This window comes from Callospermophilus lateralis, chromosome 6 (genome assembly GCF_048772815.1).
Source record: "Callospermophilus lateralis isolate mCalLat2 chromosome 6, mCalLat2.hap1, whole genome shotgun sequence".
NCBI lineage: Eukaryota > Metazoa > Chordata > Mammalia > Rodentia > Sciuridae > Callospermophilus > Callospermophilus lateralis.
The window spans coordinates 120,688,779-120,755,919 of record NC_135310.1 but is presented as its reverse complement, the minus strand read 5'-3'; the positions used below and the strand labels follow the sequence as shown (position 1 = coordinate 120,755,919).

Here is a 67,141-nt window from a genome sequence, read left to right as displayed (position 1 = left end):
GAAAATCATCCTAAGATCCCAATCTTAAATAACAAGTACAATAGCATAACACATTATAATTCTCTTTTTATTTATTATTTGCATCAAGTTATAGAAAGTCTTGTCCCATAACTCTGTTCACCAAACTACCCCCACTCCCTCTGTCATGTGTTAGATGCTGTGATGTACATCCCCAGTTTCACATCAGAGATATACGTACATCAGATTTTTTTTTAGACCTAACACCAAGCCTATTTCATAATGAAGTGTTGAATATCTCCTCTAATTTATTGAATACAATACACTACAGAGTACTGGTTGTTACCCTACTGCTGTAGTTCATATGTGGAATGATCCATGTATTATAGGCTTCGTCCTCTGCTTAATACTACTGGAAGATGGTGAAACTTTAAGAGCTGGGGCCTAATGGGAGGTTTTAGGTCATTGGGGTATGTCCTTGAAGGAGACTGTGGGACTCCTGTCTTTGCACCCCCAGCCCCCTGCTTTCTGGCTGCCATGAAGTCAGCAGTTTGCTCTACCACATGCTCCCCCCATGATAAACTGAGTCCCTTCAGACCCAAAAGTAGTAGAACCAACCAAACAATTAAAGTCTCCAAAACAATAGATCAACATAAACCTTTCCTCTTTTTAAGCTTCTTATCTCAGGTATTTTGTTAAAGTAACTCAAAGCTGACTAGCACACCTACCTTTAGAATACAAATGCACCTCAACTTACAATTGGGTTATGAAAACTAAAAATATTATTAATTCAGAAATGCACCTCTCCTGATGAACATCATAGCTCAGTCTAGACTACCTTAAATGTGCTTAGAACATTTACATTAGCTTACAGTTGAACAAAATCACCTAACACCTAGCTTATTTTATGAAGTGATGAAAAACTCATGTAATTTATTGAGTACAGTACACTGTAAAGCATCGGTTTTTTTACCCTTGTGATTGTGTGCCTGACTGGGAGCTGCAGCTCACTGTCGCTAGCATCACAAGTAAATGTTGTACTGAATATCAATATTTAAGAAAAAAATCAGAATTCAGAGCATGGTTTCTTCTGAATGCATATGAATTTTGCACCATTCTAATGTTGAAAATCATAATCAAACCATCATAAGCTGGGGACTGTACATCAGTGTATTATGATACGTACAAATCATAATAAATAGCTGGATGTGGTGGCACATACCTGTAATCCCAGTGACTCCAGAGGATGAAGCAGAAGGATCCCAAGTTTGAGGACAGCCTCAGCAACTTAGCAAGACCCTACCTCAAAAAAAAAATTTTAAAGGGCTTGTGTCACGTTCCACAACCAAAACACTCAGATTCACTCCAGGTGAGCTGGCTGCATAAAATTATCACACAAGAGACAGAGATACCTTTTTCTTTGGGTTCTGTGATGGCTCCTCTGACCTTAGGGGTCCATGGAAAGAGAGAAAGAGAGAGAGAGAGAGAGAGAGAGAGAGCAAGCCCACGTGCTGACTCCTTTTATTGAGGAGAAGCCATTCAAATGAGGCAAGGGGTCAGGTTTCAAGGGGCTGAGTCTAGCTTCCTGATGTCTGCTCTCAGCAGGTTGACTGACACCTAGGAAGGCCACACCCAAAGGTAGAGAAAGAGAAGGGGACATACAAAGGGAGTTTCCATGGAACATTCTATCCCAAACAGGGCAAAAGGGTAGGATTACAAAAGAATAATAGGTTAGTGTAGCTCAGCCCCAGGGGTAGGCCTACTCAGAAGACTGGCCTTGCTATCCAAGTGGGGGAATAGCCTGAGTCACAAATCATGGCACTACAGAGCCAGACTATAGTGATCTTTCAGATCCCCATGGTGCACCAAGACTGGAAGGTGTGGTAACTCAATGTGGCTCCCCACAGGCTTGGGATGTACTCCAGTGGTAAAGCACCCTGGCTTCAATCCTCAGTGCTGGAAAAAATAAATAAATTTACATAAAATTAATTGATGTTTTGGACCAAGAGAAGTCATATTTGCTCCACCCCTTCCATGGTCTTTGTGCCACCTAAGTCCAAATTTTATATAATATTGATCAGGAAATCTTCTAACTAATATGCACAAATTAACATCAGTTTTCACAAATGGCAGGACCTTAACCAAGCTTTGAGTTTTCTTTTCCTAACCGACTTTCTTGGATGTGACCACAGGAAATGATTTTGGTGAGATGTGTTCACCAATTATGACGAGTCTGGTTTTGATAGTTTTATGTGTTACTGGATGACAATACCAAATAAGGGGTGATATCGGGGGTCCCCTAGACCACCCCAGGTTAGATGGTCCACTAGGAGAACCCAGGGATCTCATCGAGTGTCACTCGCTGCTGATTTATTATAGTAAAAGAAGACAAAGCAAAATCAGCAGAGAGAAAAAGATACATGGGGTGAAGTCCAGGAGAAACCACGCACAACTTCCAAGTTTCCTGACTCACTCAAGTCATTTAATCCCTCCAGCAACAAGTTAGGATAGCATGTAAACCATAGTGCAGCCGGAAAACGCCGTAAGAGATCCAGCACTAAGGGTTTTCACTGGAGGCCTATATTAGTCAAAGTTCTCCAAATAAACAGAATCAAGTAGAAGCAGGTGGGGGTCAATAAGAGGGGATTTATGATGGGGACTTGCTTACTTGAGGCAGAGGTGTCCACTTTATGCCACCTGCCAGCTGATGAACCAGCCTGGCTCAGTCCAAGTTCCAAAGTCTGAGAACCAGGAGAACCAGCGGTGGAACTGAGTCCAGGCTGGAGGCCAAAGAACCTGAGGGGCTGCTGGTACAAGTCCCAGTCTCAGAAGGTCAGAGGACCTGGGTTCTGATGTCCAAGGGCAGGAGAAGTAGTGTGTCCTTGCTTCAGGAGAGGGTGGATCTTTCTTACACAGTCAACTGATTTAAAAGCCAATTTATTCTCAAAATACCCTCATAGACTATCATGGTTTAAGTAAATTTCCCTCAAAGGTCCACATGTTAAAGGCTTGGTCCCACTCCTGTGGCACTGTTGGGAGATCGTGGAATATTTAAGAGGTTGGGCCTATCCTTTTTTTCTTTATAAGTTTATTTTCTTGGGTATTTGTTATCTTAATGGAAAGCTGATTTACACATACACAAACCCAGAAATAATGCTTTACTAGTTAGTTTTCTGGTATCTTAACTGATATCTGACTCTTTAGAATCTTATACATTTCACCCTCTGCTTTAAGGAAAGAACCAACTGATTCTGGATATTTCTTAGGCAGTGAAATTGACACCTAAAATTACTCATCATAGGGCCGATCATGAGTGTATATTGTGCCTAAGATACACAAAAATTTCAGACCCCTCAGAAGGCAAACAAGTGTTTGGCATAAACAATATTGTTTGTATAAACAGTTTAGACACAGTGAGCCCTTTTTATCAATTCTGAGGATAAGGGGAACTCTCCTGAAATCCAACTTTCCAGACGTCATTCAGAGCTGATATTACAGGGAATCGTTTCAGTCAGGTCTGTCTAGAGAAAACCATCCATTTTGTTGACAATATTTAAAACAACATAAGTATCTCTTTTTATCAAAGAAAGTCATATATTATAACAGAAGATGCTCTTAAATTCTACTTTTCTGGAAACATTAATTATAGAAAACATAAGATAAATTCATAAATTTTTAATTTGGGCATCATTATTACAAATGTTTTATGAATCATATTAGCATTTATGAGGATTTTGAAAGCTGATGTTATAAACCAAGAATTCAGGTAAAAAAATGGTCTGTTCTGTGAATTTAATTTTTGCTCAATGCCAGAAGAAATTCTATAACTTTTTATGATATTTCTTATAGAGAATAGAGGCAGCTCCCCTCTCAGTACCCCAAATTAGAAAAACAAGTTGTATATGATAATAATCTTGGTAAGGAAGAAAGAGACAGTCTACTCTGTGCCCAGAATTTCACGTCCAAGGAATTTGACTATGAATGAAACTCTCATTGCCAGCATTATCTAAGATGCTTCACTACTTGGGGTTTTGAGAAGAAACAAATGACAAAAATTTAAAAATAAATAAAATAAAAAGAACAAAAGGAAATTTTAAAAGAGAGAGAAGAAAGAAATATACAAACAAACAACCTCATCAGCAGAGGCCTGAGAAACCAGTGTTTATAATATCTGGTGATTCAATAAATATTATCTTAAGTCATAGTTAAAAGAGACTTAAGCCAGGCACAGTGGTGCATACCTGTAATCCCAGATACTTGGGAGGTTGAGGCAGTAGGATCATGAATTCAAAGCCAGCCTCAGCAATTCATCGAGGCCCTAAGCAACTCAGTGAGACCTGTGAGACTTTGTCTCTAAATAAAATATAAAAAAGGGCTGGGGGTGTGGCTCAATGGTTAAGTGCCCCTGGGTCCAATTTCTGGTACCAAAAAAAAAAAGTAAAAGAGACTTCGTTTACAACTCACCTTGACTTGATTGATACCTGATCCTGGGAGGCCTGTACATTTTATCCTCTGCTTTATTAAAAAAATAGATTAACTTAAAAAGAAGATTTCCCTTGACCTTCTGTTTGGCCAAGAATTTCTTCAAGCCTGTATCATGGAATACAGTCATAACGTGGTGAGTCAACTCAGAATTCTCACCACTGAGTTGGCTGTGAATCCTGCCATCTTTGGGGTAGAGGATTGCCATACAGAAGCATGGGAGGTAACATGGTTTAGAATTTCTTCCTCTTTTTAATTGCACAACTACAGGGAGTAAAAATTTAATTCTCATGGGGCATGGGGGTGCCCTAATCCTAGGGGCTAGAGGCTGAGGCAAGATCACAAGTTCAAAGCCAGCCTCACAATTTAGCAAGGCCCTGTCTCAAAATATTTTAAAAGGGGCTAGGGATGTGGCTCAGTAGTTAAGCGCTCCTGGGTTCAATCCCTGGTAAAAAAAAAAAAAGAAAGAAAGAAAGAAAGAAAGATGAAAAATAGTTGAAAATAGTACAAAGAATGAAAACATGTTTTAATTGTCATAGAAACATTTTGAAATTTTCCTGCAAAGAATCTAAATTTAAAATGGTAAAACAATTTATTAAGTAGGATCCTGTCTCCCCCTACTGGCCAACAGTTGAATCTAAATTTGGAACAGAAAATAAGGGAATTTGTTAACAACTTGGGAATATTTCAACAATCTTTACAAAAAAAGTTAGAGAAGCATTGACGATTACAAAAGTATATAAGTCAAAATAAATATGACTGGGCTGGGTTTGTGGCTCAGTGGCAGAGTGCTTACCTAGCACATGTGAGGCACTGGGTTCTATCCTCAGCACCACATAAAAATAAATAAAATAAAGGTATTGTGTCTATCTACAACAAAGAAAGAAAGAGCCTTTAAAATAAATAAATATGACCAAATTTATAATCTTTGGCAACACCAAAGCTTCGGTGACTTGGCTATACCTTCAACAGCAGCTTAAAATATGCTAATCACAGTGGGTGGTCAAATAACCCACATTATATTTTTGGAAGGAGAATTAACAACAACAACACAGGCCACAAAATTTCAGTTAAACAGAAAAAAAAAAAGTTTAAAATCTCTATGTTCAACATGGAGACTATAGCCAAAACAATATATCGTATACCTGAAAATTACTGAGAATGACTTTTAATAGTTCTCACCACACACAAATAGTAAGAATGTAAGGCAATGCATATGTTAATTAACTCCATTTAGTCATCAACCAAAGTATGTATAAATTAAAATATTATATTATACACCATTAACTCCAGTTAGCCATTAACCAATGTATAAATTAAAATATTATATTGTACACCATACATATATAGTAAATAAAAATAAGGAATCAAATAAACATACATGTTTTATAGCAAAGTCATATGAGAGAATAACCAATAAAAGACTTTAAAATATTTTTAAAACATACCAACAGGGGGTTGGGGGTGTAGTTCAGTGGTAGAGCACTTGCCTGGCATGTGCAAGGCCCTGGGTTCAAGCCATAATCCTGCAGTGGGTGGGGCGGAACATACCAACTGAAAGCAAGTCTTCATCAACAACTTTGGGAAGAAGTTGTACCTAAGAGTCCTGGTCTCTAGGAAGGGAACATGACCATCAGGAAGTACCTTGAACACCTTATCAATAGAAGTTTCTACTTTCAACTGGGCACCAGCAACTTGGGAGGCTCTCAAGTTCAAACCCTGACTAAGCAACGTCAGGAGACCCTGTCTCAAAATAAAAATTGAAAAGGAGTAAGGCACGCACACGCCTGTAGCCCCAGAGGTTTGGGAGGCTGAGGCAGGAGGATCATGTGTTCAAAGCAGCCTCAGCAATGGTGAGGCACTAAGCAACTCTGTGAGGCCCTGTCTCTAAATAAAATACAAAATAGGGCTGGGAGTGTGGCCCAGTGGTTGAATGCCCCTGAGTTCAACCCCTAGTTAAAAAAAAAAAAAAAAAAAAAAAACCTGAAAAGGACTGGGAATGTAGATCAGTGGTAAAGTACCCAGGTTAAATGCTAGTACAAAAAAAAAAAGTCCCATGCCCCATATCTGACTATCTGATAGAGAAGCTGCTGGCTGTCAGTGGCTCTTGAGCAAACTTTAAGAACACACTTCACAGGAACAACAGGCGGCTCTTGTCATCTCCTCTGATTCAGCCTGAGTTCAAAGGGCTTTGCCCTAAAGTCAGGTCTTCTCCCAGGTCCTTCCTCCTAGCTCTGTTGCAACCTTAGAATCTGGAGATACTCTACACTGCAGTTAAACCCTGTGGACAGAGGACAATATTTAAGAATTCCAGAAACTTCAAGATACAGGATCAATGGAAACTTTTAATCAGGAAAATCTAATTAACAGTAAGGAATTATTTAAATATTGGGGTATTTGGTGGGTGGTGATAACATTAGCATTCTCTGCATCTCATACAGAGAACAAGAACGTTTCTATGGTGATTTCACCTGATCCTGGGTATGTTATCTGAATTTTCTATTAAATTGTTGTGAACTGGAAAAGCTCCTATTTAAGTGAGTCTCTGTAATTTCACTTACATACACACAACACACACACACACACACACACACACACACACAAAGTAAGTATGAAACAGTACCAAATTCCCAGGAGAGTATGTGAAATAACAATCATAATAAAATAGTTAGAGAAACATAAGATAGTCCCTCTCACCAACAGGACTCTTTACCAACTCATTTTGGCTAGTCAAATGGAAGGTGCATCTTGGAAACTCACTGTGAATTAAAACAATATTAAGAAAAACAGCTAGAGCCAGATGCAGTGGCACATGCCTGTGATCCCAGAAGCTCTGGAGGCAGCTGCAGGAGGATTACAAGTTCAAAGCCAGCCTCAGCAACCTAGCAAGTCCCCAAGCAACTCAGCAAGACCATGTACAAAATAAAAAATAAAAAAGGGCTGGAGTGGTAAATTGCCCCTGGGTTAAATCCCCAGTTACCACACTCCCCCACAAAAAAAAAAAAAAAAGAGTAGTTCTTACTAAATGCCAGCAACTGTTCTAAGTATTTTCTACATATTTAACTCATTTAATTGTTAAATAAAATGTAAGGCTGGGGTTGTGGCTCAGTGGTAGAGTGCTCACCTTGATATGGAGGGCATTGGGTTTGATACTCAGTACCACATAAAAATAAAATAAAGGTATTATATCCATCTACAACTAAAAAAATATTTTTTTAAAAAATGTAGTTATTAGTTATCACTGCATTTAATATCGTTTCCTTAGTAGAAGATCTCACTAAATCAATCTCACACCTGCATTCATCTGGCTGATGTATTCTTTTCTTTTTTTCTGCCCCTATATTTTTACTAGGATTCATAGTTATAAATTCATACAAGGTCAGTCAGTATTGCTCTCCAGTATGAGGTATTCTTCTCGATACCAGTTAGTTCTTTCTACTCACCACCAGTTTGCTGCACTCGGCACTCATGGAAGTTCCCTTTACTACATTGCCATGGTGCATTCTCCCACCCTGAGGCATAATCCAATAAGCAGAATTTAAACAGATAATACTAAATCCAAATTAAGTATTAAAATTGTTTATTACCCTCATGACACATTAACCAGGGTGGTAACTTGAAAAAAAATTAAACGCATGAGGAACCTTCCCAGGATAACGGAAGTGTCTTTGATCACCAGGTGTGATGGCACACACCTATAATTCCAGCTACTCAGGAGGCTGGAAGTTCAAGGCCAGCCTCAGCAATTTAGCAAGACCCTGTCTCAAACTAAAAACTAAAAAGGGTTGGGGATGTGGCTCAGTAGTAAAGTGGTCCAATCCCCAGTGCCAAAAAGAAAGAGAGAGGGAAGAAGGAAGGAAGGAAAGAAAAAAGGGAGGAAGGGAAGAGATGTCCTTTATCTTGATTATAGCAGTAATTAATCACATGATGAATATGTTTGCAAGAACTCATGACTATACAGCTAAGAATGATAAATGTTAAGTGCACCTAAATTATATCTCAGTAAACCTGGTTAAAAACAAAGAAAAGCAGCCACAACCCAAAACTCTGACTTCTCATTGATCCTTTATGACTGAAAAGCAATGGACCATAAAACAGTAAATTTTCAGTAAACGTTTAAGAAGAAAAATTCTGCTCATAACCAAGCAGAATGCTTTGTCCTCAAAACTCTCTGTCTGAAAAAGAACAGAAATTAATTAGGATGTTTGAGCCCCACAGCTGTATAAAATTGGATCAAATTAATAAAAATAAATCCCTGTGAATGTGGGTCTTCACACAGCAAGATGCCTTAGAACTGTGCTCACATGGTAGCCACTAGCTACACTTGGCTACTAAAATCAAGTAGAATTAAATAAAATTTAAAAATTAATCTCTGCACTGGCCACATCTCAAGTGCTCAATCACCACCATACTGGATTGCATAGATGTTAAGCATTTCCATCACCACAGGAAGTTCTACCACGCAGCACTGCCTTAGAGGCCAAACTGCAGTCCCGGGTCACTTAACAAAAGGGATACACCCTGAGAACTGTGTTAGTGGATGTTTCCCTGGTGTGAATATCATGGAATGTGCTTACCCAAACTAAGAGGGCTATGATGTGACCAGGTGATAGGATCTTATGGGACCACCTTTGTATACGTGGTGCTCCAGGGACCAAAAGATCTTCATGCAACACATTACTATGTATAGAACACTGGAATTAAATGATATGAGCACTGAATACAAAACTATACACATGTGCCTCTGTGGATTCAATTGACTAACATTTCTAACAAATTAAAACTGTATTGCAGTGACACATGTCATAACTGTCCTAGTGGTGCTCTTTCAAGGCCAATGGCCTTCTTAAACATCTGGACCTCTCAGAAAACCAGAGGTAACTAATTGTGGTGACATGAAGAAACAGGGTTGCTGTGGTCAAGGCACAAACTCCAGGGCCTATGACACCTTCCAAATACTTTGGGATATCCCTGGTGGGATGTTTGCCAGCAAGAAAAAACAAATAGCATATTTGTTCTATACTCCTGCTAGGATGCTCTCCCTGGAGGTATTGCCTCCAGGCCACCACAAATAAGTCAATGCATTAAAAACACCTCCTACTTAAGCAAAAAAAAAAAAAAAAAAAAAAGAAAGAAAATTGTTTTTACACAATTAATTTTTATGCAATTATAGGACTATTTTATTGGTAAAAGAAATCACTATACAATCCCTCTTTTTGTATCTTACTCAAGAAATGTTTGGAAGCACAGTGCTATGGTTTGAATGTGTACCCCAAAGTCGAATGTGGGAAATTTAATCCTGAGAGATGGAAGTTTTAAGAGCTGATTAGATCATAGAGACCTCATGAGGAAATTGATGCCATAATGGCTGCAGTGGGTTCCTGATAAAAGGATGATTAGCTTCTCCTACCTCCTACCTCTCTCTCCCTCACCCATGTGGCATCTTCCACCATGAGATGATGTAGCAAGAAGACCCTCTCCAGAGGCAGCGCCTCAATTTTGGACTTCCCAGGCTCCAAAACCATAAATTTCTCTTCATTATAAATTACCTGGTCTGTTGTACTCTGTTAGAGGTACACAAAATGGACTAAGACACACGGTATGACTCAGAATGCTAGCTGGTCCCCAATGCATGCAATCCCATAATTCTTTAATAGAATTTTCCATTTCAGTTCAACATATGGCCTTCCAGACTAAGTACTAACTTCCCATCCTCTTTTCAGGTATGTAAGCAGAGCTGTTGTGCAACTTCTTATACAATGGGTTTCATCCTTGTTTCCTGTTTATTCCTATCTGGAATGCAAACATGAAAGCTGGAACTCTGGTGGTCCTATTAGAACTGAGAAGGAAGAGCTGCATTGAAACAGGCAGAATGAGATACAAAGAGCCTAAATCCCTAACCCTGTTGAACACTATCCCAGCCCTGGGGCTCCATGTGAAGGAAAAAGTAAACATCTATCTCCGTCAAGCCACGTTGTGAGCATGTCATGAAGGCATGTATTGAGTTTAGGATCATCAGTAAAGACTTCAGAAAGGACATGGATAGATTTATTTTTAGTAAAAAAAAGTAATAATAATAATAATAATCAATAATTTCCTTTATTGTATCTGATTCTGCCAGGCACAAAAGTTAGTGCCTTCAAAGCATTTGCAATAACCATAAAATGACACAGCAAAGTGAGCCGGGCATTTCTACAGCTAAGTGGTGTTAGGTCTGTGTAACATTTTTCTTTCTTGGCTAAAGTCCTATTTGACAATGACATAAACAGGACAATAGAGCAACAACCAAAAAAATGTGCTTATAATTTAACCAAAGAAAATTTGTACCAATTCTGTCTGAGGAGCTGTACTTCATTGACCTGATGGTCAAATCCATGTAAAAGGCCCTGGCTTCTATCCCCAGCACCAGGAGAAGAAAAAGTTGTTGTCTGCTGAAGGGACAGATATGGCTGACGCTATGACTTACCTCTTCTGCCTTGAGTGTTGAAATGATATCTGGAATTGTAGCGGCCACTTTGAGGCCAGGAAGTTACAAGCATGAAGAGCGAGGGGTAACATTGTGAGAGATCGGAGTATAAAGATATCGCATCTAGGACTTGATGGCATCCCTGAGTGGTCGAGCAAATGCCAGGAGCCATCTCCCTCACATTTCTTGTTATGTGAGAAAAATTGATTCTTTTGTTTTAGCCACTGTTACTCAGATCTTCTGTACTTGCATGCATTTCTTGGATACATACAGCAGGTCCCAAAGAGGCCTTTCCAGACCGAGGCCCTTCCCCACTCTCTTCTTTTGCTTATTTCCTCAGGGTCTCCAGTTCAGGGAAGAAGTTCTCAACCTAGGCTGAGGGAACTTCCCCAAAAGCACCTTCACCAGGCCCCACCCCAAATGGATTGAACCGAGGACATCTCTGGAGGAGCAGGAGGGGGCAGGGAGGCACCAGTATTTTTTAAGAGTTCTTGTAGATTGGTGATTCTCAGACTTTTTTTTTTTTTTTTTTTTTTTTTTTAAGCATCAGAACCTTTTTTACTCTTAAAGATTATTGAGGGGCTAGGGCTGTAGCTCAGTGGTAGAGCACTTGCCCAGCATGTGTGAGGCTCTGGGTTCGATCCTCAGCACCACATAAAAATAAGTGAATAAAATAAAGGTATTGTGTCTATCTACAACTCAAAAAATTTTTAAAAAATTATTGAGAACCCTAAAAAGCCTTATTTATGTGTATTATGTTATTGATAATTAATTTATTCAAAATTAAACCATTTTAAATATTCGTTGATTCTTTTTGAAATATCAATAAAAAGCCACGTTATACATGTTTAAATTTTTCCATAATAAAAGGTGAACACAGTTTAAATAAGGAAACCAACTTTCAGCACTTAAAAAATTTTATCCCTCATTTTTGGATCATGATTCAAACACACATCAAAAAAATTTTTTTAAAAAAGAGGGGGCTGGGGTTATGGCTCAGTGGTAGATCACTTGCCTCACACATGCAAGGCCCTGGATTTAATTCTCAGCACCACATAAAAATAAATAAATAAAATAAAGTTATTGTGTACAACTACAAAAAAAAAATATTTTTTAAAAAGAGCTTGAAACAATTGGGGAAATATGAATACTGCTTCCATATCTGATGATTTGATGATAATAAGCCTGATTATTCATTTTAGATATAATAATAGAATTGTGAGCCAATTTTTAAAATCTTCATCTTTCAGTGATTTATACACTGTAAAGTTTATCCATGAAATCATGACACATAGGATTGCCTCAAAATAATCCAGACAATGCAGGAGGCGGATGAGTTAGAAATAAAACAAGACTGGCCATGTGTTAAAAATCTTTATCAATTCATGGCTGATGGATAGCTGAAGATTCACTTACTATGTTCTATACTTTTGTATTTATGAAATTTTCCATGACCAACAGTTCTAAAAACAAAAGAATAGGCATATGTAAACCACATAAGGTAAATGAGAAAATCAGTTTTTAAAAATTAGGCAAAACAGATTGATCAAGACAAATTCACTAAACAAGGAAGAAATGTTTTTTATTTATAAAAGGTGAAATCTTGAATGAAGACAGAGGAGGGCCTGTTTATCCATTAGGCACAGTAGGCACACAATATTTGGGGACCCATGAAGATGCCTACATGTCTTTTGTAATAAAAGAAGTTAACTTTTAGGTTGAAGAAAATATCTTAATATGTAGTATTAAAATACATGTCTCCATGGGACTGGGGTTGTGGCTCAGTGGTAGAGTGCTCACCTAGCAGGCATGAGGCACTGGGTTCAATCCTCAGCACCACATAAAAATAAAATAAGTATACTGTGTCCAGGGCTGGGGTTGTGGCTCAGCAGTAGAGCTCTCACCTCCCACTTGGGAAACCCTGGGTTCAATCCTCAGCACCACATAAAAATAAATAAGTGAAATAAAGGTATTGTGTTCAATTACAACTAAAAAATAAATATTAAAAAAATGTGTCCACCTAAAACAAAAAAATAGATAAATATTTTTTTAAAAAAATACATACCTCTATACCAATACAGTCATAAATAGAATTTTGAAATTTTTGGAAGGATCCAGAAAGGCAACAGTGCCTTCTGCTCATAGGAGTCACAACACAGCCCTGGGTGAAATGCTCGTGAACTGGCAGAGATGCTGAACTGTGCAGTTAGAGAGCTCATGACATCATTGCCACATGGCTAGAGTGACTCTGGGTTGCCATTCAGGTGGGGGAGGGGAGCTCCTGAGGGCTGACTGGACCTGCTGTTATAATGCAAAAGCATGCATTTAGAGGGAAGTCATGGAGGAAAAGACAGGAGACATCTCCTGGGGTGTCTCAGTAACCTTGCATTTTCTGGAAACAGTGTCCCCACCCTCCATCTATACCAGAAAGTTTCTATCTATTTGTTTATTGTTGCTCTCGTCCCCAAAGCCACAGAAAACTCATTCTCAAGGAGACAGATGACCTAAGACAGGCCAGCCAGATTGCCTCTCCAGGAATCTAAACCATGGACTCAGAGACACAGAGGCTGAGAACATCCCCACTGAGTGGCATTTATGGTCACAATCCAGAAACAAAGTCCATGAATCCCTGAGGTCCCCAGAACTTCCCTGGCTCTTCCCTACTGGGTCAACCCTTCTTTCGAATTCTAAGAAACACCAATATTTTTATGATAAATTCCCTTTGGGACTTAAGCTGTTCTGAATCCAATTTGGCTATTTGTAACCAAATTAATTAAGAAGTGTAGAGTCTTGACAGTACTAAGATCAGAAGTGCAAAGCAGGATGCCCCAGACATCAGTGTATCACCAATAACCAAGACAAGGAGATGGAACCAAGGGAGCATGGTCAGTTCCCCACCCCCTTCTGAAGTGCAAAGGCTGCCATTAAAGGGCGGATCATTCCCTCACAGAGCAAGTGTCATCCCACTTTGCTGAGAGGAAACTGATACAAGAGTTAAATCTACAACCATTATATGCCCTAAAAGTTATATGAAGGAAAAACATTGTTAGAAACATCAAGAGGCCACCTGACAGCTAACTAGTACCATCCTTAGCCTTAAGTCAAATCCATCCCACCCAAACCTAGACCACTTGCTTCTCAAAGTTTTATCTGAGACCTTCTGTCCCCAGGGCCCCCATTAAACACAGTGTCATTTTCCATCTCCTCCCTGAGTCTGATCTCTCTGGAACATGTGTCTTGGCTTGGAGAATTGTTTGTTTTGTTTTGTTTTGTTTGTTTCTACAGATTTGCAGTTCTGAAAAGCAAAAACCTACAGGTGTTAATTAAAATGGCCCTGGAAAGTTACAGAGTTATAAGAACTCCCTACCCAACTAGTAATAGAAATAAACCTTATTTAGTGAGGAGACTTTCCCCACAACCTAATCCAGCAATATGGCCCAGACCCTGGGGAGATGTGAACACAGCACAGGAACCTGTCACCAAGAACCACACACTTTGACCCCACTCTGTGGAGTCCGAGCCCTCTACAGGAACACAGCCTTTAAGAGAGCTGCCAGAATCCAACATGGCCTTCATCTGTTCTACTCTGGAAAATTATCCACCCATGTCTTAGGAACTGAAAGGCCTTTGGCCTGGAATTAAGATGATACTAATACAACGAGAATAAACAAAATGGACTGACATGCTCCCACCAACCCACAAGGCAGATATTGTCCTGGTTGCTAAGAACTGCAAACATTCTACTATCCAGCTGTTTGGGGATGGCCCTGCAGGAGGTGTCCCCATAGATATCCCTATTCTTCATTCAAGGACTAATGGGACAGATCTTCTCTACTAAGATGGCAGTCCGCTGCCGATGGCAGTTCGCACAAAACTACCCTGAAGATGAAAGATAACAGAAGGCCAATTGCAAGCACCCAGAGGTGACCTCTGCTCACTGCAAGACTCTTAACACTTAGAGCAGACAAGGACAAAGTTCAAACATGAACCTGGCAGTCCTTGCTGACTATCCCAACCTCTCAGGGACTACACACCACAACCTGGGTCTCCACACACTACTACACAGGAACTTCTTTCTGAAGCAGCTACACCTTGTCCTGACCTTCCTTTCCCTCTCTCCTTTCCACCCCCACCTTCCCAGTCAATTCAAAACTACAAATCCCAGCATGCAAGAGCCAAGGAAGGGAGAGAACCAATCTGGAGCGCATGGACTCCTGGGATATGCAGTGCTCCCAAGGAAGGTGGACTAAGTGAATTTTGTTGTTGTTTTGTGTGTTTTTATTTTGTTTTGTTTTGTTTTGTTGTTTTTGGTGCTGGGGATTGAACCTAGGGGCACCAATCTTTTCTTTTTTCTTTTGAGACAAGTTTCACTAAGTTGCTTAGAGGCTCACTAAATTTCTGGGACTGTCCTGGGACTTGAGATCCTCCTGCCTCACCCTCCAGAGTGGTTCATATTTTACAAGCTTTTCCTTTTTCGTAACCATAAGTTAAGGATGCCAAAAATAGCAGCCCAAAGCCAACAAACACCTCCAAGATTGTAACAGGCTAAAGGACTTTTCTGCTGTGATTTCATTGCCTTCCCAAGTCCCCCTCTCCTCAACCCTTAGGACAGAAGCTGACTGTGTGGCTCTGTTCTACACCCCACGCGCCACCCGGCCCCATCCCTGTGGCACAGGCTCTAACCAATCAGGACTGGCCTTGCCGGCACACAATTCTATCACACCCTTTCCAAACGCTATCAATGACTCCCTCTTATTTGGAGGTTCAAGCTGAACTTTTTTGAGAAGCAGTCAAAACTTTTCAGAAGTTAGCCCTTCCAACAACGGTTCATATGTTCTGTCCTGGATCCAACCCAAAACAGTTCCCAAGCTTCTGGGTCTCTCTCCTTTCCCTGCCCCATCCTGTTCTTTTATTTTTGCTGCCTATTGCTCCTTTATCTCCTTCCACCCCGTGGAGAAGCGCACCAGCACAACCCACACCCAGTCCCACCCCAAAACCCCCCTCTGGAGCTCTGCCCTTAAACTCCTCCCATCTTTCCTTAGAACTAGGCACAGCTTTCCGACAGGCTAGGAGAGGGCAGCCGCAAGAAGAGGGCTGTGCTCCTGGCATTCCCAGCTGCCGCTTGGCCCAGAATCATTCATAAAATTGTTAGATGGGGTTGCTTGGCACACTAATTAAATGGGCTCTTGTGGATCAGCCTGGGGACCTAACCGCTGTATATGACTGTTATTTGAGTGACTTTATAGCATTTGTTTCCATGGAGAAAAGCCTTCTGGGCTCAGAGCATCTGACCAAAAGCTATCTTTGGGGACACTTCCCTTTGTGTTTTTGGGGTGACCTCTGTGGTTTGGCACCAACTGCAGAAAGCGTGCCAGAGAAACCTCAGCTCGACCCAGTTGGGCTGAGAGTGGGCGCGGGTTCCCTTGCCCTGCGACGGGCGGAGGTCTCGGTACGGGCAGCAGGGGGCAGCAGAGGCGGGGAGATGAGCCCACCGGAGGCGCCGGAGCGCGGAGCAGGGCTGTCCACCTGCTTTGGGTTCCCACCTGCTCTGGGGTTTCCTGGGATAGAGAATGAGAGGGTTCCGAGACTTCCTGATTTCGTCGTTGAGGACAGAGACAGTCAAGGATTGTGGTCGGGGATTCTCAGAAAGGAAGTCCGAGGAAGAGGGACAGAGACGCTATCTTGGTGTCAGGGGTGCAAGGCAATCGGCCGGGCCCGCCCCTGGGATTGCAGATGTGAACACAGACGCCCGCGGGCACACAGGCGTGCTCACCCATCCCTCAATCGCCTCTGCAGCAGGGCGTCCAATGAGAAAGGGGCGTCCCACTTGCGATGAGCCCCGGGAATAAGTTTACCACCACCAGGACTGGAGGGAATCAAGCCACTATATGAGGATACGCATGCCAGGTACGCATGCCGGGTAGCCACGACCCGCCCAGGACAGAGGGGCTGACCCAGACACCTGACCAAAAGATCCTAGAGCTACTGAATATGCCCGGAGTGGGGCAGCTTGGGAAGGAAGGAGATGGGGGCAGTCTCGAGTGGGAGGAGGCGGAACGGGACTGTGAGTCTCAACACAGTCCCAAACCTTGAAGGATGCAGGCACGAATACCCGGGAGTGTGGACGGCCTGGCAACATCCCTAACTCATTATGACAGGATGTCGCAGGTCTGGGGGATCAGGTAATTAGACCAGCGGTGCAGTAAACGTTTTCTTGGAAGTGAGCCTCAGTCTCCCCATTTGCAAGGAGTTTGGACGGGACCATCTAAGACTCCTTCTAGCCCTGCAGTCTAAACATGGGGGTGGAGGATTAGGGGCTGTGTTTGAAGTGAAATCAGGGATGGCAGACACACACATCCAGAAACAATCCTGCACTTAGTGTCAGAACCCCAGGTCAGGACTCAGTCCCCGTGTGATGTCACTAGGGCAATCTGTGATTTCACACTGGTCACCCAGGCTTTGTAAACTCTGGGCCCTGACAGCCCAACTGATCCAGCCCTCCAGATTTAAGGGATTAAGCCATCTATATCAGTCCAGCTCAGCTGGAAAGAAGGAGCATTGGGTGAGGTTTGGGAGAGACTGAAATAACAACACAAGTACCAACACACACACACCCAGGAGGAGACAATCACATTATTTAACCGTCAGTCAGAATGGACACTGGGCTAGATGGGGTCCTGGGAGTCCCTTCCATCCATAGGCCAGACATTAACCCTTTAATTGCAGGATCAGGGAAGGCAAAGAGGTGCCAGGGGAGGACAGGATGGCCATGAGATATTCAGGGGGCTAAGGGCCATGGCAACTTGCCAGTCAATATGGAAGAATTTCAGTATTTTAACATTTTCTGAACCCAGACTCTGATAGCCCCTCAATATTCTGTTTCTTCCCTGGGGGCTTAGCTTGGTCCTCAAGTAGCAGGCAGCTCCTACCAGACCCAGACCAAGTGAAAGAGGACAGCAGATTTGTGGGTCAGGGAGCCAACAGCTGGTAGTAGAGATGAGGGAACCCCACCTGGGGAGGAAAAGTCGGAGCCCTGAGGCAAAGGAGACCATATATTCCGGCATTCACAGTGGGTACTATACGTGGGATGTTAGGGAGGTGGGGTTCAGCCCAGAAATCCCCCACAGTCACTGAGGAAAGCCCTGAGGCAAGGATGGGTTACCAGGCCCCCCTTGTAGAGCCTGTCTCCAACAGGTTTTGTTGGCATTTCTCTCTTTATCTTTTTTGTAGTTTTGTTTTCCACTCTTTAAATAATTAATATAATTATTTTTAAATACAAAATACACAGTGTCCTTCCTCTTCTTCCTCTTGATTGAGAGGTGAGTTTTAAATAAGGGTCCCAGTTCTCTAATGGGTCACAGGCTCCAGGTGGGAGGGCTGGGAGTCCCAGATGCCCCCTTGCCACTGGGGTGCCCCAGCCGCCCCCCATTCACCCCTCCCCTGACCGCCCCTGACTAGGGGCTCTCAGTGCCCTGGTCCAAGACCCCCTAGATGGTCAGGAGTCCTCGTGGGAGGTGGCACAGAGCTGATGCTGTGATTCCAGGTGGGCCTGGTTCTGAAGGGCAGGGTCAGACAGAGACGGTCCTAGCCCATGAAGCAGACAGGCCCCAGCAGCACCCCTCCCCGCCGTGGGGGGGCCCCCAGGTCTGAGAAGGAGGCGTCCAGCACCGGCAGCTGCTCCAGCACAGGTGTGCGCACCTCCAGCACCGTCCGGCCTTGCTGTGTCTTGAGAGGGAGACGAGGGAGACGGAGAGGAGGCTTAAGTGAGGTGGAAATACCCACCTCCCCTGGTCCCTCAACCCCAGTCCCAGGTTTGCCTCTCTAGGCATCTTGAGGCCATCCAGTGACTCAAGATGTACAGCCTGGGGATGTAAGAGGCCCACCTGTGATTCCATGAGTGCATGTATTTGCATGTATGAGCCTGCATGACACCCCATGTGACACCTGTGTACGCGCACAGGTGAGCCCCCCCTGGACAGCTCATGTAAGCTTGATTCCCATCCTTCCCACCCTCCTTGCCTCCTGTTTAAGGTCCCTCAGGCATTGGTGACACCAGCAATCTGGCTGTCCCTCACTGCCCTGCCCAAAGAGTGTCCCACCTACTTCCTGCAGCCTGATCTGGGGTCCACACCCCACCCAGCTTTCCTGGTTCCCACCTGACAGCCATCTCGGAATTCTTTGACATAGGGGCTGGTCTCTGGGCTTAGCTCATCCTCATTGGCCCCCCGGAGCCTCAGGGGACCTTCACGGGATGCTCCAGAGCAGGGGTAAGAAACGTCCTGATGGGCCGAGACACTGAGCAGGCGCAGGAAGGTAAGCTGGACCACACCTACCAGGGAGCCCTCTGAGTCCACGTAAGAGAACTGGAAGGAGAGAAGGGTCAGAGGGAGACACAGGAGGGTCTGAGGAGCATCTACTAAGCCAGAGCAGCTGAGCCAGGGTCATGAGCAGGGTAGGGATAGGAGGATGGGGCTGGCAGAGGAGTGAGGGCCAGGGAGGGAACCAGGGGGCTGGGCCTAAGTGAAAGGCACACTTCTGTCTTGGGGTTTCAAGGGAGGGAGACACAGCTTCCAAGGACAGGTGAGAAGGAAAGAAGGGAGTCAGGAGTGGAGGAGGGTCAGCAAGCTGGGGGGCAGGGGGCAGGGAGCGGAGGACAGCAAAAGCCAAGGAACTTGTCACATGAGCCCAGAAAACACTAGGCTCTGAGGGGGTCATGCTAGGGCAAGGGAGGAGGAGTCAAGGGATCTCGCTCGAACCTGTGTGACGTCGTCCCTGGGTGTCACACACGTCTCCCCTCCTGCCGTAAAGTTGCAGAAAACCCGGAAAGCATCCCGAGCACAGCCCTGGTTGGGGTCCACCCAGTACTCTCCTATTGGGTAAAGGACAGGAGAGGTTGGGCCACCAAGATCACCCCACATTCCTCCTACCCATCAACTGAGAGCATGGTGGGGAGGGCTGGGGGTGTTGGGGTGCAGGGGTCCAAGGTGTCAGAAACCATGTGCAGTTTCCCAGTCCTTCTCCCTCCCACTTCAGTTTCCCCCATCACCTCTACTCGACCCCTACCCCCAACAGTGACCCCAGGCTCCTCAGAGTGGAAGAGTATCACATTCTTGCAATGGGTACAAAGTATACTGTAGGTACTCATGTGTACCCATCTGTGTACAGGCAAGTGTGTGTGTGTTTAGCTACTCCCATGGACACTTGCTGCCATGAGCTTGGTAGGACCATAGCAGCTGCTAAAACACTGAAGTACTTCTGACCTGGGAGGTTAAGAGCCCTGTTCCAAGCCCCTCATCCCAGCCCAGCACCTTCCCTAAGACCCTCCCAACATGGACTCGGCCTGCTCAAGGCCATTGCCCTGAGGCTGGTGCTGACCATCAGGCAGCTCGGGATGGCACAGCTTCAGGTCCTGGCAGGTGCGAGCAGGGCTGTCCTGGGTTCCTGTTGGTCGCCTCATCTGCTCAATCTCCTCCCTCAGGGAGTCAAGTGAGCCAAAGATCTCCTCCAGCCCCCTAGGACTGCCTGGGGCACCCCCTGTTGGCATGGCCTCGTCTTCCTGCATCAGGCGGCCTCCATCCACTGAGCGTCGAGTCTTCTTGGGCATCTGGATGGGCAGCGGTTGGATCACCTCACCCGGAGGGCCCTGGGGAAAGAGATGGAGAGGGGAGATACGAGATCAGCATGATGATAAAGCAGAGGAGACTCTGCAATGGAGGACAGTCAGAGGCACAGGCCCTGCCCATAGCTTACCGGGTGTCCTGGAGGACCCTGGACGCCCTTCTCTCCCTTGGGTCCAGCTGGGCCCTGACAACAGAATTAATGGGGTCAAAGAGAGGTCAAGAGGACAAGCATAGGATCAAGGTCACAGAAGGGTTAAATCATTCCCCAGTTGGAATGAGGGGATCCACGGGGTAAGGGGTAAGAAAGCTGGGGGAGCAAAGGTCAGAGCAGCAGGGTCACTCACTGTGGCTCCTTTGGCTCCTTTGGGGCCAGCAGGTCCCTGTGAAATGAGGACAAAAATAAATGGTCACCACAGAGAAAGACAGGTCATGGAGAAATGGACAGGCCCAGGTCACAAGTCCACAGGACCCTAGGTCACTATAGGAGGGACAGCCAGGTGGGAACACAGAAACGTTCCTGAAGGAGGAAACGCTGGGGACACTCAGGACGGTTAGCCTGGTGCCATGAAAAGCCACTGGGAGGTCTTGGAGGTGAGGTGTAGGGATTTAGAGGAAGAACAGAGGGCTACTCACAGGGAGACCAGGGGGCCCTCCAGGACCAATGGGACCAGATGCTCCTGGGATGCCCTAGGAAGAAGAGAGGGCTTGTTCAACTAGGTCCCTCTCCCAGTCACCCCCAGTATCTATTCCCTCCCCCCACAGTGAAGTCCCCAACCTCACTCTCCCACCTCCATCATGATTCCCACCCAAACTCTAAGACCTTCAGCACCCACCGTCTCTCCCTTCTGTCCAGGGGAGCCCTGAGGGCCAGGAAGTCCTCGATCACCCTTCTCTCCTTGCTCTCCAGGGGGCCCGATCAGTCCAATGAGACCTGGGTGACCCTAGAGAAGGGGACAGGAGGTCTTGGGGATGCATGAAGAAATCATATGGATGGGGAAGAAGGGCCAAGACATAAAGCGAGAAATGGGTACAGGGTCTGTGGACAAGAGCAGCAGCTGTGAATGGCCCCACTGAATAAGGTGCCATGGGTTCTGGAGACCTGAATCACAATGGTAGACACTCATATCCCCATAGGTCTCAGGGGTGAGGGCAATGGAAGAGACACCCGGCCGATGTCTGTCTGCCACTCACCTTCTCTCCCTTGGCTCCAGCATCACCTCGGAGGCCAGGAAGCCCTGGGGGTCCCTGTGGGGAGATACGAGGTCACTCGCTCTAGGGAGAGATAGGACCAAGTTCTCCCCTCCCCCACCTCCTACTTCCTCTAGAGATTCAGCTCAGTGACCACTGCCCCGGGGCACCCACCCTTCCCACACACCCAGCCCAGTCCTATCACTCACCACAGGACCTGGGGGCCCAGCCTGGCCTGTGGCTCCAGGACGCCCTTGTTGACCCTACAGATTGGAGAGAACCCGGGAGGTCAGTAGAAGCATCCCCACACTGCACCGTTCCCACTGCCCATCCCCCACATTACTCACCACTGCACCTGGGAGCCCCCTCAGACCATCAGGGCCAGGCTTGCCTGCTGGGCCTGCAGGACCCACAGAGCCTGTCTTCCCGGGGGCACCCACAGCACCAGGATCCCCCTGAAACACACACAAGGAATGTGTCCTAAAGGGCAGAAGGAGGGATGCAGGAGGTCCAGGGGTCCAAAATGAAGGGGTGAGCTCTTCTTAGGAAGAGCTGAAACTTCAGGAGTTCCCAGAGCAAGAACAAGTCCAGAGCCACTATCCCCACAAGGCTCCACATGAGAAAGGTGGACATGGGGAGGCATCTGAACACAGGGATCTGAGATGGGGAAGATGGAGGGAATGTTCCAGCAGGGCGGCCTCCCCTCACCTTGGCTCCCTTCTCTCCTTGTCGCCCCTCTGGACCAGGCGTGCCAGCAGGACCCTGTGGATGGAGGCAGGAGGGAGGAAAAGATGAGGCACTAGGTGGCCAGGCTCTGCTCATTCCCACTCCTGTTCTCTTGTACACCAACACTCACATGCACACACACGTATAGACGTAGCCACAAACACAGAGGACCAATTCACAAACTAAGAACAGGCACAACCATGCCAGTTAAAAAATCTGGTAGTTCTATACATTTGGTGAAGAGCCCACATCCCACCTAGTGGCCCACCTCCTGCTCCAGCAACTAAGAGGTTAAACCCTGGCTAGCATGGGGTCTCTGGAAAAGTCAGCACCTCCTCCAGTGTCCATTCTGATTGGTCACTAAGCAACATCACCCCTGGCAAGAACAGATAGACCCAAATTCCAAGAACAAAACCCAAAGTAACAGCACCTGATAAATGACTGCTTATGCACACACACACCACACCGAAGAACAATCCCGACACAAGGCCCATCACCTGCCATTATCCCAGCCTCTCTCCACCCTGCCCAAGGACTACCACCCAATATCCTAGGCATCCACCTCTCTTACCCGCTTTCCAAGTGGTCCAGGGGGTCCATTCTCCCCAGTGGGTCCAGGGGATCCCTAGAGAGTGAGGAATTAGAGAGGTTAGTGGCCTCCAGACCAGGGACCCCTTAAGAATGGAGAAGATGGGTACAGGTTCTGACAGCTGCGCTCAGTGGGGCACAAGGTGGGGGTCACTGATCACTCACAGGCTGTCCTGGCTCGCCGTCTTCTCCTCGGTCACCCTTAGCACCATCCTGGCCCTGCAAGGATAAATCAAGGTCAGAAGTGAGACCCCAACATGGCTGGCATCACCCCAAAAATACCAATCCTCCCATTCCTCTGCCTTCCCTGCCACTCCCCAGTTCCCCAAAACCCAAACCCATCAGCTTCACAGAGCCCCTCCATTCAAGCCCCACTCTCTTTGCCCCTTCCCCTCCCCTGAGTAAGACTCACCCGAGGGCCACCTTCCCCGGGGGGGCCAGGGTCACCAGGAAAACCAACAGGACCCTGATCCAAAGGGAAAACAAGGGTCAGAGTCACAGCCCCCTAAACCCACCCAGAGCCAGCACAGACCCCCAGGGTATGGACAATACCACACTCTTCATCTCTGCAGGCTGCACCCATGAGCAGCACCCTTGGAAGAAGGTGTCAGCGTCCCCTCCTCCCCACCTCCCACCTCCCACCTGCATGCCTTCTAATGCCTTCAGGGACTGACTAGAGGGCAAGCTCACTTTCCTTTGGCATTCCAGGCCCCATGCACCCCTCCCAGGAGACTCTGGGAACAGAGTCTCCAATGCATCCCCCGACCCTTGGGCTCCCACACTCCATGGTCTTCACCCACACCCATATTTCCAGGTCTCCCATACACCGCACTCTCCCTCTCGCACTCCCCCAACTCACAGGATTCCCTTTGGGGCCATCATCGCCTGTGGGCCCTTTAGGCCCTGGTGGTCCTGCCTCTCCTGGCTGCCCCGACTCTCCTTTCTCTCCACGTTCCCCACGTGGACCCTGGAGAACAAGTAGAGGGTATAGAGGGTCTCGAGGGGATCTTGAAGATCAGGGATGCAACCCCAACTTCCAAGACACCTTCAGCCTCCCCTAACCCCCTTGGGGACAAAGCGAGACACACAGAAAGTCAGACCTCTGGGGGAGTCCTCTGGCCCCTCTTCCCCTCAAGGAAATGATGGCAGGGCTCACCCAAGCCCAGGAATCATGCTGGCAGCAGAGCCTGCTGGGCTCCAGAAGAGTTCCAGCTCCAAGGGGTCACAAGAAAGGTGCAGGTACAGTAGGAGGGTGAAGGGCATTGGGGAGTAAGTAGGACCTTAGAATTGTCACTCACCTTGACACCTGGCTCTCCCTGGACCCCTGGAGACCCTGACTCCCCTGGCTCCCCCTAGAAAGAGACTGAGTCAAAATCTTTCTCCCCACCCCCAAAGATTCTTGATATTCCCACATCTCATTGTCTTTCGTACACCCAACCAAACTCAGCAGAAATCCAATCCTCATCCCCAACCCCCAAGACTGGTTCATCCCCCCCTTCCCAGTTACCTTCTCTCCAGGGGGGCCCAGGTTCCCAACACCTCCTGGGGGACCTTGTGGGCCCTGGAAGAGAAACAGAAAGAGAAGTCATTGTCTGGGAGAGGCAGAGGTCTGGATGAGGGCCCAAGCCACAGCAGCAAGGTAGCCAGAGCCAAGGGTCAGGGGCTTCTCTTGGCACCTGAGAAGGCACTAGAGTTTATGGTCCGGGAAAGGAAGGCAGAGGACAAAACACATTGGCCTGAAGTGACAAGGCTGGGAGGACTTACGTCAGCACCATTGGGTCCAGCTGGGCCTCGAGGTCCTGGGGGGCCAGGTGGGCCCTGGGGGGAAACAAATATGCCAGAGATGGGGAGGGGAAGTGAGAGAAGGAACTTAAAGGACAAGCATGGATGGGGGCTGGGGGAGCAGAGGTCCTGGGCAGAGGGCAGGGGACAGGGTGCAGACAGCAAGGTCACAGTGGGGTGTCAGGCTGGGGGTTGGCTGGGCAGGTAGTGATAACTAGAGGTGGGGTGGAGTCTCTAGGGGTCACACTTACCATAGGACCCACGTCTCCTGTTTCTCCTTTCTCCCCAGAGGGGCCTGGCAAGCCCTGTGTGGGTATAGAAAGCACACACCCAGGTGACCAACCCACTCAAAGCACAGCCCCAGGCAGGCAGCCTCCACAGTTCCCTCCCCTCAGATTCCACAGACCTCCCCAGGCCTCTTCCCCACCTCCCTAGTCTTCACCAGCAGGCTGCTGCCAGGGCTCTCAGGCAAACATCAGCCTCATTCTGACCCCATCTTTCAGCCATGTCCCCACCCATAACTCACCTGTAGGCCAATGGGTCCTGGGGGCCCATTGAATCCTCTTGTTCCTTCATCACCTTTGGCTCCAAAGTGTCCCTGGGGCCCCCGAGCTCCAGGCTCCCCATCTGCTCCCTGGAAGAGGAATAGGGACAAAGACAAGGACACAAAGATAGGTCTTGGGTCAGGTGTTCTGTGGCACCACACAGAGCTGGGCACCAGATCCAGGGCCCCCACTTCCAGACCCAACCTCAAGGGCAGAGGTGAATCCATGGAAGAACAGAGACTTTCAGGCCCTTAACTGAGAGGAAAGGGGGCACTCACCGCTGCTCCAGGCTGCCCCACAGGACCCATGGGCCCAGGGGGTCCAGGAGGGCCCTGGAGGAGAAAGGAGAGTCAGCAACATCAAGACAAGGAGAGAAGCCAGGAGGGGGTGAGGTTAAAGGCCAGGAGGTCAAAAGTCAAGATCATGGGCACTTACATGTTCGCCCTTGTTCCCTTTGGTGCCCTTCTGACCCGGGTCTCCAACCTCACCCTGGGAGAGGACAGTTGAGACATTTGAGAATGGAGAAGGGCAGAGGGGGCAAATAATAGGACAGGAACCAGGTGGTCATGTCCAGATCAGCCATCTCATCTGGAGAGAAGACTGGTCCCATCTGTAGGTTCCCTTACCTTGTCTCCATCTTCTCCAGCCACACCCGGAGGTCCAGCAGGACCAGGAAGCCCCACAGGACCCTGTATCCCATCACGGCCAGTGGGACCAATGGGGCCTTTCTCTCCCTGTGGAAAATGAAGAAAGGAGTCATGGCCAGGATGTGACCCTCACCCTCAAACACTCCCATAGGAAACCCCAGAGCTATCACCCACTGCTCACAGACCCCGCCCCCCAGGGCCCCCAACACTCACCGGGACACCCTTCTCGCCTGCTGCTCCAGGGGGACCTTGTGGACCTGGACGCCCTGGGGGGCCAATGGGTCCCCCAGATCCTGCTGCACCTCGCTCCCCAGGGGATCCCTAAGAGATGAGATGGAGTAAGGCCCCTCAGAAAGGAGACTCCAGGTCACCCATATCAAAGAACCCTGACCACAGTTCCTAGGAGAACTAAAAGTCACACACATCCTAGCTGACCCTAGACTCCCTCTGCCCAGTCCCATGGCCCCTGCCAAGTGCTGTTCCTCATCTTTCCTCATCCACCCTTTCTCCCTGTTCCTTCCCACTGCCCATCAGGGACCCCAACTCACTGCAGGGCCAGGGGGGCCAGCCGGACCTTCATTCCCCTTCAAACCAGGTCCACCCTGTGAAACACAGATTTGGGGCAATAGGTGAGAGGGAAAGGTGGGACTTCCCAGAAAAGGGTTTCACACACACTGGGAAGGATGAGGGTCAGGAGAGGAATCAGGCTCAGAGAGATGGGAGCAGGGAGTGACACAGAGGAGGTCAGGATGCAAGGTGACTTGTTACAGGCAGTTGATTTTGGGGTCACACTCACAGCAGTGCCCGGGAGGCCTCGCTCTCCTGGGAAGCCCCTTAGTCCAGCAGGACCATCTTTCCCTGGGGCTCCAGGGGGACCAGGGTCACCCTAAAAGGAAAAGAGAGATGGTGAGCCACACCATGTTCCCAAATGGTGCAGAGAGATCTCAGGCCCTTTAAATTCTGTTACCCATCCCTTTCAGCACCCCAAGTCCCAGTCCCCAAGGTCCCCTCCACCAGCCCCTCACTGACCTTTGTGCCTTCTTTCCCAGCTGTGCCAGGCAGTCCCTGCTCTCCAGGAGGCCCTGGGGGGCCTGGGTGACCCCTCTCACCCATGGGGCCGCTTTCTCCTGCTGCTCCCTGAGGAAAGGAATAATCCCACATTCAGCCCCTTCGTCCCACTGTCTGTACAAAGCAATCACTCTGGACACCTCCTAGAGCCCTTCTATCCCTGCTCCAACTTCCATGGACTCCCCAAGCACTGCTGGGCTTGGCCTTTCCCAGTATGGAGTACCTGCACCACCTGGCATCCCTGTTGGGGAACTGCCTCTTCTCCTACAGGAGGGAACTATCCCAGAAACTGAGATTCAGGACCCCTGCCCCAAATCCCAGCCCCCAGGGTCAGCCAGGCAATGCAGGGACAGGGCTATGTGACTGGGAGAAGAGGGTCACAGGCACTAACTCCAGGTCTGGATTCCATTCTTCCTGGGGGCAGACCTACCTGAGGTCCCACCACTCCAGGAGGGCCAGGTGGGCCCGTCTTCCCTTGGAAACCCTGAGAGAGGAAGAGAGAAGAGAGCAGTCAGAGCAGGTGAGGATAGGGGGGCAAATCCCAGGCTCCCAGGGGAAGGGAAGGGCCACACCAAACTCTGGGCTGGGTCTGAGCAGCACCAGGGCACACTCGCTCTGCCAGGAGGACCTCCCATGGGCCTTCCAGATAGCTCTGGGGTTTGAGGATCTGAGGGGGCCACTCAAGAATGAATGGCCAGGGTTGGGTGCAGTGACACATGCCTGTAATCTCAGTGACTTGGGAAGTTGAGGCAGAAGGATCATGAATTCAAAATCAGCCTCAGAAACTTAGCAAAGCCCTGAGCAACTTAGCAAGACCCTGTCTCAGAAACAAAAGGGCTGGGAATGTAGCTCAGTGGTTAAGTGGCTCTGGGTTCAATCCCTGGCACAAAAAAAAAAAAAAAAAAGAATGAAAGACTAAGGGCCATCACTTACCACTTCTCCTCTCTGGCCTGGATGTCCTGGCAGCCCATCTTTCCCAGGGGGGCCCTGGAAGGAGTTCAGATGTCAGGTGAACTCTAGCTGGGAAGGGGGATAAGGTAGAAGGACCCTGAGAACTAAGGTGGGTCAGCGATCAACAGTCAACTTACTGGAGGGCCTTTGGGGCCAGGAAATCCATTTGGGCCCTGCGGTCCAGGGAGACCCTAGAGACAGAGATGGGCTCCATGAAGAGAAGGGCAAGGGTGCTGGCCAATGGAACACAGCTTCCTCTCTGGGAAATGGGACCCTCAAGCCACACTCACCCTCTCTCCAGGGGGGCCATGGGGGCCATCACCACCTGATGTTCCCTGTGGGGAAAACAGAGCCAGGGGGGTGGGAGAAGCTGCTTCCCACCTACCCCCAAGGTAGGAGGACTAAGGGAGAGTGGAGGTTCAGCTGGCAGAGGGCAGTTAGAGCCCCGCAGAGACCACTAACCTTAGCTCCAGACTTCCCAGTGGCACCTCGGGGCCCCCGCTGACCCCGTGGACCCTAGGGAAAAGAGGAGAGTTGTCAGAAATGCCCCAATGCATCAATTTCGATTTTGAGTCACCTGTTTTTCTCCCTTCTGAACTCACCGTGGGTCCCCGTTCTCCCCGAGGTCCTGATTTTCCAGACAGGCCCTGGTGGGAATGAAATAGAGAGAATATCACCCGGGGGATGACTCTCCACAGAGCCCCCGTGTCCCCTCCAGCCCTTCCATCTGCATCCACTTCCTTCTCCCAGCTTACCCGGGCTCCCTTCTCTCCACTGGCTCCAGGAAAACCAGGAAATCCCAGAGATCCCTGGGAGGATGGAGAAGGGAGAAAACTGAGGAGTCATGAAAGGTGACACGTTCCACAACGGCCAAAGGGGGTCAGGAGAGGCCATAAAGACAGCATTTGGGACGACCTGGGCCTTGCCAATGACTAGATAGCTCTGGACAAACCCCTGCTGCTCCCTGGGCCTCTTTTTAAATCTGTAGAATGAAGGTTGGCTAAATTCTGTCTAGGGTTCCCTGCTGCTCTGCTTCCTGGAATCCAAGACAGGCAGGGAAAAGGAGGGGCACAAATGCGACATCACATCACCTTGGGACCCTGGCGTCCAGGGTAGCCAGGAAGACCAGGAACACCCAACTTGCCCTGTGGAGGGACAACGAGCAATTAGGAATGGAAGGAGGAATAGATACCCCTCCACCCTGGAGACCCCAACCTTCAGAGATGAGAGCCAGCTCCCAGCAACACTCCCCAGCCCCTGGTCACCTGCCCCATGAATTGCCTGACTTTTGTAGACTCTTCCCAAAGTAGATTTTCCCCAACACCTGTGCTAGGATCTTACCTCCCATATGTCTTCTAAAATCTGCAGCTACATCAAGTCCTTCAGAGTCACTGTGATCTGGCCACTGCTTACCTGTCAACCTCAATTCCATCTTTTCCAGCACCTACTGTTACTCCACCAAGGCTACTCCTACCAAGGCCAGTCAGTCCTCTTATAACCCATCTGCTTGCTCAGGCTGTGCACCACCCCAACTCCTCCCCATGTACCCCTTTCCTCGTGATGCTCTAGGTTTCATCCCGCCAAGGCAATCCCAAGGAGCAGGGATTCTGTAGCCAGCCTGCCCAGGCTCAATCCTGCAAAACAGGACTGTCATGCCTACCTCACAGGGCCGATAGGATGAATTAGCACAGCACCAGGCCACAACTCTTGCCTCCTCTTTGACTCTCTCACAGAGCCTACTGCTCTGAGTCTGGAGACATTTTCACTCTGCCTTGCAGGTGGAAATGCCTCTCAATGCCTTCTCTAAACCAAATTTGTCATAACGAGGACTTTTTCTGGATTTTATATATGTTCCCACTCTGCTCAACAGTGACCAGAAGGAACTATGTACACAGAGGGGCATAATTAATGCATTGCCATATTAGACTGACTCCCACTGTTGGCAGCCAACACACAAACTCTGCTCCAGCACCCCTGTGGGGCCACCACATCCCCAGAGGACCCAGGCCCAGACTCTCATCCCTGTCACCTTTTCGCCCATGAGACCAGGGGGCCCAGGGTCTCCAGTAGGTCCAGTGCGTCCCTTCGGCCCTTCAGGGCCATCTTCTCCCCTGGAACCAGGGACTCCAACTTCACCCTGAGTGAGAGGTTGGGGAGGTGAGTATGGAGAACTGAAGGAGGGTCTGGGCCCCAAGAAGAGAGGTGAACACCAGTGAGGGTAAGTAGAGTTGGAGGGGGGGTCCCAGAAGCTACTGTGGGTCAAGAAGCCCCACAGGGCAGGGTGAGTGTGATTGGAAGCCCAGTGTGGCACCTGCCATGGGGCTGTCATCCCAATGGGCTCAGATTCTAAAGGGGCCAAGGCACTGGAATTGGGGAGGAATAGTCTTAAGGAATAAGCTGGCAATTGGGGACTCCCAAGTGAAGGATCATTAGGACATGAAGTTGAGGGACCCGCGTGGGGGCTTTTACTCACCCTGTCACCTTTCACACCTATGTCACCTTTGAACCCAGGAAAGCCGTCCTCACCCTGAGAAAAATGGAGGCGAGAGGACACCACAGATGATGGAGGGTTGGGAGAGTTAAAATGGAATGCAGATGGCAGGGAATACAGGTGGAGGGTGGATTTCACGAGGTGGGGAGCAAGATAGAACAGACTAAGGGAAAGAGGTGGTGAGGGCGAAGGTGCTGGGAAGTTGGGGGCCAGTGCTCACCTTTTCACCCTTATGGCCCTTCAGACCCCGAATTCCATCCACACCCTAAAATCAGACAGAGGATAGGCAGGGATCAGAGGATGGAGGCTGGGTTGGAAGGACCAAGCTCCTAAGACCCCTATCTGGCTCCCCTGTGGTCAGTTACCTTGACACCTCGAGGTCCTGGGTAACCTAGAGGACCCTGAGGTCCAGAAGGACCCTGGAAGAAGAAAGAGAGGCATTGATAAAGAGAACTCAGTATGTCACTGTGGAGACCTCAGGGAGTGGAAGAAATGGAAGTACAGTAACAACACTTGAGTCTGGGTAGGGTTCCAGGGTGTGGGGACTGAAAATATTGTCAGAGCCATGTGAATAGTGAGACAAGGAAATCCCAAGGACTTTGAAGCCTCAGAGTCTTGGTGGAGACTTTTAGAAGGTAAAAGGAGGCATGGAAGATCTCACCTGGTTTCCTTTGGTTCCAGGGGGACCTTCCTTCCCAGGGTGACCCTGGAGGTAGAAGATGTAGAATGTGACTTCTGGTTCCTGTCACCTTCCCTTCACACCTTCTTCCAACCCAAATTCCCCCTGTGACCTAACAAAGCCTAACTGACTGTGGACAGACACCACCAGTGACCTTTCAGTGCAAGGGACACACTGTGTGGATGGTTGCTAAAGGAGCTTGGGGGTGATGCACTGGGGAGAAGGGCCAAGGGAAATTTGGGTTAAGAGGTGGGGACACACTTACCGGGGGTCCATCTGAGCCAGGCATGCCAGGGAGCCCTGGTTTCCCTCGAGGACCCTATAGGAAGATGAGGAGGATCAGGGTCACCAGAGGGGTCAGGAATAACATAGGTAAAGCTCCAGTAGATATTCCAAACCCTCCCTACACACCCCCTCCCCCAAATCACTTAGCCACTCACCTTCTCTCCATGAGGGCCGATGGCACCCTGAGGCCCAGGGAGACCCTACACACAGGGAGAGAGAAATCACAGGGACCTCATGGGGTGGGCCATTCTCTTAAGCCACCCTCTGCATTCCCATTCAGAACATGAGCAGTGAGTGACTGCAACCCTTAATTTTCTGTCCCATCCAGAGTCTGACCCCTTGTGAAGCCCAGGGGAGGTCACTAAAGGAGGACAGTGTGGGTAGGGCCACTTACCTGGGTCCCAGGAGTGCCCTGTTGTCCAGGAGGTCCTGGCTCTCCCTGGGGTCCCTAGAAACATGTGGCCAGGCAGGGGTCAGAAGGAGATGGTGACAGAACAAACATGACAGAGAGCTGCAGGGCCATCCAAGAGGGTAGGAGCCAGGAACAGAGAGGGGGTTAAATGGCAGTGAACATGCCACCATTGCCAGGTCTCCATGCCCATCACTCACCAAGCTCCCTTTGGGGCCGTGGGGACCATCCATGCCTCGGACTCCCTGAAACATGAGAGCAGTGTGAGCAGGCTGGAATGTGGGGCCAGGCCTGCAGGGACCTGTGGTTTCTGAGAGGCCTGGTCATTGCAGAGGGTGGACCGAGCAGACGCTCATCGGTCAAACCACCAATTCATTCCAAACCTAAGCCATCCCAGCCATCCCAGATCCGCAGGCCATGGGTCTGTGGGTTAGAGGGTTTCTGTTTTGTTTTTCTTGAGTATTTTTGTTTCGTTCTGGCTGCACTCAGGGCTTTTGGTGCACTGTGCCATATGGTCCTCAAAGGGCTTCTCGGGGTGAAGACTGGAGCAGGGTTGGGCGGCCAGGGGTGGGAAAGCTCACAGGAAAGTGGAGCAGGGAAGGACAGGGAAAGGGAGAAGGGAGGCATTAGGAAAGGTAAAGAATTGGAGAGGTCAAATGTAAGGTCAGGGTTAGAAGTCAGGCAGTCACTTACCGGGGGCCCAGGAATACCAGGGGGGCCTTTGGGACCAAGAAGTCCTCGGGGTCCCTGCATTCAAGATTGGGGAAGGAGATAGCATGATTGGGTGAGAGAACACATGTCTTTTGTGTACCCCTGTCCCTAGAACCTGCCTCCAGCCTGACCCCTTGGGATACTCACGGACTCTCCAGGCAGCCCCCGAGGCCCAATCTCCCCATCATCTCCCTAGAGGAGGAGAACACAGTGAATAAAGCAGCCTTAACCTCTAGACTTCTCCTGCACCCAGACCCTGTCCTTGTCACAATACTTACCCGATCTCCATCTTCACCAGGGGGCCCAGGAAGGCCCTGGGCACCAGTATCACCCTGGAAAATGGAGTTACAGCTAAGAGGGGTCTCAGAGTCCCCACCACAGACAGACATTGATCCTCCCCAATTACCCAACCAATTACATTCACTGAGCTCCTGCTGAGCTCCCTGGCCACCCTTCCTTGCCTGGAGATCCCTACTCCCCTCCACAGAACATCTGCCCTCATCACAAAAGCCAAGCCTCTAATATACTCACCCTATGGCCTTTCTCCCCAGGTAGTCCTGGGAGTCCATCAAAACCTCGGTCACCCTAAAATGAAGAGGGACACTTAGAGTGAAGGCCCATTCACTTTCCCAACCTACCCCTCCTCACTGTGTTCTGAGTGGGGAGAGACTGTACCCTGGGGATACCTGAGCACTAATGGGGCTGGACGTTATAGGCATCACAGAGGGTCCCAAGCCTTTTACCTTCACTCCAGGTTCTCCAGGCATCCCTCGGGCTCCATCAGCACCTGCTCGTCCCTGGAGATACAAGGGAAGTGTCAGAGCAAGCAGGGGCAGTCCTCCCCCATCTAAGCCCCATCTTCCACCAACACCCATCCCACCCCTGGGGTACTCACCCTTCGCCCAGCCTTGCCAGGAGGGCCTGTGAGACCCTGAGGTCCTCTAGGCCCCTGGTAAAGAAGGAACAGTGGCAGGGTTAATGACCTAGATAGGGTGGAGGGAGACACTGGGCTAGGAATCAAATATGAGAGCTGTCACCTGAGGTCCTAGGTCTCCAGATTCTCCTTTTAGGCCAGGGCTCCCAGGCTGTCCCTGTAAAAGAGAAGAGAGGATGGCCATGTTGAAGGACACACCCAACAGTGACCTCAAAGCATCCCCCACAAAAGAAGCAAAACAACTGCCAACCTGGTTCTTTCCAGAACCATTCATACCCACACATGCAAATAAAGGAACCTCTTCCACAATACTCCATTCACTCACCAGGGGTCCAGGACGGCCTGTGTATCCCATGGGGCCAGGGGGTCCACGGAGCGCCAGCTAGGGGAGCAGGAGCAACAGCAGAGCTGAGGAGGAGGCAGCTGGAGAACCCCAACCTTCCAAATTTGCCTTTCTGTTCCTAATCCTCACTCCTTGCTCTATATTCTTCCCAACCCAAACCAATCCAGACATTCCCAGTTTTCCTTTTGCCCCAACCTAAATTTCTACTATTTTCCCTTTCCCATCAAACTTCATTAGGAACCCCTCTCCCCCAACCCTCCTTACCCGTGCCTGCTGCAGAATCGCCTGGGCCTGAGCTTCTTGGGCTGCCACCACAGGGCCCTTGTCACCTCCACCACTACCAAACCGGAACTAAAGGGCAAGGACAGAAGGTCCAAGTTATCTTCCAGGAAATCCATGTGGCCTTTCCAGCCAGAGGCTTCATCCAACATTTCTGCCCCATCCCCCAGGTTCTGGGACACCCCTGTGCCCTCCTCCAGCATCTCCTGTGGGTTCTGGATCAACACTTAGAAGTTTTCAGAATCTCATCTCCTGCCCTTCTCCCCATTCTCTGGTCTCTTCCTCCCCAGCCTTTCCTTTGGTTCTAGACCTCTGAAATAGAAGATTTCCTGCCCAGTTCTAGATAATCCAAGTTTAATTCTAGAAGACCCATGTTTGACTCTAAATCATCTAATAAGGCCCCAATCCCCTCACCAAAGATCCATGTCTTTGAGTTGATGGTCTTTAGAGACTCCTCATGGCTTTTATCACCTTCTGGTTCATGATGACATACCACAATTCCCCTGTGCTCCCCAGAAGCCCACTCCAAAGCCCAGAAGACTACTCACTGGGAGCATGAGGGATGTGCCAGGAGGGCCAGGGGCCCCATCAGATCCAGGAAGTCCTGCTCGGCCAGGAGGGCCCTGGGAAAAAATGAGAAAGATAGGGAGACAAGTAAGAAGATGTTGGGGCCTGGACATCATTTTGAAACCTTCCTCAATAGAATAAATATTGATTTCACTAGATCTTTCCAGAGCACCTCCCCATTGGAGAAAAATGTGAGTGAGACACCAGATTACTCCTCTCCCCAACCAGAATATGCCCTCCTTCCTGGGTCATGTGACACACAACCACCCCTTCAAACAGTCACCTAATAAAAAATATTGAAGATACTCCGTACACACACTGAGAACACAGCAGAACACGCCCTTACCCTCTCTCCAGGGTCTCCAACTGGGCCTGGGTTCCCCTGGATGCCAGGAGGACCAGCCAATCCCTGAGGAACAAAAGAGGAAAAGGTCAGGTGTAGGCATCAGACAGAAGAGAGTCGTGTGCCTGAGGGAAGCTCTCTACCAAAGAGGTCTGGGAATCTGGAAGCCTTCGTTGGAAGGACTCTCCAGAGTTCTAAGAAGGAAACCTGGGTGCAGGCAAGGGCTTGGATGAGCTTGTAGGAAACATCTCTGAAAAGAGAACAGAGGCTAATGTCTCAGCAACACTCACCGCAGGGCCTTCTGGGCCAGGGGGTCCCTCCACAAGCATACCCTGTGGAGTCAAAAGTTAAAAGTCAGAGACTACAGGGCCAGCACCCCCACCTCTGCTTCCCTTTCTACTTCCCACCTCCCTCAGCTCAGTAACCAGTGTAACTTACAGGTTCCAGCACTGCAGGCTCACCCTTTTCTCCCTTCAGCCCCCGGGGTCCAAGGGCAGCCTGAGGGAGACACACATGTAACCCCCAGTGGGGCCTGTGAGCAGCCAGGATACCAGGACTGCCCATCCCAACTCCAACCTTCATTTTCAGGTTCCTTGGAGACCTCCCCAACCCTGCCTCCAAATTTCTCAGTTTTCCTCCCTCAAACTCCCTCTTCACAGACCTCCCAAGTCTACCAAAAAGACCTTAGGGCTCCCCACACCCTCCAGTTCCCAGTCCCATCTCAGCAAATGCAACATCTCCATCTCCCTGAGAACCTCTTTCTCTTTCTGAGATTTCAAACCCTCAACCTTCCCAAGCCCTCTCCTGGAGGACCTCACCCTATCTCCCAAAACTCTCTTTGACCCCAGGAATCCTTAGAACCTTAAGAAATCATCCATTTCCTCAGCCTTACTCCAGTCCATCAAAAAAGAATCTAAGATTATGGATAGATTTTTCATTTGGGGGTTGGGATAGGACATGGGTTCATATGAGAATCTGATGAAAGCTATGAGTCTTTCACCAGAAAATATGCCCTTATGCATAAAATTTTACTTAGAATTTCAAGGGGTTCACAAGTTTAAAAGTTCCCCAGAGTTAAGCATACAATTCTTTTTTTTAATTATCAGTGGACCTTTTTTAAAAAAATTATCTATTTATATGCAGTGCTGAGAATTGAACTTAGTTCCTCACACATGCTAGGCAAGCACTCTACCACTGAGCCACAATCCCAGCCCAAGCATATAAATATTAAGTAGATTTGGAGAGCAGACCCCCCAATAGCTCAAACTCAAAACTCATACCTGGTTTTTGGGCTCAGTTATCCAAGCCTTACAGTGGGCTCCCCAAATCCTCCCAGTTCCTATCCTAGCAAGGATGCAACACCCTTCCCCTGGCCCTCATTTATACTCCAAGCCCACCAGTTCCTTCCCTTTCACACTTCCACTCAGATGAATACTCCAAATTCTAAGATCAGAACCAAAATAAGAACAGGGAGAATGGAGGATATTGACTACCATCACCACCTCTCAAAGATCTTCAGAATGCACCCCCCCACCCTAATCCTGTCCAAATGGCAATGATCAGTTCCCAACTCTCCCAAATCCCAGATCAACCCCAATTACCCATAATGCAGCACAAGGGGAAAGCAGCAGAGGGTCGAGGGTGGCAATATTAGAGAAGGGAGGTGTGGGATGAGGCAGCGGGATACAGGAGGCAGCCATAACTGCAAGGCAGGCAAAAGATGAAATGGAGTAGACAGGAAATATCCCAACTGACAGGGAGTATTTGAAGACATGGGAAACCACTAAAGAAGACAAAACAAAGAGACAAACACTTGGAAGCAAGAATGATGCCAGGGCCAAGAAAAATTAAACATGGCCAAGATGGACAAACAGGAAGTGGTTGGACAGGAAGAAGCCAAGAAAAGAGGATCCAGGAAGTGGACCTTCAACAAAAACATGGCTACCATGAACCAGGGAGAAAAGAAATTCACAAAATAAATAGAAAGTGATTCCTGCCAAGGGAATAATAACAGTGAAAGGTAATTCTTCCAGAAAAACACAAATATCAAAGTTAGGACACATAAAAAGTTGCTAGGATAAATAGCTAGGTCCACAATGGAAACTTTATGATTTTATAACCTGAGATTCACAGGAAGTAGGTTATTATCAAAGGAAATTGTCATGAGACAGCATGAAAAACTAGAATCAGGACACAAATAATAGATCCTTTTTAATCCAACCGTACTCTGTCACCAAGATGGATGCCATAGCTAGAGAAGACAGGAAGAGACACATAAGAAGTGGCCTGTGGCTTAGAAAATATGACATGGGAAGTTGGATTGTTTTGACAGCAACATGAACAAGAAACTGTATTGACCTAGATGGAATGATGGAGACAGACTAAAAGTGGACACAAGGTAATTGTTTACTAACCAAAAGTTTTATAAAATCCAGCTTGGTATAGACAGGAAGTGGCTAAGAAAGACAGGAAGTGGCCATAGGATTTTAAAAAAGAAAAATCCCAATCACCACAGGCAGAAGGATCCACAGGAGTCACAGGGTAAGACATCTGGCAAAGGAAGGCAGGAAGAAACTTTTTCAAGCAACATAGACATCTTATGTAAACAGAAAATGGCAAAACACCAATGGGAAGCAGCTTACAGCCAACAAAACCAAAAAGAAGCAATTCTTGCAGTGCCCACTGGTGGTCAAGATGGAAGAGGAGCTCCTTTCACTTACGGCTCCTGAGTGGGCTGTCTCCGCGGAGAGGGCAGGGCCAAGCTCCGTCTCCTCACGATAATCGTCCCCATAGCCATAGGTGTAATCGTAGAGCCCTGCTGGGGGGTCTGTGCCACCCTCCCCATACTCCTCTGCCAGGAACCTGTCAGCTGTGGGGGGGATCTGGAGATCTGTCTGCTCCTTCCCGGGGATGGGGAGGGAGAGGGGGTAGACGGGGGCATTAGGGCTAACAGGAGGTTTTCCCTGGGCCCCAGGGTTTGACAGCTTCTAACCCAAAGAATCCTAGGTCACAGGGATCACAAAACTCAGTGGATTGGGATTACGAAAGTGGGGACAGAAACAAGTAGGAAGGGGTTGGGAACTTTTCTACCCAGGAAGAGCAAGGGGAGTGGCTGAATTGAAAGGGCATAGCCATCCAAGGCCAAAACTGGGGAGGAATATCCAGAAAATGGGCCCCGAGGGGGGGAGAACAAGAGTGGCCGGAGGGCGGGACACAGGAAGGACAGTCCATGGACAAAATGATAGATAAGGAGTCCAGAAAATGACCAGACAGAGAGAGACTAGGCAAAGAAAACAAAAGTGACAGCCTTGAACAGAAAATGAATCCTCGGGATGGAAATATGACACAGAAAGTAAGCCCACTAGACACTAACATGGAGAGGATCCTATTCTGGAACCAAAGGATAACAGAAAGAGGCATGGACATCAAAGAAAAGGGATGCACTTAGACAAGCAGACCAATAGGTCTGGAGTGACCAGAAGACAGAAGCCACACAGGGATATGACAAAGAGCCCTCCGGCCAGGGCTGGTTCATCAAGAGATGCAGGGCCAGGGGAGTGGGTCCCAGAAGCCCACTGCCCCCAGCTGGGATGAGGGTGGGGGTGGAGTTACCTCCTCTGGGAGTGGTAAGGGGCTGGACTCCAGGACTTCTTCCTCTTCACCTGGGGTGGGGTCCTAACCCCAAGGGGAGGGGGAGGAGAGTAGCGGAGAAGGGGAGGGGGAAGGCAAGAGGAGGTTAGAGCACACAGGGAGGCAAAGCAGCACCTGTCCCGCCCCAGGGCAGTGTGATTCTGTGCTGGGGGATGGGGGAAATCTCAGATCTTGCAGCCCCTTTGGAGGGCAGACACCGGGGAGAGTGAATCCCCTGAGGTCTAGAGGTTTGGGGGCAGAGATCTGGATGCCCCGGCTCTACCTGCCGGTAACCGCTGCCTCTGGTCCTGGGAGGGGCCCGGGCAGTGGGGGGAGCCGCCCGACGAGCTGGGCGTCGAGAGGGGGAAAGATGGCCACCTGCTGGACCAGAGCCTCCAGCTCGAGAGGGCCTCCGGCCTGGTGAGGGGGACGCCTGCCGGGCCGCTGAACGCTTGGCAGGTGGGTTAGACTTTCGGGGAGGGGTCCGACGCCCCCTAGGGGAAGGGGGCGCCCTGTGGTTGGGGCTCTGAGATCGCTGCAGCAGAGAGACAGGGGAGGGGCAGCAAGTAAGTCAACCTTCATAATCTAAATATATGGTGTCTCTCTCCAGAAACTAGGGAGAGGAGGAAAATGGTCCAGGAGGTGTTTGCAAGGGGTGCTGGGAATAAGGGGAGAAATGTAGGGGTCCCTCCAGTTTACCTGATAATCAGGGGTCGTCCCTGTAGTCATCACATCGGAATAGGGGGGCTCGTAGTCATAGTAGAGAGACTCAGTGGGCTGGGATAAGGGAAGGGGGGTGGGAGGACCAGGCAGGGGGAGGAAGGAGATGGGGTCATCGCAGGCAGGAAGGGTGGGGAGGGGCAGATAAGGAGATGGTTTGGGAAATAGGTGAGGATAAAAGGAGAGGAGGGGGTCAGGAGAGAGATGGGGAGAGGTGGGAAAGGAGTGGGCCCCACATGTGGGACAGAAGCAGACATAATTAAGAGATTGTTCCTTCAGTCTTCAGACCACTGACTCAGATCATATCTGTCACCCTAACCACCCAGACCCCACCCAATCCAATTTCCTTCCCTTTCCCCACCACAGCCCCCCTATCCTGCATCTCTATGTTTGGGAGACTAGAAATGGGGCTCCCCACCCCCACATTTCCCAGATCACCACTTCTTTAGGACTCCCTCCATTCCTACCCTTTCCCTGTTTCTCTTCCTTGGTCTTACCATCCCGGCTTTTTTTCTTCCTATTTCTGTCTCCCCTACTCTGGTCTCCCACCTTCTACCCCAAGGCTTGTCCCCTCCCGACTATCTCCCAATTTATTTTTATTTTTCTCAATATGGGGGAATTGAATCCAGGAGTGCCCTGCCACTGAGCTACACCCCCAGCCCTTTATTTTGAGACAGAGTCTCACAAAGTTTCCAGGGCTGGCCTCCAACTTGTGGTCCTCCTGCCTCAGCTTCCTGGGGAGCTGGGTGATGTGTGCACCACCACGCCCAGCCTCCAATCTCTTAATTCAAGAAAGGGATGGAAACCCAAGAACACAGTTCCAGGTAGACTGGCAGAGGACGAGACACAAGCAGGGAACACAGCTCCCAGCCATGAATTCTTCATAATGACTCTTTTTATTTTTAAATGAAAATAAAAAGATTGATGAATGTGGACTGGGAGGGGAAGGGTGATGGGAATGGGCAGGTACAGCTGAGTAAGGGAGCTATGGAGAGGAGAAAGTGAGCCCAAAAGGGATGGAGAGCCCTGGAACATTGGGGGCTTCCCCTGGGGAGTTGCCTGGGTGTCATCCCTCCCTGGAGTGTGTTGTAGTTGTGGATTTGCCCTACTCCCTCACCTGCCGCTGGGGTTCCTGGTTTTGTGGCCTATGAAGTCTTGATGGTTGCTGCTTTGGAGATCTCTGGGCTCGGTGAGACTGCTGGTTCTGAGGTCTCTCCCTCTGGCTCCCTTCACATTCCAGATCCTTCTGTTCACAGGATTGGTAGGCGGCTTGGACTCCTGGAACAATGAGAAGCTCCTGGACATCACCCTGCAAAGATATGAGGAAGGAACATCCTCAGAGAGAGGTACAGAGAGATTCAGAGAGAAACAGGGAAAAATATGGGATAAGGGGTAGGAGGCCAATCCTAGGTAAAGTTACATAATGGGAGAAGGTTGTTACCAGTCCTCCCATGAACACAGCCCTTTTCAGTTTTCAAAGGACCTCACAGGACCTTTAAAACAACTGGGAAAGTAGGACAAGTACAAGTAGGACAGTAGGACAAGAATCTTTATGCCCATTTTTCAGATACATTACATTCCAAATAGCTCAAAAAGCCTCAATGGCACACACCTGTAATCCCAGCAACTCAGGGCTGAGGCAAAAGGATTAAAAGTTCAAGACCAGACTGAACAACATAGTGAGATGCTGTCTCAAATAGAAAAAAAAAAATTAAAAAGGCTGGAATGTAGCTCAGTGGTAGAGTGTCCCCGGTTTCAATCCCCAGAACCAGGGAGTGGAGGGGAGGGCAATGACTCCTTTCCATGGTCACTCCCTCAGAGCAGCAGAATCAAGACTAGAACACAGGACTTCCAACTTCAAGTTCAACACATATTGCCTACTCCCTGCCCTTTGTGATAACTAATGAGCCATTCACAATGGCTTCTTGAGACAGAGGTCTAGGCTGTTGCCTTGGCTTTATAATGGCAGTGATGATGAGAATTTTTAGGACCTCTAGAAATTGAGGAGGGGAACTTTCTTCTGAATGCCAAAGTTATTTAATTATGCCCACACATGTTATTTAGAAACCCAGCCTTACACATAGTTTGGGCCACTGTATCATCTCCAGTGCTAAATTGGGATCTCCTTGGGATTCAGAGACAGGTATCCATAAAATGTTTATGAACTGGGTAGGTGGATGAATGGAGAGATGATTGGATAAGTGAATAGGGACTCACAGCCACAACTGAATGAGAGTGTTGATTGGATGATAAATGAATGAATAAATGCATCAGTGGATTGACAGGTGAGTGAGAGGCACAGAGTAGTAGATGGATACAGATTTGTGGGTAAATAGAAGGATAGAATTTAACATGTGATTAAATAAATGACCACATGGGGAGTGGATGGGTGAGGAGATGGGTGGGTAAATGTACTGAAGGGGAGCAGTTGAATTGGTAGAAGGACAGATGGTTAGATAAGTAGATGAATGGATGTGCACATGTATGTGTGCACACAACCTCATATGCATAGGTAGATGTGGGGGTAATGGATGGATGAGTGAATAGATGGATGGATGGATGGATGGGTGGGTGGTTTGAAGAAGGAAGCGGTTGGGCAGGATGAGTGATGGGGAGATACAAGCCTAAATGCATGAAAAGGTAGGTAAATGTGTGAATGGATGAGTGGGTAAATAAGTGGGTGATGGTTGCATATGTGGGTCAATGGGAGACTGGGTGAATAGGCAGGTGGACGAATAGATAGATTAGGTGGATAGATGAAAACTGAAGACAGAATTAGTGGCTGTGAGCTGTCCATCCATATAAGTGGGTATCTTATTTCTAACAGAGAAAATTAGGCCTAAAGATTGGAAATGAAAATAGAAATTCCTAAGGGGAAAAAATAAAGGCCTAGGGAAAAGGAAGATGGGGTAATGGAGCCAGCAGGGGAGTGGGCACAAAATAGGGGAGCAGAAGTCACTCTTTTCTCAAACTGCCCTGCTGACCTCAAAGACTTCTTCATCCAGGATACGGGCACCAAAGATCACCACCCCACGGGTGTCCAACACAGGACGAGCACTTCGGGGAAGGGGCCGGGTGACTCGCTTCTTGCAGTCAACAATGAGGGTGACAGACTGGCCTTTCACTGCCACAGCCACACGGTGCCACCTGGTCATGCGGAAAGAGGTTCAGGTGAATGAATGACTGACTGACTGAAAGCAGGGAGGCCAACAGGTTGGGGAGCAGTTGATAGATGTGTTGGAGGCAACAATAAAAGTAGTGGTCACAATAGCTATCGTTTACTGAGTGCTAACCATGCACAGGCTGGGTGCGATGGTTTTCTTAATTGATCTCCCTTACAGATATAAAAATTGATGTTCAAAAAAAGTTAAATTGTCCAAGGAACAGGCTAGTACTACAGGCAGAGCAAAGATAGAGATTCTAAAGCCAAAAACTCTGGTCTGGAAGTGACTGCCATTTGGGCAGTGGGTAAATGTTGTGGGGTCAAAAGGGTTGGCAGGATTTCTCAGTTAAGGGAAAGGGGTCCTGGGGCACATTCTCCTGAAAGGCCACTGGGGAAATTGACTCACTTGCCATCAGCTAGACTGAGGCCTCGGAAGACTGGTTGGGCGGGGGGTTGAGGCCGTCCAGTCTGGTCTTCATATAGAAAGCGAACAGGTCGTCCAAGCTCCAGACCCAGCTGTTGGACACCTTGGGCACTGTAGAGAGTCAGGAGGGGAGCCTGGAGGCCAGGACGGGTCCGGACAACAGTCAGCAGAGAGAAATCTTTGGGAAAACCTCCTGGTACGGGAGAAAGATACACAGAGATGGAATGAGAGACAGACACAACCCCTTCCCTCCTGCCATCTGATCCCAGACTCCATCCACCCTCTGGCCTCTCCCAGCTCTCCTTCCCTGATCTTGTCACACATACCTGGGAAGAGCTGGCGGGTGGGTGCACTAAGCTGATCAGGTCGCGACACTCTGTAGGCCACATGAGATGGACAGATGCCCCTTGCCTTGCGGACACCATCAGGGAGGGAGGGAAACCTCAGGGCCCGGAGCACATCCACAGAGGGTGCACCTAGGAGAGTCCATGAGGGTCAGGAAAAAGAGTCTGCCCTCAGGAGGGCCTAGATAGGGGACATGGAGGTCTAGAACTCAGTATCCTAGGGCTCAAACTCCCTGGAAGGCAAAGATCACCTGTCCTTTACTTTCTTCTGAATGGGGTCCATATGGATGAAAAGCACAAAGTTACCTGGAGGGGGAAGGCAGCTTGGCCTTGAACGCAACTTCCAACATCTGTCTTTCTTACTGCCTCCCTATCTCTGTCTCTCAGCCCAAGAACCTATCTCTATTAATATCTCTTAAGCTCTCTCTCAACTTGCCATCTGTCTCCTCTTCTCTCACTCTATCTGATTCTCTGCCTGTGCACCTGCTGGTCTTTGCATCTCTTCCTTCTCCATTTCCTTCACATTCTCTCCATCCTTTTCTTTCCCTGTTTTTCCTCCCTCTCTCCCTCCCTTTCCATATCTCCCAGTCTCTGGCTTTCTGGCATCTGTCCCATTTCCAGCACAAACAACATCTGGTCAATCGATCATTCTGGGCACGGGAGGGGCAGGGGGGCCACCAGGAAAAGAGCAGAGAGGCAGCTCTATGGGAGAGGAATTTAAGCTGCTATAGATCTGGGCTTAGAGAGGTGGGGACAACTCTGCCCATCCTGAGGAGATACAAGAAATAACAAGAGATACAAGAAAGAGCTATCCCCAGAGCCTGTGCCCCCTGGCTTGCAAGACAGACTCGGGGTGGAGGGGATGGCTGAAGCTGCCACGCAGAGCAGAAGCAGATCCAGGGCCCCAAGCCACACATCTGTAGATCCCATCAGAGTTCTTGCCCAAAACCCAGGCAAGCTCCCCACACCTGGAACCTTTATCCTGCCCTGCCACTCCCACCACCTGTGATCCAAAGATTCAAATCACAGGCTCCAGCTTGGTCCATCCAGACCTCAGCTTCCTAGAGCCCAAACTCCCTGGAAGACAAAGGTCACCTCTCCCTGGCTTGTTCCCCAGTATACACACTTCTCACACTGTCAGCTCCAGATTGAAAAAAAAAAAAAAAAATCCCAAAAAAGTTTCAGCAAAATGTTCAAAGAAGTGTGGGCCAGGGCAGAGGCCAGAGCAGTTGGGAGAGCAGAGCTGGGTGGAGTGAGTGAGGTGGGGCAGGCAGGAGAGAAAAGGCCCTTTGAGTCCAGGAGTCGGGAAACCACGGCCTTCCCCCCGCCCCTGCCTGAGCCTGGCCCCCGCGTGTGGCAGCTCCGCAAACACCAACACACAAGGGCCGCTTTGAGAGATGAAGGTGAATGAGACACAGAGACTCACAGAGACCCCAGGCCAAGGAGACCTTGGAGGCCCCCACCCTCCTCCAGAGCCCAGAAGAGTACAGTTGGATCCTATGCACAACTATCCACCGGCCCGCCCACCTTCTTCCCACCTCAAGCCACATTCGCCCCACTGTCTCATCTGCCCACAACTCCCTACTGGTATTCCATCACCCTCAACCTCTGAATCCCCAAATGCCCTATTCTCTAATCTCAGGACTGCCATAGTAACCCATCTCCTAGAGTCCCACCTCCACCCACTCAGCCCCCAAAGAGAACACAGTCATCATGACTAGCCCCTGCCTTCATGCCAAAGAGTTCCTTTCCCCCTAAGAAAAACTCCTAAACCCTGTACACACGTACACATCAATATCCTGTCCCTGAGCCTCACTCCTCAGAGCTTGGAAGTTCTTTCTATAATCTAGTCTAAATTCGTTATGCTGCCATTCTGACCATTTTCTCTCCAGAGCAAAGAAATGAACAGTCAAGTTATAAACAAATCAGTCCCCCTGTTTTTTGGGAGAAACTGAATTTCAGCCTGCCCAGTGCTCCCAGCCTCCTGTTCTGATATCAAATCCCCCTTTCTAGGAGCCAGAACTTCTGTGTCCTGGGGGAAAAAAAGGAAAGGCTGGGGTTGTGGACACCAGGGTCCCAGGGGAGCCCGAATGGCCAGAGGGGGAGGGGTGGAGCAGGAATGCAAAGAGTTGGCTCCAGCCTCAGACACCTGATCCTGGCCTGTCCAGCGGCCGTCCTGTTGGCAGCCAGCCCTAGTGCTCCCCAGAGCCAGCCGCGTGGCAGCATCGAGGGCACAGGGAGGGGGTGGGGGACATTGCCGGGGGAGACCAATGGAACAGATAGTGGAGGCATCCCTTCTTTCTCAGCATACTAGCCTCTGCTCTGCCCCAAGATGTTCATCCCTCATCCCTCACCCATCAGCACTGGTATCTACCAGCCCAACATCAGCAAAGCCTGGACCAGACTGGCCCTAGCCATCCTGAGGAACCAACAAAAGCACTCAGGGCTGTCTATGGTGACTCTCATGCTTTCGGCTTTACCTGCCTCTTCCAGTCACTTCAAAGAGAGAGAGAGATCCCTACTCTCTTTCCAAAGAACCCAAGTATCCTGCCTTCCTGCCTAAACCCTGAAGACCCCAAATCCCTTTCTTAGGCTTAGAATCTACTGCCCCAGGTATCAGTGCTCCCCTCCAGGGGGATACTTAGAGCTCCAGCAGACTCAGTCAACCAGGCTTCAGAATTCCTCTTACCTGCCCAGCCCGGGGCAGCGCTGAGCCCCAGCACCAGAGGTAGGAGCAGGAGGAGGCGATGGCAGCGGCTGCACCGCTCCATGACTGGACGACCAGAGCGCCAGGTCCCAGGGACCCAGGTACGCCCGGAGGCTGACAGGAGACAGCAAGCAGGCTGTGAGTCTCCGAACCCGGGATTCAGGAGAGATCAGAGGCTGTCCGCAGCGACAGCTTTCAACGGCCCCGTTCCATATAGCGAGGTGCCGTCGGGGTTCCGATGCTGCTCCCTCCTCGGTGGCCGCCGCTCCTCTGTGTCCCCGGCCACCCCAGCGGCCCAGAGCCCCCACCCCGCCCCCGCCCCCCGGTCCGGCCCCCGCCTCCAGCCGCCCGCCCACAGCCACCGAGGGGAAACCCCACCCTCAATCTCCCCACCTTGGCCTGGGTGGGGGTTAGGGATGGGAAACCTCCCTCTGTTGCAGACCCTCGATCTGCACCGTCCTGCCCCTTGCAGGGATTCAGTGGCCAGTACCCCAAGATCGCCTTTTAGGGAGAATACTGTCTTCCCCAGCCCCTTCCTTTTCTAGGATCCAAACGTCCAGTCACACACACTCCTGGGTTACCTCCCCCCTGGGGGTCCAGACCCCCTTTCGGAGAGTCCTGGGAGGGATTCAGGACACAGTGGGAGGAGAGAGGCGGGCCCGGGGGTCGCCACCCCCACGCCCACCCGTAATCAGGTCTCCATAATTACCTCCCTCGCCCCGCCCCAAGTAATTACAGAGCCAGCACCGGGCTGGGGTATTTATAGACAAGGCTATAGATAGCAGAGGGGAGGGGTTCCTTTGAGGAACGGAGGAAGCCGGCTTTGGGATAAAGAGAGGCCAGAGACTGGAACAAACACAGGTTAACCAAGTCCCAGGAGACGGAAAAGAAGGGACTACGTCAGGGAGAGCCCAGGTGAAAAGAGACCCAGTGATGGGATAAGCGTGTAGTCGATGCCGTTGGTAGGGTCCAGGAAAATGGGGTCACTCAGGGACGTGGGCCGCCTCCAGACCGGCAATGCCTGGAGAGGCTGCTGCACTCGGCGCCCGGCGCGCCCCCACGAACGGGCACCGCGCCGGGTCTGCCCGGAGCCCGCGGCGCGGCCGGAGAGAAGGCCTGCCTGCCGAAGCAAGCCTAGGCGCCGCCGCCCGCTGGCGCTGGGAGGGCATAAGTGAACAAGGCGCCTTTGAGAACCAGCTGCCCCCCTTCCTCCTCCGCCTGGCCCCGCCCCCAGCCTGGCACACCCTCTTCCCCCCTCCCCGACAAAGCGCGCCTTGTGTCCCCCACCCTGCGCCAACCTCTCAGGCCCCAGGGAACCTCGGCCGGGGCTGCCTCTAGGGAGTGCATCCAGAGCTCCCAGCCGGATAAGGGTAACCCCCATACCAGGCCCGTGCGGCGCAGCCCACCCCCATATATATTCACCTCAGTCCAGAAAACTGTGATTTTAATTTGAAAGCGATTTTATGTGCGAGTAAAGAGAGAGAGGAAAGGACCCCAAAGAGAAGAGATGCAGGGCAAAAAAATCATGCAGCCCCAGCACTCCATCTCTGCAGGTTAGCCACCTCCCCTCAATTCTCAAGCCAGGATCCTATGTCCCCAGCCTACACCTGGTGCTTAGGGCTGTGGGAGAACTGTGAAAGGACCCAGGGACTACACTCACCAAACCAGCCAGTCAGGGCATCATCACAGCCCAGACCCCTGCCCCAAACTAGACAGGAAGAAGGGGAGAGAGTGGGTTGGGAAGGCCAGTGCTTGGAGGCGCCCAGGGACAGACCATCTCAGGGACCCGCCTTGCCCAAATACCTCCACCACTGGCATTTCTTAGTCAACCTGGGAAAGTACAGTACTTCTTTGAGTCTAACTGCAAGTCTCTATCCTCAGAGGAAATTAAAAATAGCAGATCAGTTCCTACTTCTCCACCAGCCCCTTAAACCACCACCGCCTTTTTTTTTATTTTTCAGTCTGACTGCAGAAGGAGGTGAAGTGTAAAAGGGGACTCTGGATAGGAGACAATGACAGGACCTCCTCCCTCTTCCAGAGGTCCCCATCTGTCAGGTTTGGGAGAAAGAAGGCCTGTCAGAGGCCTTCTTCCATGCCCATCAGTTTGAGGGGCCTGCCCCCCAACATCCATCTCTGGGGGATTTTCCCACTTCCACTCTTAAATGGGAGTAAGTCAGGATGGGAAGGAAGCAGGATCCCAGGAGCAGGGCCAGTGCTTTGTGCTGGGGGAGGAACAAGGGGTAAGAAATCACCCCAAATCATGGGAGACCCCAACAAATTCAGAGACTCAAGGACAATGAAGAGAGACGTCCAGTCCTCACAGGGATTTGGGTTCCCCCCTGACTTGGTAGTGGGGTACCAAGCAAACCCACTAGAGAGCTGACGAATCCCTTGGAGGTCTTAGTTCTGCTCTGTACTCCTCTCTGGGAACACAGTCCCTCCCACCCTGTCCCAGGCTGAGTCCTCTTAGATAGCACCCCTCAACCATGAGGAGCACCACATATTGGCATTGGCAAGGGCTCAGGCCAGCTGGTGGGGAGCCTCAAGCATCTCCATAAGGAAGGTGTCGATGGGGGTGTCACCAATGAGCTTAAAGAAAAACAGATGCTCTAGACACTTAAGGCCGATGGACCGGAGGGCAGGAAGACGTAGCAGCAGCTTGGCAAACCTGAGGTGGAAGACAGAGAAGGGACATAAGAGCTAGAAGCACACAGGCACAGAAACATACACCTCCCCACCCTGCTGGGGGCCTCAGTCCCCAAAGCCCCATCTCACCGTCCCTGCTGCTCAGGGTACTTCTGTTTGCAGTAGGTCTCCAATGATGCATACACTTTCTCTCGCAGGACCTCCACCTCACTGGGGTTGGAGAGGCCCTTGGCATCTGGGATGGCAGGAAGAGAGAAGGAAGAGGAAGGCAGGCAAATCAAATCAGGACAGACATGCAGATATGGCCCACAGGATACCCCTTTAGGGCTCCACCTACTTGCCCTTTGCCAGACGCCAAGCAAGGGAAGCAGGGCCCACTGGGTTTGTGGGATGGGGGTCAGAAAGGGGATGTATCAGAGGAAGTAGCTTTTTCCTCAGTCAGTTGGGAGATTTCCAGATTGAGGGTCTTACTGAAGGGGATAGCTGGGTAACTTAGGAGTCTCCAAAGAAGAGGAGGCTCCAAGATAGCCTTGCTCTTGAGAGACGGGGGTAATCCTCCCCTTACCTGGATTAAACAGAATGATTGCCCGCAGGCAGCCAAGCTCTGTCTTGTCCATCCTCATGTCACGCATTTTGGACACTAGCTCTGTCAGCACCCTGGAGAGGGACCTGCAGGTCACTCAAAGGTCACAGCTCAGCCAGCCTTGGACACGGACCAGCCTATAGCCCCACCCTCCTCTACCTACAGGCTAGCCCAGCCGAGGGCCACTGACCGATCAAAGATGGCTCCCACGCCTGCAGAATGGGCTGAGTTACGGTGCACGTGGAGACCTGTGGCCAGGAGGATGCCGTCTCGGACATCAATGGACCGGTGGGAGAAGGAGGCGATGAGGAGCTCATTCCAGCCTGCGGAGGGCAGGGCAGCAAGGGTCAGGAGCCAGAGCTCAGCTCATAGGATTCAAAGCACATCAGGAGAAGAGAAGAAGAGGTGGCAAGGTCGACAAGCTTGGCTCCCTTGCGTATGCAAGGTAAGGCCACTAGGTCACTGAAGGTCAGGAGGCCAAAGAAGGGTCAAATGTCAAGAGGTCAAAGGGATTCAAGGTCACTGACCTGCCCGTAGCAATATGACCTGGTCATCCAGAGGTAAGGAGGAAAAGTGTGGGATCCTCTTCGCCCACTCAACAAGTGTGAATAGCTGTTTGTCAGCTGCCTGACAGATGTTAGTCACGGGGTCATTTGGCTGCAGGGGACAGGGGGGTAAGATTTATGGACAATCTGGAGGTACACTGGGAGCCCCCCTTGTAAGAGATCTAACATCCCCTTTCTCTATATAATCTTTCTTCATTTAGACCAATCTCTGTAAACCAGGCTTCTTGCCTGGCACTCGTGTAAAGGATTAGTTATTTGCTTGTGGTCCTGCAGATGGAGGGAGCTAACACACCCACCTGAAATGTTTTGAGAGGCTTTGTTTTGGCAGCATTTCCAGTCCCAGGCAGTGTGAGGAACATTGAGGGGAAGGGAAGGGCAGAAAGAACAGACCTAGACTCCCTCCCTAGCACCCCCCATCACAAAGGAGAGGGATTGATCCCATCACTCACACTGCTGCCGCTACCCCCGGTTCCCCCAGGACCCTCAACGCCCTGGTCACTCTTCTGCTCCACAGCAAGCTCTGCCTCCAGGATCCTGTCCACGGGCATCTCCTCGGGGGCTCCCCCAGCCCCCTCCCCATCCCCGTCCTTGTCCTTTCCCCGCTGACGCTCCTCCTGTACAGCTGTAGGGGGTGAGGAGAAAAAAGTGAAAGGTCAGCAGCCAGCCATGAGGGAGTCCTGAAACATCCTTAGAACCTTATCAAAGTCTGATGTCTTGAGGCTGGAGTTGAAGCTCAGTGGTAGAGCACTTAGCACATGTGAGGCACTCAGTTCGAACCTCAGCACCATATAAAAATAAACAAATAAAACTTTAAAAAGTATCGTGTCCATCTATAGCTTAAAAATGTTTTAAAAAAGTCTGATGTCTCTTGGGAAATGTTTATAACAATTGGGGAAATCACTAGAAAAGGCAGACTGGGACACTCTGAAAGCAGCAGTTTAATTAAAGGGCAGATTAATAAGTTAAAAGGAAAAAGGCGGGTAAAGGAATTAGGAAGGAAGCTGATATTTAAACAGTGCTAAGCTTAAGCTAAACTAGTGCTAAGAAACATATTGAACATTCACTCAAGTATCAAAAGGACCCTGGGGACTCTTGTTCCCACTTTTAAAGGTGAAGAACTTGGGTTTAAAGAGGCTACATAGTAACCAGACAGGTGGCACATGCCTGTAATCCCAGCGCCTTGGGAGACTGAGGCAAGAGGATCGCCAAGTTCAAAGCCGGCCTCAGCAATTTAGCGAGGTCCAAAGCAATTCAGTAAGACCCTATCTCGACATAAAATATAAAAAAGGGCTGACGATATATGGCTCAGTGGTTAACTGTCCCTGGGTTCAATTCCCAGTACCACCAAAAAAAAAAAAAAAGAGAGACAGAGACTAAATAAATTGCCTATGTTCACATACTACATGGCAGATTCTACACTTGAAACCAAGCATGCCTGATACAAATCTTGTATCCCTCTGACTCAATTTAACAGGCAGTAAAATGAGCACTGGCCTGCATCTTCAGAATTAGCACTCTGATCCTGGCCTTATTACTCTTTTGTTGCATGACCTTGGGAAAGCCAGGCCCCCAGCTCATCTTTTCTAAAGAAGGGATTTGACCAAGAAACTTTCTGAAGAATCTCTCTCAGAATTCCAGGAATCAGACTTAAGAGGACAAGATACAGGGGCTGGGGTTGTGGCTCAGGGATAGAGCACTCGCCTAGCCCTGGGTTCGATTCTCAGCACCACATAAAAATAAATAAAATAAAAGTATTGTGTCCATCTACAATTTAAAAAAAATAAAACAAATAAATTTTAAAAAAAGAAGACAAAATGGAAATGTAAAAAAGGGAAGGCAAGGCCTTTCATTAAGGTCTACAGCTTGAGAGGGTAGAATCTCAGTGATGGGAGAAAATACCACAGAAAACAGAGAGATGGAGACCAGAGGAGAGTTGGGATCAAAGAGAGGAGTGATTGCTCAAGTTAGAGGAGACAGAGGAGACCATGATAGGTAAGGAAAGGTTATCCTACCCTAGAACCAGTCTGGGCTGGGGAGGGGTCATAGTGCAGGCTACAGACAGAACCATTAAGATGGAGCAGGGTACCAAGAAGAGCAGATGAGAGGGAGAGGGAAGACAAACATCGCCCCCTGGAGGACAAAGAGAATAGTCCCATATTCCTGACAGGTACACAGGCTGTGGTTTCCTTCAGTCTTCCCTCTACTTCCTCCCTGCTCTCCCACCAGCAGGATGGGAAAGGAAGGACCTGTGGACTGGAAAGTTTAAGTAGAGAAGTTCCTTACCTTCCCTCTTCATGCCAGTGGCCAGGCACTTCTGATAGCGACAGTACTGACAGCGGTTCCGCTGGCGCTTGTCCACTGTACAGTCTTTGTTGTCCCGGCATGAGTAGGTCAGGTCCTTGCGGATAGTGCGCTTGAAGAATCCCTTGCAGCCCTCACAGCTGTAAACCCCATAGTGTTTGCCTACAAGGGGAGGGGGATAGCAACATTAAGGCTGCATGGAGACCTCATTACCATTAATTCTCTTACAAATTTCCCCTAAGCAAAACTTAGTCAAAGTTCTCCTAACATTTACCCAATGTAGATGAACCAGGTAGTTAAGGGATAATCCATTCCCACCCTCTTCACTGTTCAGAAGCCCTATAAAAGCTGACTTTTCCCTCGGCCAACCCCACACACTCCATCCCACATCTGAGCTTCAGGTTCCTCAGCCTCCCCCAGCTCACTTGCTCTGACCCAACCCAAGAAGCACCAGGATTGTTTCCTCCTCTGTGCTCTGAGCCCCATACCTGAGCTGCGGTCCCCGCAGATTGCACAAAGCCGTTTGCCAGCCCCAGGGCCACCTGGAGGGGGTGGACAGTGCAGGCCCCGGACCCCTAAGACTGGTGGCTTCACATCTTCAGGGGGGCCAGACCCACCCCCAGGGAGCGACACTGTTGAATTAATCTGGGATAGGGGAAATAGGGAAGTCACAGGGAGACTCATTGGGAAGCAGAATCTCTTGGAGGTAATGGAAATCATTCCCTATCATTAGGCAGGGCCCTGCATTGCACATCGCAGAGGGCATTAGTTACACTCAAGTCTATGAGAAGGGTCATCCCTGGAGCACAACCCCAAAGAGAATAACAGTTCTCCCTTGAAATTGTGAAACACAGTGGCCCTGAAGGGCATGTGTCTTGGAATGGCAGGTGGGACAAGATGGGTGGAAACTCATTGGCAGGTGAAAGGGACATCAAGATTATTTAATAGAGCTATTTTATTTAATAGAGTTAGAGATCAAACATGCAATGGAAATCAGTCGCCTCAGGAAGGGCTAAGGACCACAGGCCTACTAGAGGTCTTGGAAGGTCAGTGGATAATGGGAAGTTCAAACAAGGATCTGGGGTTACAAGGAAAACAAGGAAATGAAAGTGGAGAGGCAGTAAGTATGTCACAACCTCTCACCTGGGGGCTGCTGACAGGCCCGGAGAATCCTGGGGGAGCTGGAGGGGGCAGACCAGGGGACCCCATGGAAGAACTGATGACTGGGAAGGGGGAGCCCAGCGGGGGTGGTGGCATTGGAGGTGGGGGTGGAGCCCCAGAGCCTCCAAGGGATGGGGCTGCTGAAGGGGGAAGAGGTGGCCCAGGAGGAGAAGGGGGAGGAACCCCCTGGGCAAGAGGATTTGGAGAAGAGCTGTCTGGGCTTCGGGAATCTGGGGGAAGGGTACATACAGCACAGAGACACACAGAGACAGAAGAGACAAAAAGAGAAAATGAGTCTCCCAGTCATCCACCTGAAGACTTTAATTTTCCAATCCCCCACCCCACCCCACTCCACTCATCCCCAAGTCCAGAAATACCCTGCTGTCAAACAGTTTAACTCCTAATTATGGTGAAAGGAGGGGGTTGACAAGAGAGGGAAGATAATTCATCTCAATGAATACCAGGTCACCGGGAGTATAGGTGTCCCCTGGGTGGGGCAGCACATGGGCTGGACCAGCCAACCCCCCTCCATTATAACCAGGCAGCCAGAGCCTGCAGGGGAAAGACACCCCTCCTAGGACGCAGGGTCTGCCTTCAAACGTCCAGAGTCCTCAAGTTCAAGGGGAATCGTGTCATTCTCACACCCAGGACCTCGGGTGCAGGGATTTCAGAGGCCACCACAGGGAGGGCGGAAACTCCCCCTCCCCGCCCCGCCCCGGGGGGTGGGGGAGGAAGGCGCTAAGGCCCTCGGGAGGTAGAAGACGCGTGTTTACAAACAAGGGGGCGGGAGCGCCAAGGAAAGAGCGCTGGGGAAGAGCATGGGGGAGGGGTGCAGATAGCGCGGTCACTTGCTCTCCAGCCCGTCCGCTAGGACACTCACCCCGCCCGCTGTCTCCCATCCCGTCCCGTCCAGCCTCCCCCGGCTCCGGCTCCGGGGTTTGTTGTTCTCCGGCTGCCGCCGCCGCCGCCGCCGCCGCGGGATCCAGCCAGGGCCGTCGCCGCCGCCACCGGGACGCGACCCCACAATGCATTTCTTTTCGCACCCCCACCGGCCCACACTGCCCTGCGGCATGCCGCTGGGGGAGGAAGGGCGGGCGGGCGGCCCAAGACATGATTTCTGGTTGAGTGTAGGGATACCGAAGAGGTGCCAGGGGTTCCCAGGGATTGACCGGGGGACTAGCTGACCACGAGGAAGCCCCAGAGAAAAAGCCGGTGGCCTGGATCGAGTCGAATTAAGCGGCTCGCTCAGCTCTGTACCAAAATGACAGCGCCTATGTGGCAGCCATCTTTGTACAGACGGGAAGTCTCGTCGCTAGTTCCCGCCCCCTCGCCTACTTGAAAACGAAGGAGGCGGTCTCCTCCAGCCTATTAGTCCGCCTCGCCCACCCTCCCCTTAAATAACCTCCACTTCCGCGCATGCGCACCACTGTAGAATGGCCTCTCTGCTACTAGAGCGCCGCCATATTGGTAAAGGTATTAGGGCGAAGGTAGAACGGAATTTCCTGTTCTCGCGGGAGCTAGAGGCGTGACTGCCACGTCCGAGCAAAACGGGAACGGAGAGGATCCCGGAGCCGGTGAGAATTCCCTGCTTCCCTTCTGTCCTTTTCAGGCCTTTTCCCATCTAGGTGTCATAGAGACGAGGGACCAGGGAGCCTGTAAAGTGTCTTGATTAAAGGCTAGAGTGGTGTCTTGGGGGGGCCTACATCCAGGAAGGGGTTCGGGATAAAGAGAACGAGTCTTAGGAACAATGTGGGAGGGGACTGAATGAAATGGGGGAGCGTCCCGTGGATGTGGTCCGAGGGCGCAAGCTGAGTAAAGCAGACCCCGTGTAGAATTGAGGGTCAAGTAGAGTCATTGTCTCTGTCCCTCTGGTCAGCGTGATGGCCAGGGGCCTGCGGGCCCCCCACTGGGTGGCCGTAGGACTGCTGACCTGGGCGTCTTTGGGGCTGCTGGTTGCCGGACACGGGGGTCATGGTGACCCGCACGAGGACATGCAAGAGGACTTCCATGGCCACAGCCACAGGCACTCACATGAGGATTTCCACCATGGACACAGCCATGCTCATGGCCATGGCCACACTCACGAGAGCATCTGGCATGGGCATACCCATGGTCATGATCACGGACATTCACATGAGGATCTGCACCATGGCCACAGCCATGGCCACTCCCATGAGAGCCTGTATCACAAAGGACATGGACATGACCGTGAACATCATGGAGGCTATGGGGAGTCTGGAGCTCCAAGCATCAAGCACAACCTGGACACTGTCACACTCTGGGCTTATGTGAGTTCCCAGGGGATGGGGTAGAGAGGGACTATTTCTGGATTGTTGGAAAACTTCACAAAACTTGACCCCTGACTCTCCTCACTAGGCACTGGGAGCCACGGTGCTGATCTCTGCAGCTCCATTTTTTGTCCTCTTCCTTATCCCAGTGGAGTCAAACTCTCCCAGACACCGCTCTCTGCTCCAGATTTTGCTCAGTTTTGCTTCTGGAGGGCTCCTGGGAGATGCCTTCCTGCATCTTATCCCTCATGCCCTGGGTAAGTATCTAATCCTGCCTCAAAGTATAAACTACTATCTTATTCTTTAGGGAAAAAAGGGTTCTTTCTCCTTTGTGATTCCTGACATTCTAGTATTCATCACATACACATCCTTTAGGACATGTTTTCCTCATCTGCATTTTTTTCTTTCTTCCTGCAGAGCCTCATTCTCACAACACTCTGGCACAGCCTGGACATGGACACTCCCACAGTGGTGAGGAAGAGATATATGGGTACAGCTGTTGGGATGCTGGGAAAAATCTGTGTCTTCCTATTCTTCACCTCCTGCACTTGAGGAGGAGCCTGTAATCCACATCTCCCATAACCTCTCAATGCCTCCATTCCCAGGTCAGGGCCCCATTCTGTCTGTGGGGCTGTGGGTTCTCAGTGGAATTGTCGCCTTCCTTGTGGTGGAGAAATTTGTGAGACATGTAAAAGGAGGACATGGACACAGTCATGGGCATGGACATGGTCCAACACATGGAAGTCACAGAAGACAGGGTGAGCCCAGAAACCACTCTGCTGAAAACCACCTTGTGTGCCTCAAAATCCCTTCATCCTGTGGCTGTCAGGTGGAACAGACTTCCCTTTGAGGATTTGTTAGAAGATGTCTGCTCTCAATCTGACCAACTCCTTTGTTCCCTCAGAGCATCCTTCAAAGGAGAAGTCCAGCTCAGAGGAAGAAGAAAAGGAAGCAAGAGGGTTGCGGAAGAGGAGAGGAGGGAGCATCGGGCCCAAAGATGGGCCAGTAAGACCTCAGAACCCTGAAGAAGAAAAAACAGGCTCAGGTAAGGGCCAGGGTTGATGATAAGCTTGGGCAAGGGGCACCATTGTGAATCAAACAGAATATATGTTGTGGATATTGTTATGTGTCTGGGAAACACTGAGGGATTATGTGTGAGGTGATCTCTGAGAGGAGATATGAGAATGGCTGACGAGGACTGGAACTGGGGGTGATGGATGCCTCTGATCGTTTTCTTTCTTTGTGCTATACAAGACCTGCGTGTGTCCGGGTACCTGAATCTGGCTGCTGATTTGGCACACAACTTCACAGATGGTCTAGCTATTGGTGCTTCCTTTCGAGGGGGCCGAGGGCTGGGAATACTGACCACAATGACTGTCCTACTTCATGAAGTGCCCCATGAGGTCGGGGACTTTGCCATCTTGGTTCAGTCTGGCTGCAGCAAAAAGCAGGTTAGTAATGATGCCCACCAAGCATAATTACTTCAAACCCTTTGCTCCTGCTCACTCACTCCAAACCCAGGACTGCCTCTCATTAGTTCTAAACATGCACAACAAATCTAGAAATGAGGATGAAGAAGTTTTGTTTTCTTTGTCCTTTAATTCAGTATTTCTTGAATTGCGGTCTCTAAGTCATCTGATTATTTTATGGGTACTGTCATACACTGGACTACAAGGTCCATGGGAAGGACCTATGCTCAAATTTTTTTGTCAAGTGCAATGACATACTATAATCCCATCAATTTGGGAGGCTGAGGCAAGAGGATCAAAAGTTTGAGGCCAAGGGCAGCATGCTAGTGCATGCCTATAATCCCAGAGGCTTAGGAGGCTGAGGCAGGAAGATGACAAGTTCAAAGCCAGCCTCAGCTACTCAGCAAGGCCCTAAGCAACTTAGTGAGACCCTGTCTCTTAAGTAAAACATAAAAAGGGCTGGGGATGTGGTTCAGTTGTCAAGTGACCCTGGGTTCAATCCACGGTACCAAGAAAAAAAAGTTCAAGGCCAGCCTTGGCAACTTAGCAAGACCCTGTCTCAAAATAAAAAATAAAAAGGGCTGGGTAGGGATGTAGCTCAGTGGTAGAGTGCCCCTGGTTCAATCTCCAGGACTGCAATATATATATACATATATATACATATACATTTTTTTTTCTTCAGAAAATATGTAGTCTGGAACAACCTTCCCATCTTTTTAAACCTGGCTTTTTAGTTTCTGAAGACATGCACCCAACGCCTACACACCTATTCTTCACTAACCACATCTAAATCACTGATAGTCTTAGGGCTGGGGATATAGCTCAGTTGGTAGAGTGCTTGCCTCACATGCACAGGCCCTGGTTCTCCCCAGCACCATAAATAAATAGATAGATAAATAAATCGATCGTTGATAGTCTTTAGCTATTGATGAGTACCTTTTTCTCTTTTCTGCCCACCAGGCGATGCGTCTACAACTACTGACAGCAGTAGGAGCACTGGCAGGCACAGCCTGTGCCCTTCTCACTGAAGGAGGAGTAGTGGGCAGTGAAGTTGCAGGTGGTGCAGGTCCTGGCTGGGTTCTGCCATTCACTGCAGGTGGTTTTATATACGTAGCAACAGTGTCTGTGTTGCCAGAGCTGTTGAGGGAGGCGTCACCATTACAGTCACTCCTGGAGGTGCTGGGGCTGCTGGCAGGAGTTGTCATGATGGTGCTGATTGCCCACCTCGAGTGAGGTGGGATAAACCACCCCCACCCCTGCCCCAAACGTCTACCCCTAACTCCAAGTCAGGGGTCTGTGGTAGCTGGGAGCCCTGGCCATGGACGTCTGCCAGAGGAAGGACTTGTAGCCCAGAAAAAAAACGGTGACTTTGGTATTAGGACCTTCAAGTTTTGGTAGTCTTACAGAGGTCATAGAGGTGAGAATAAGAGGCCAGAGGGACCAAAATGTTGGGCACTGCCCAGCTATATTGTAGATTTTGGAGGGAAAAATGGGGCCATGAAGAAAGCTGCAAGAAAAAGGATGGCAGCCTACCTGGGGTACCCTACCTACTTGTTCTCTGAGGACCAAGCTGCCAAACATGGGGTTCTCCAAGGTCCTTCTCATCTGTTGGTGGAGGCTTCAGGGAAGACCTGAATCCCGGACTGAGGGGGTGACAGGAGGAGTTGGGGGTAAACATCAATCGTGTGTCCTGATTTGGGAGTGATCAGAGGATTAAGGGGTGGGAGAAGATTAGTTGGTAATCTCATAGCCTAATTTTTGTTTCGTTTCTATTCATTTTATATCATTGTGTTTGAATCGAGGGGGAGGGGTGGTGACCGGAAATAAAGACCTTGGATCTTCCGCCCCACATGCAGTCTTTGTCTTTTTGGGGGGAATGGGGCCCCTTGTCTCCCCCACTCCCCAGGCCCCCTTTCGGTGTCGTCTGGACACGCCCCCACGGTGGGAGGTCAGCCCGCGCTCTTGGCCGCAGATGGCCTGTGGCTGGTGGGGCTTCGATGGGGCCTTGCCACGCCCCCACTGTGCTTGGATTGGCTCAAGGCTTGGGTGCCCGCCCACCCGCCGCCCGCCATGGCGTCTCAGCTTCGGCTCCGTTCTGCGCTGGCCTTGGTCACAGGTTCAGAGGGTCTTCTCTTAGGGCGGGTTGGGGTGCCCGAGTTATGTTAAGGGGAGCACCCTCAAGCCCCACGGCCCCAGTGACCTTTGGCACCTTGTTCGAATTTTACTAACTTTGCGCCCTGTGACTTCTGGCCCGGGCTCCCCTCTCTCCTTCCCTTCTCCGCATACTTTTTCCCATCTCAGGTGCGGGTAGCGGCATCGGCCGGGCGGTTAGTGCGCGTCTGGCCAGAGAGGGGGCTACCGTAGCCGCCTGCGACGTGGACGGGACAGCAGCTCAGGAGACGGTGCGGCTGCTAGACGGGTCGAGGAGAGAGGAAGGGGCGCCGGGCGGGAACCACGCTGCCTTCCAGGCTGATGTGTCTGAGGCCAGGGTCACCAGGCGCCTGCTGGAAAAAGTGCAGGTGAACACCAGGCAGTCTTGCCCTTGCACGCACACAGTTAAAGCTCTAACATTATCCCCACTGCCCCTGGGTCTTTGTGGTGTTTTGATGTGTAACCTCCCCCCTCCTGTAGGCCAGCTTTTCTCGCCCGCCATCTGTCGTTGTGTCTTGTGCGGGCATCACTCGGGATGAGTTTCTGCTCCACATGTCTGAGGATGACTGGGACCAAGTCATAGACGTCAACCTCAAGGTGATGACCTCTGAACCTGTGACCTCTGATCCCCTAAGCCAGGAGAGGGAATTGGAGGAGGGCTGTCACCCCAGCTGATCTCACCTTACTACCCTCTTCTGCCAGGGCATCTTCCTAGTTACTCAGGCTGCAGCTCAAGCCTTGGTGTCCAGTGGTTGTCACGGCTCCATTATCAATATCAGTAGCATCGTTGGAAAGGTCAGGTTGGGTTGGGACAAGGTCAGCCAGCCAAGTGGACACAGAGAGAAGGGCCCCCTCCTTGAGATTCCTTACTCACCTTAGATCTCTGACTCACCTGTAGGTGGGGAACATCGGGCAGACAAACTATGCTGCATCCAAGGCTGGAGTGATTGGGCTCACCCAGACTGCAGCCCGCGAGCTTGGACGGTTGGTCAGCCACTTTGGGTGCAGGGGACTTCACTGAGGCGTGTAGTGGTGTGAGGGAAGGGTCAGTAATCGGTCTAGAGTTCAGCAGCCACTCTCCCTTCCACAGACATGGGATCCGCTGTAACTCTGTCCTCCCAGGGTTCATTGCAACACCCATGACAGAGAAAATGCCACAGAAAGTGAAGGATAAGGTAGGAGGCCGTCAGTGGAGGACACAATCAGTCAGAGACCCAACGTCTCTGGGTTTCAGAGAGAGAGAATGCTGGGCACAGTGCTTGGCAAACAGTAAGTATTCAAAAAATGTATGAGGGATGGAGACAAAAGAAAAAAATCATGGACTCAGCCTTCAAAACAAATCCATAAAAGAAACTTTCACCACCCATATATGAGTGTTTCCTTCCAGGTGACCGGAATGATCCCAATGGGACACTGGGGGAACCCTGAGGGTGAGCACTGAGTGGAGAGGAGGGGACCTGGATAAAAAAAAAAAAACCCAAGATTTGTATTTTGGGGAGGGTCTCACCAGGATTTGTAGTTGGGGTGGGGGTGAGGGGGTGCCAGAGATCATGGCTACTTTGAATCTATGGAAGTGAATGGGATTGTGCCCTTTCCCCACCATTCCTATAGATGTGGCAGATGTGGTTGCATTCTTGGCATCTGAAGACAGTGGATACATCACAGGGGCCTCAGTGGAAGTCACTGGTATGATGCCAGCATGGGGAAAGAGAGGGCACAGAAGTGGAACTCAAACCATATGAGAAAATGAGGGAAGCCTGGAGCTACTGTGGGAAGGGCAGAGGCTTCCAAGGCCAAGAACAGAAATGGGCACCCCCAGCCCATTTATCTCTCCACCCATGCATCTGTCCAAATGTTTTTGCCCCTCCCAGGAGGTCTTTTCATGTAACTGCCTCAAGGACCCTGGACTCTTCTCACTCCCCCACCACTCTGCCGGGTCTCCTGCTGATGAGGACTCAAAGTTCCCAGGCTACAAAAGGGGTGGCAGTGTATGGCCCAGGAATGCTGAATATGGGAGGCAGGGGTGCTTGTGACCCTAATAAATTCCAAATCCTCTTCCCTGCCACCTCCGGTTCTTCTTGTGTCCAAGCCCTCAGACCCTTCCCCACCTCCCCCTCTTCCCTTTCCCGAAGGATTGTTCCCTTTCACTGCCTGGTCTCCCAGGGCAACCCCCGCCGCCGGGTGTGAGAGGAAAGAGTGTATGTCACTGTGTATGCGTGACACTCTGGGTCTTTTTGGAGGGAGGGGTTTCTGCCCTACCCCCTTTGGCTGGTTCTGCAGTGCCAGTCCCCTCCCCCCACCCCAACTCCATGAGTCCTTATGGTCCCCAAGGGTGATTTGTTCTTGGCCCCATCCTGGTGTCCAGTCTGGCCTTGGAAGGGGGTCTTGGAACAGGTGGCCCTCCCCCACCCCTCTCCTTTCTCTCAGTCCCCCCTCCCCTTTCTCTCCACCTTACAATAGCTGCAGCCGGCTTGGGGTCGGATGGGGGGGATTAGGGGAGGGGGCCAGGATTAGGGGAATGGACCAGCCGATGAAAGGGGCTGGAGGAGAGCAGAAGGGAGGGGGTTGGGAAGAGAAGGAGGAGGAAGGGGAGGGGGTCCGCGCTAATCGACTCTGGCGCCCACATAAGGACTGGCCACGGACTGAAGGAGAGGACAGGGAAGTAGGGGGCAACTGGGGTGGGGGGTCGAGGGAACCCACTGCTGACTTGTCCCAGAGACAGGCCACCCTATGGCAGCCTCTGCCCAAGTCCGGGAACCCCTGCATAGCCTGGCGGGGGGGAAAAAACCCGTCACGGTCTTTTTTCCCCCCATATCCTTCTCATTCCCTGCCCTCAATGGGGATCGCTCTGCTCTTTCCTCTTGCCTCTCCTCTCGGTTCCCTTCTTTTAGAGTCCTGGAAAAGGCTTCTGCCCACTTCCCACTCCAGACATTCCGTCCCTTGTGTCCCCCACCCACACGCGCACACCCCCTCCCCAATGGGGGCCCCATCTCGTGTGTGTGTGTGTGTCCCTGCTTCCGCGTGGTGTCTCCATTCCCCCGTTCCTCCCGTGCGCCTCCCTCCCCCGCCCCGGGCCGCGGCTCTTGATTGTCCAAACGCAATTCTCGAGTCTATAGCTCCGGCCGAGAGTTGAGTCTGGACGTCCTGAGCCGCTGCCCCCAAACCTCGAGGGGGAGAGCGGGTCGGAGGGTCTAGGGAGAGGCAAAGCGGAAGGTGGAGCAAATCTCCAGGGTTTAGGGGAATCCCGAGTACTTCGGGACCTAGTTGCATTCACAGGACTTGGCTAAGGCGACAGAGCCTCTTTTGCACCTTCCCCCCCCCGCCCGGGATCCCAGGGTATGGGTTACGAAGAAGTTGTTTGCAGGGGGCGGGAGAGATCCCCAGGGCCACAAGGGGATGCGGAGTGGGGGAGGTGGCCCCCTTCCCGAGCCCTCTGTCCCTCCTGGGGTCCCAGGGATCCCAGGCCCCGCCCTCCCGAGCAGAGGCCCCGGGTGGGGAAACCCGGGTAGGGAACAGTGGCTAAGGTTGGCCGCGCAACCGTGCTGGGCCAGGGGAGGAGACAGAGGTCCCCACGTGGCGCGGGACTCCCGGGACGCCTGCTCCTCGCGCGGGGCGGGCGCGTCTCGTGGGCGGGGGAACCCCGGCGTCCACGTCGCGTCCCACCCGCGCCGCGAGTGGCGGGTGACGTCTGCCAGCGGGGGGGTGGAGTGGAGGGATAGGCGGAAGTGACGTAGGGCCCCAGCGCCCGGGCCATGGCGGCGGCGGCGGCTGGAGCTGCTGTCTGAGCAGCGACTGCGGACGAGCGAACTCGGCCCCGGAGTCAGGGCCTAGGGAGAGGCGCGGCGGCGGCTGGAGCGCAGACTGTGGAGTCGGGTGAGGGGCAGCGCCGGCGCGGGGGCGGGGGAGCAGAGGGGAGTCGCTAGAGGGGCGGGGTCTGCGCGAGGGTCGGCCCCCCTAACACCGCCTCCCCTTCCCCCCTCCCCAGCCTTCCTCGCCTTCTCGGCCGCGGAGCCCTGGTGGGGGGTCTGTGCCCGGTCACCATGACGACGCCGGCGAATGCCCAGAATGCCAGCAAAACGTGGGAACTGAGTCTGTATGAGCTGCACCGGACCCCGCAGGTGACAGGGATTCTTCCCGTCCTGGTTTACCCCTTCCCCTCAAATCCCTGATAAACAGACCCGTCACACAGCTTGTTTTCCATTTTTCCCCCTATTCTGCGGACCCTGCCTGATTTCACAGACTCCCTGGACCTACCTTTGAGTCACCTTTTTAAAGCACTTTTACATTTAATTTAATCCTCAAAACATCCCTGTCAGAGAGTTAGAGCAAATATTACTATCTACATTTGAAAGATAATAAACAGACACCAAAATTACCTTCTCTGTTCCCCAGTTCAGTGTCAGATCAGTGTATACAGGACTCACCTTGGAATTTTATTTAAAATGGAACTTCACAGGTCCCCGCCACCCACATTCTGTTTCAGTAGTGCAGTGGACCCTCAGAATCTGCATTTATAACAGGCACCCTAGGGAATTCTGATGTAGATAGTACCAGAACCACATTGTTAAAAAAAAAAAAAAACTGTTCACTGCGTCTTCTTCAAACCACAGATCTATGGCCCCACCCCCACCCTCACCCCCAAACCTCAGATTATCCTATTCCAAAACTCCTCTTAGTTTATGGACCCTAATCCTTTCCGTTATCCATTCTCTCCAAATTAGTAGTCCTTCTCCATCTCAGAATTCCAGTCTTCCTCAGGTGTCCAACATGATAACCAGATCCTGCCATCTCACTGTATTTCTCAACATTCCTTTCTTATGATTGCTTGTTTTGAAAATCCCTTTCCTGGTAACCCACCATCACCCTTCATTCACTGATGCTTCCAGGAAGCCATCATGGATGGCACAGAGATTGCAGTTTCCCCTCGGTCACTGCATTCAGAACTCATGTGCCCCATCTGCCTGGACATGCTAAAGAATACAATGACAACCAAGGAGTGCCTCCATCGGTTCTGCTCTGACTGCATTGTCACAGCCCTGCGAAGCGGGTAACAGGAGGGGCTTGTTCTGAGATTGGGTGAAGGGGCCTCGAGTTGGTGTCCTCTCTCTGGTCCTAGTTCAGCCTAGACTTCAGGCTTCTTTTCTCCTGTCCCAGGAACAAGGAGTGTCCTACCTGCAGAAAAAAGCTGGTATCCAAGCGATCCCTACGACCAGACCCCAACTTTGACGCCCTGATCTCTAAGATCTATCCCAGCCGGGAGGAATATGAGGCCCATCAAGACCGAGTGCTCATCCGCCTCAGCCGCCTGCACAACCAGCAGGCGCTGAGCTCCAGCATTGAGGAGGGGCTGCGCATGCAGGCCATGCACAGGTGAGGAGTCAGGAGAAGGGCCACAACAGGGTGGTAGAGTGAGTCCCATGGTCAAAGTCCTTGGACTATCTTTGCTATCTGCTAGCATCTAAGCCTCAGTATCCTAAGAGCTGACCACAGCCTTACTGTTGGGCCTGGAAATCATGGATGTAAATTACAGCCTTAGTAAACAACAGGCAGTGCTATTCTTAGAAAGAAAATAACTCATCCAAGTTAGAACAGTAGATTGACTTCAAGCATAAGCTCTGAGTTCATGCTGGGGAGTAAATCACCTCCTACGCCTCCTTCTCTGTAATGTGTATCCATATTACCTTTGGGTCTTGTTAAAAATGCAAATTCCGATTCAGGTGATCGGATCTGCATTCTGCAAGCTCACTGATGATGCTTGTGCAGCTGGTCCTTTGACCACATTTTGAGGGTGAGGTCCTGTGATCTCAAGTTGCTTAACATTTCTAAGCTTGTTTCCTCAGCCATAAAATGGAGATTAAATACTCAGGGCGCTTGGCATATTGTTAGTGTTAATAAATATCAGGTACATCATTAGGATTTCCATGATCTCTTAATTCTCTGAAGTTTAAAGTCTAAGCCCCTTATCCTTGGCGCTTTCTAATCTTAACCACTTGCTTCTACAGGGCCCAGCGTGTGAGGCGACCGATGCCTGGGTCAGATCAGACCACAACGATGAGTGGGGGGGAAGGAGAGCCTGGGGAGGGAGAGGGGGATGGAGAAGATGTGAGCTCAGATTCAGCCCCTGACTCTGCCCCAGGCCCTGCTCCCAAGCGACCCCGTGGAGGGGGTGCAGGGGGCAGCAGTGTAGGGACAGGGGGAGGGGGTACTGGGGGGGTGGGTGGAGGTGCTGGTTCAGAAGACTCTGGTGACAGGGGAGGCACCCTGGGAGGGGGAACCCTGGGCCCCCCAAGCCCTCCTGGGGCCCCCAGTCCCCCGGAGCCAGGTGGAGAAATTGAGCTCGTGTTCCGGCCCCACCCCCTGCTCGTGGAGAAGGGAGAATACTGCCAGACTAGGTGAGGAGCCCTGGCTTTCCCCAGACCACTGTGTAATCAAAGCTCACAGAGTTCCATTCAGAACCGGGGTCACCCAATCCCTGAAGCAACCCAAACCCAGAGACCCTTTGGGAAAGTCTCCTCCTTCCCATCCCTATTTGCCGCCTCCCAGGCCCTGAACCTGCCCTCTCTCCCACCCCAGGTATGTGAAGACAACTGGGAATGCCACAGTGGACCATCTCTCCAAGTACTTGGCCCTGCGCATTGCCCTTGAGCGGAGGCAGCAGCAAGAGGCGGGCGAGCCAGGAGGGCCTGGAGGGGGTGCCTCTGACACTGGGGGACCTGATGGGGGTGGTGGGGAAGGTGGGGGTACCGGAGGAGGTGATGGTCCTGAGGAGCCTGCTTTGCCCAGCCTGGAGGGTGTCAGTGAAAAGCAGTATACCATCTACATCGCACCTGGAGGTGGAGCATTCACGGTGAGAGCCTCTGAGGGCACTGGTATAGAGGGCGCGGGAGGGAAGGTGAAGAACCCTCCCCTTCACACAGCCATGAGCCTGACCCCTCTTCTCACCCCTGCTTCTTCATCTCCCTCCCTGTCCTCTCCCATTGCTCCATGTGCTCCTGCTTTGCTTCTGCTTTCTTTTTCCTCCCTTGGTCACTTTTTTCTCTCGTTCATTTTCTTTGCCATCTTCCCCAACTTTGTTCTCTCCTCCCCGTCTCTCACCCCCTACATAGACGCTGAATGGCTCACTGACCCTGGAGCTGGTGAATGAGAAGTTCTGGAAGGTGTCCCGACCACTAGAGCTCTGCTATGCCCCCACTAAGGATCCAAAGTGACCCCGCAAGGGGACAGCCAGAAAATGGGGACTATGGGCTGTCCCTGTGTCCTGGCCTACCACCCAGCTTCTTCATCTCCCATTGTTCCCCAGCCCAGCCAGCCAGCAAAAGGACACAAATGAGGACAAGTGGCTTTTATACAAAGTATCTATATCAGATTCTTCTATATTGTACAGAGTGGGGCATGCGCCCCCACTTACTGCCTTTTCTATTGCCCCCAGCCTCCCATTTCTCCCAGATGATGGGGAAGGTGAAGAGCCCTCCCCTTCACACTCGCCTACCAACAACAAATTTGCTTTTTTTCCTCTTTGAAACCTGCAATTGTGTGTGTGTTTATCAGGGGTATACAAGGAAGAAGACTGGGGAGGGAAGCCTAGAAATCATGGAGAATCAGCCTTGGAGATGTCTAATGGTTCCCCAGAGTTTAAGTCCCATTTTTCTGAACTCCAAATTAGAAAATATATACATAAAAATAGGAAGGAACCATCTGTGAGTCTGGAAAAGAGACAATGAAGAGTGGGGAGGTGTGAAGTCAGATTCCAAACTTGCTCCCTAAAACCTGAATCACCCAGGTGGAAACCCAGTTTCCATGCCAAAGGGAAAGCAGGATGGTGACTCTAGAGTAAAGCATATTTGTAGGTGCCCACAGGACAGGAGGGTGATGTTCTTTCTCACCAGCTGGTTTCCTTAGCTGGGAAGAAAAAGAGGGAGGGAGATG

At 50.5% G+C, this 67,141-nt stretch overlaps 5 protein-coding genes across 10 annotated transcripts; 3 read left to right on the top strand and 2 right to left on the bottom strand.

The window, feature by feature from the left end:
* Positions 1 to 18,490: 18,490 nt before the first annotated feature.
* On the bottom strand, positions 18,491 to 46,227 carry Col11a2 (collagen type XI alpha 2 chain). Of its 3 annotated transcripts, XM_077109597.1 has the most exons (66): positions 46,033 to 46,227; positions 43,326 to 43,475; positions 42,982 to 43,192; positions 42,397 to 42,559; positions 40,530 to 40,721; positions 39,392 to 39,469; positions 38,675 to 38,737; positions 37,783 to 37,962; positions 35,501 to 35,560; positions 35,353 to 35,394; positions 35,066 to 35,128; positions 34,701 to 34,775; positions 34,138 to 34,224; positions 33,856 to 33,912; positions 33,634 to 33,687; positions 33,492 to 33,545; positions 33,340 to 33,393; positions 33,128 to 33,181; positions 32,875 to 32,928; positions 32,744 to 32,788; positions 32,579 to 32,632; positions 32,086 to 32,130; positions 31,871 to 31,924; positions 31,632 to 31,676; positions 31,457 to 31,510; positions 31,174 to 31,218; positions 30,878 to 30,931; positions 30,733 to 30,777; positions 30,495 to 30,548; positions 30,051 to 30,158; positions 29,113 to 29,166; positions 28,777 to 28,830; positions 28,624 to 28,668; positions 28,484 to 28,537; positions 28,312 to 28,356; positions 28,159 to 28,212; positions 28,004 to 28,057; positions 27,501 to 27,554; positions 27,032 to 27,139; positions 26,799 to 26,888; positions 26,551 to 26,604; positions 26,216 to 26,323; positions 25,982 to 26,089; positions 25,791 to 25,844; positions 25,634 to 25,687; positions 25,337 to 25,444; positions 25,062 to 25,115; positions 24,793 to 24,846; positions 24,536 to 24,589; positions 24,327 to 24,380; positions 23,888 to 23,995; positions 23,441 to 23,494; positions 23,194 to 23,247; positions 23,012 to 23,065; positions 22,423 to 22,476; positions 22,062 to 22,169; positions 21,924 to 21,977; positions 21,718 to 21,771; positions 21,360 to 21,467; positions 21,160 to 21,213; positions 20,871 to 20,906; positions 20,657 to 20,710; positions 20,282 to 20,549; positions 19,663 to 19,775; positions 19,063 to 19,269; positions 18,491 to 18,631 (listed from the first exon to the last, which is right to left on the bottom strand). In XM_077109597.1, exons 1-66 carry the CDS (start codon positions 46,112 to 46,114, stop codon positions 18,491 to 18,493), a joined length of 5,211 nt encoding a protein of 1,736 aa, XP_076965712.1. In that variant the 5' UTR covers positions 46,115 to 46,227. The 3 variants fall into 3 exon arrangements, with proteins under 3 accessions (XP_076965712.1, XP_076965713.1, XP_076965714.1); XM_077109598.1 differs by lacking the exons at positions 37,783 to 37,962; positions 39,392 to 39,469; XM_077109599.1 differs by lacking the exons at positions 37,783 to 37,962; positions 38,675 to 38,737; positions 39,392 to 39,469.
* A 1,250-nt stretch (positions 46,228 to 47,477) lies between these two features.
* Positions 47,478 to 54,628, bottom strand: Rxrb (retinoid X receptor beta). Of its 2 annotated transcripts, none has more exons than XM_077109683.1 (10): positions 54,188 to 54,628; positions 53,290 to 53,537; positions 52,635 to 52,791; positions 52,129 to 52,308; positions 50,295 to 50,467; positions 49,807 to 49,936; positions 49,470 to 49,602; positions 49,262 to 49,365; positions 48,826 to 48,931; positions 47,478 to 48,718 (listed from the first exon to the last, which is right to left on the bottom strand). In XM_077109683.1, exons 1-10 carry the CDS (start codon positions 54,417 to 54,419, stop codon positions 48,571 to 48,573), a joined length of 1,611 nt encoding a protein of 536 aa, XP_076965798.1. In that variant the 5' UTR covers positions 54,420 to 54,628; the 3' UTR covers positions 47,478 to 48,570. The 2 variants fall into 2 exon arrangements, with proteins under 2 accessions (XP_076965798.1, XP_076965799.1); XM_077109684.1 differs by having other exon boundaries at positions 49,262 to 49,353.
* Positions 54,629 to 54,794: 166 nt separating this feature from the next.
* Positions 54,795 to 58,915, top strand: Slc39a7 (solute carrier family 39 member 7). Of its 2 annotated transcripts, XM_077109595.1 has the most exons (8): positions 54,795 to 54,881; positions 55,184 to 55,595; positions 55,684 to 55,852; positions 56,013 to 56,066; positions 56,201 to 56,353; positions 56,500 to 56,640; positions 56,850 to 57,046; positions 58,025 to 58,915. In XM_077109595.1, the coding sequence occupies exons 2-8, from the start codon at positions 55,188 to 55,190 to the stop codon at positions 58,295 to 58,297; spliced, it is 1,395 nt and encodes a 464-aa protein (XP_076965710.1). In that variant the 5' UTR covers positions 54,795 to 54,881; positions 55,184 to 55,187; the 3' UTR covers positions 58,298 to 58,915. The 2 variants fall into 2 exon arrangements, with proteins under 2 accessions (XP_076965710.1, XP_076965711.1); XM_077109596.1 differs by lacking the exon at positions 54,795 to 54,881 and having other exon boundaries at positions 55,193 to 55,330; positions 55,694 to 55,852.
* Positions 58,916 to 59,104: 189 nt separating this feature from the next.
* Hsd17b8 (hydroxysteroid 17-beta dehydrogenase 8) lies at positions 59,105 to 61,273 on the top strand. Of its 2 annotated transcripts, none has more exons than XM_077109594.1 (9): positions 59,105 to 59,180; positions 59,366 to 59,583; positions 59,696 to 59,812; positions 59,918 to 60,010; positions 60,114 to 60,199; positions 60,306 to 60,390; positions 60,603 to 60,645; positions 60,827 to 60,901; positions 61,087 to 61,273. In XM_077109594.1, the coding sequence occupies exons 1-9, from the start codon at positions 59,135 to 59,137 to the stop codon at positions 61,101 to 61,103; spliced, it is 780 nt and encodes a 259-aa protein (XP_076965709.1). In that variant the 5' UTR covers positions 59,105 to 59,134; the 3' UTR covers positions 61,104 to 61,273. The 2 variants fall into 2 exon arrangements, with proteins under 2 accessions (XP_076965709.1, XP_076965708.1); XM_077109593.1 differs by having other exon boundaries at positions 59,125 to 59,189.
* A 1,681-nt stretch (positions 61,274 to 62,954) lies between these two features.
* Ring1 (ring finger protein 1) lies at positions 62,955 to 66,737 on the top strand. The gene is made up of 7 exons (XM_077109592.1): positions 62,955 to 63,088; positions 63,201 to 63,333; positions 64,102 to 64,262; positions 64,370 to 64,585; positions 65,218 to 65,607; positions 65,789 to 66,062; positions 66,322 to 66,737. Exons 2-7 carry the CDS (start codon positions 63,256 to 63,258, stop codon positions 66,421 to 66,423), a joined length of 1,221 nt encoding a protein of 406 aa, XP_076965707.1. The 5' UTR covers positions 62,955 to 63,088; positions 63,201 to 63,255; the 3' UTR covers positions 66,424 to 66,737.
* The last annotated feature ends 404 nt before the right edge of the window (positions 66,738 to 67,141 follow it).

Excerpts from the sequence above, each read along its gene's own strand:
- Col11a2 (XM_077109597.1), bottom strand. The coding sequence starts at position 46,114 with ATGGAGCGGTGCAGCCGCTGCCATCGCCTCCTCCTGCTCCTACCTCTG. Across the intron at positions 32,131-32,578 it reads CTGGTATTCCTGGGCCCCCG|GGAGTCCGAGGCATGGATGG; the intron begins GTAAGTGACTGC and ends CTCATGTTTCAG. Across the intron at positions 23,066-23,193 it reads ACGGCGAGCCAGGACAGCCT|GGATCCCCTGGACCCACTGG; the intron begins GTGAGTGATCAG and ends CTCACTCTCTAG.
- Rxrb (XM_077109683.1), bottom strand. The coding sequence starts at position 54,419 with ATGTCTTGGGCCGCCCGCCCGCCCTTCCTCCCCCAGCGGCATGCCGCA. Across the intron at positions 52,792-53,289 it reads GGCCTGTCAGCAGCCCCCAG|ATTAATTCAACAGTGTCGCT; the intron begins GTGAGAGGTTGT and ends CCCCTATCCCAG. Across the intron at positions 49,937-50,294 it reads CCGGGGGTAGCGGCAGCAGT|CCAAATGACCCCGTGACTAA; the intron begins GTGAGTGATGGG and ends TGTCCCCTGCAG.
- Slc39a7 (XM_077109595.1), top strand. The coding sequence starts at position 55,188 with ATGGCCAGGGGCCTGCGGGCCCCCCACTGGGTGGCCGTAGGACTGCTG. Across the intron at positions 56,354-56,499 it reads TGGAAGTCACAGAAGACAGG|AGCATCCTTCAAAGGAGAAG; the intron begins GTGAGCCCAGAA and ends TTGTTCCCTCAG. Across the intron at positions 57,047-58,024 it reads CTGGCTGCAGCAAAAAGCAG|GCGATGCGTCTACAACTACT; the intron begins GTTAGTAATGAT and ends TCTGCCCACCAG.
- Hsd17b8 (XM_077109593.1), top strand. The coding sequence starts at position 59,135 with ATGGCGTCTCAGCTTCGGCTCCGTTCTGCGCTGGCCTTGGTCACAGGT. Across the intron at positions 59,584-59,695 it reads GCCTGCTGGAAAAAGTGCAG|GCCAGCTTTTCTCGCCCGCC; the intron begins GTGAACACCAGG and ends CCCCTCCTGTAG. Across the intron at positions 60,011-60,113 it reads TCAGTAGCATCGTTGGAAAG|GTGGGGAACATCGGGCAGAC; the intron begins GTCAGGTTGGGT and ends ACTCACCTGTAG.
- Ring1 (XM_077109592.1), top strand. The coding sequence starts at position 63,256 with ATGACGACGCCGGCGAATGCCCAGAATGCCAGCAAAACGTGGGAACTG. Across the intron at positions 63,334-64,101 it reads AGCTGCACCGGACCCCGCAG|GAAGCCATCATGGATGGCAC; the intron begins GTGACAGGGATT and ends TGATGCTTCCAG. Across the intron at positions 65,608-65,788 it reads GGAGAATACTGCCAGACTAG|GTATGTGAAGACAACTGGGA; the intron begins GTGAGGAGCCCT and ends CTCCCACCCCAG.